At 53.9% G+C, this 59,518-nt stretch overlaps 2 protein-coding genes and 1 pseudogene across 3 annotated transcripts; all 3 read left to right on the forward strand.

Moving 5' to 3' along the window:
- Positions 1-9,166: 9,166 nt before the first annotated feature.
- MRGPRF (MAS related GPR family member F) lies at positions 9,167-17,360 on the forward strand. The gene is made up of 3 exons (XM_082629574.1): positions 9,167-9,391; positions 12,446-12,559; positions 15,565-17,360. Exons 2-3 carry the CDS (start codon positions 12,512-12,514, stop codon positions 16,546-16,548), a joined length of 1,032 nt encoding a protein of 343 aa, XP_082485700.1. The 5' UTR covers positions 9,167-9,391; positions 12,446-12,511; the 3' UTR covers positions 16,549-17,360.
- A 1,672-nt stretch (positions 17,361-19,032) lies between these two features.
- On the forward strand, positions 19,033-33,328 carry MRGPRD (MAS related GPR family member D; the record flags this gene model as incomplete). Its single annotated transcript, XM_082629319.1, is given in 5 exon segments — positions 19,033-19,157; positions 32,309-32,585; positions 32,641-33,068; positions 33,070-33,140; positions 33,143-33,328. Coding segments are annotated over 5 exon segments (1,023 nt in total). The 3' UTR covers positions 33,265-33,328.
- Positions 33,329-58,094: 24,766 nt separating this feature from the next.
- Positions 58,095-59,057, forward strand: LOC309808724 (mas-related G-protein coupled receptor member D-like; annotated as a pseudogene). The gene has a single exon. The product of its transcript is annotated as a mas-related G-protein coupled receptor member D-like (transcript).
- Positions 59,058-59,518: the final 461 nt, after the last annotated feature.

Genomic DNA, 59,518 nt, shown 5'->3' on the forward strand with positions numbered 1-59,518 from the left:
TGATTTCCTCTTTTAGAGCTGTTATCAGTTGCCTTATGTATTAAGGTGCTCTTATGCTGGGTGCATATATATTTATAATTGTTATATCTTTTTCTTGGATTGATCCCTTGATCATTACGTAGTGTCCTTCCTTGTCTCTTGTAACATTCTTTATTTTAAGGTCTATTTTATCTGATATGAGTATGGCTACTCCAGCTTTCTTTTGATTTCCATTTGTACGGAATATCTTTTTCCATCCCCTCACTTTCAGTCTGTATGTGTCTCTAGGTCTGAATTGGGTCTCTTGTAGACAGCATATATATGGGTCTTGTTTTTGTATCCATTCAGTGAGACTGTGTCTTTTGGTTGGAGCGTTTAATCCATTCACGTTTAAGGTAATTATCAATATGTATGTTCCTATTACCATTTTTTTTATTTGTTGTGGGTTTGCTTTTGTAAGTTCTTTTCTTCTCTTGTGTTTCCCACTTAGAGAAGTTCCTTTAGCATTTGTTGTAGAGCTGGTTTGGTGGTGCTGAATTCTCTTAGCTTTTGCTTGTCTGTAAAGCTTTTGATTTCTCCATCGAATCTGAATGAGATCCTTGCTGGGTAGAGTAATCTTGGTTGTATGTTATTCCCTTTCATCACTTTAAATATATCATGCCACTCCCTTCTGGCTTGTAGAATTTCTGCTGAGAAATCAGCTATTAAGCTTGTGGGAGTTCCCTTGTATGTTATTTGTCATTTTTCCCTTGCTGCTTTCAATAATTTTTCTTTGTCTTTAATTTTTGTCAATTTGATTACTATGTGTCTTGGTGTGTTTCTCCTTGGGTTTATCCTGCCTGGGACTCTCTGTGCTTCCTGGACTTGGGTGGCTATTTCCTTTCCCATGTTAGGGAAGTTTTTGTCTATAATCTCTTCAAATATTTTCTTGGGTCATTTCTCTCTCTCTCCTCCTTCTGGGACCCCTATAATGTGAATGTTGTTGCGTTTAATGTTGTCCCAGAGGTATCTTAGGCTGTCTTCATTTCTTTTCATTCTTTTTTCTTCATTCTGTTCCACAGCAGTGAATTCCAGCGTTCTGTCTTCCAGGTCACTTATCCGTTCTTCTGCCTCAGTTATTCTGCTATTGATTCCTTCTAGTGTATTTTTCATTTCAGTTATTGTATTGTTCATCTCTGTTTGTTTGTTCTTTAATTCTTCTAGGTGTTTGTTCTTTAATTCTTCTAGGTGTTTGTTAAACATTTCTTGCATCTTCTCGATCTTTGCCTCCATTCTTTTTCCGAGGTCCTGTATCATCTTCACTATCATTATTCTGAATTCCTTTTCTGGAAGGTTGCCTATCTCCACTTCATTTACTTGTTTTTCTGGGTTTTATCTTGTTCCTTCATCTGGTACATAGACCTGTGCCTTTTCATCTTGTCTATCTTTCTGCGAATGTGGTTTTTGTTCCACAGGCTGCAGGATTGTAGTTCTTCTTGCTTCTGCTGTCTGCCCTCTGGTGGATGAGGCTATCTAAGAGGCTTGTGCAAGTTTCCTGATGGGAGGGACTGGTGGTGGGTAGAGCTGGGTGTTGCTCTGGTGGGCAGAACTCTGTAAAACCTTAATCTGCTTGTCTGGTGATGGGTGGGGCTGGGTTCCCTCCCTGCTGGTTGTTCGGCCTGAGGCGACCCATACTGGAGCCTACCCAGCTCTTTGGTGGGGCTAATGGCGGACTCTGAGAGGGCTCATGCCAAGGAGTACTTCCCAGAACTCCTGCTGCCAGTGTCCTTGTCCTCATGGTGAGACACAGCCACCCCCTGCCTCTGCAGGAGACCCTCCAACACCAGCAGGTAAGTCTGGTTCAGCCTCCTATGGGGTCACTGCTCCTTCCCCTGGGTCCCGATGTGCACACTATTTTGTGTGTGCCCTCCAAGAGTGCAGTCTCTGTTTCCCCCAGTCTTTTTGAAGTCCTGCAGTCACATCTCACTAGCCTTCAAAGTCTGATTCTCTAGGAATTCCTCCTACCATTGCCGGACCCCCAGGTTGGGAAGCCTGACGTGGGGCTCAGGACCTTCACTCCAGTGTGTGGACTTCTGTGGTATAAGTGTTCTCCAGTTTGTGAGTCACCCACCCAGCAGTTATGGGATTTGATTTTATTGTGATTGCGCCCCTCCTACCGTCTCATTGTGGCTTCTCCTCTGTCTTTGGATGTGGGGTATATTTTTTGGTGAGTTCCAGTGTCTTCCTGTCAATGATTGTTCAGCAGTTAGTTGTGATTCTGGTGCTCTCGCAAGAGGGAGTGAGCTCACGTCCTTCTTCTCTGCCATCTTGAACCAATCATCCAAGGCATTTTTTTAATCTTATGTGTCCACATGCGCCAATGGCTGGCCCAGTGGAAACACAGAGCCTACTGCAACATCATCCCTTGCCTACCTCCCTCCTATCCCACCAAATCAGGAGTGGGTTTACACCAGTCTCCCCCCAACTACTGGACTCAGCCTGTCTCCTCCCGCTCAAGCCACCCTCCCTGGTGTACCTGCCTATGTCTTGCAATTGTCACAACAGCACACTGATGGAGGTTGGGACGCTGGTGAGCTGAGGACCAGACCTCTCCAAGTCAGGCAGGAATGAATTCTCAGGGTTTTTTTCCTTCCCTGCCTCACTTCTCCATCTTTGTGTAGTGCTTCCTGGGATCATCTCTCAAATAAATGACTTGCAGCCCCCCAAGAAGTTAAGAATAGTTAAAGGGGTGGGGAGTGGGCTGGGCTGGACTGTCTGCCCCCCCACCATGTCCTCTCTGAGTAATACTGGGTCAGCGCTTCCCCAGCTTCTGTCCCGGCACCAGTGGGTGAGTGGCCAGTGTCCTGGAGGCTAGTGACTGCTTCTCCCATCCTCTGGTTCCAGCCTTCCAGACTTCCATGGCCCAGCCCCACCCACATTCCTGTATGAAACCCCTTATTTCCTTGATAGTGTGGTGTGTCTGTTTCCTGATCCAACTCAGAGAGAGAGACAGAGACAGAGACAGAGAGAGATGCTGCAGGAGAACCTACAGTTTAAAATAGGGGAAAAGAAGCATATCAACCAGTGCATCTAGTTGGATCCTGATTCACACACACAATCCTGTAAATAAACCATAAATAAATGAATATGGGCACTGCATATTTGTTGATTTTAAGGAATTATTGTTCATGACTTTTAGAAATGATCATGGTGGACTTCTAAAATGAAAATGTGGCCTTTGAAAAGTTTCCTTATTTTTCAATCCCATGCTGAAACAAATGATGTGGTAACTGGGATTTGGCCCCAGGATGCAGACGTGGAGGGAAGGAAGCAAGGATGGACCACAGCTGGTGTCAAGGCTGACCGAGGAGTTTAAGGTGGGCAGGGTGGCAGGACAATGATGCTGGGGGTCCCTACGGGCTGAGTGACCCACATTAAGGAGTCTGATGAGTGGGCAGAATGCACGGTGGGACGGTGCAGGGGTCGTGGTGCAGCAAGGAGTCCAGGTGGGAGGTACAACAGGCCCACACCAGCATAGTGGCCGTGGGGAGCGAGAGAAGTGGACACGGCTGGAAAATGTCCGGGCAGCAGGAGAGTGAGGAATTGGAAGCTGGACAGAGAGCCTCAAACTAGGAAGATGGGAAACCAGCCAAGGCCCTGCTGCTGGGACATCCCATCTCAGGCGCCAGGAGATGGCTCTGCCCCTGGGCTTGCAGGGGCTGGAGGCCCCGCCCACCTCCCCAGCCTCATCACACACACCCTCCCATTCCTGCCCTCCTATCTCCCTTTCTGTTCTTCTTTTTTTTTTTTTTTTTTTTTGGCTGCATTGGGTCTTCAGTGCTGTGTGCAGGCTTTCTCTAGTTGCAGCGAGCGGGGGCTACTCTTCATCATGGTGCACAGGCTTCTCATTGCAGTGGCTTCTCTTGTTGTGGAGCACAGGCTTTAGGCATGAAGGACTCAGTAGTTGCAGTACGCGGGCTCAGTAGTTGCGGCATGCAGGCCCTAGAGTGCCCGGGCTTCAGTAGCTGTGGCGTGGGCTCAGTAGTTGTGGCTCACGGGCTGCAGAGCACAGGCTCAGTAGCTGTGGCATATGGGCTTAGTTGCTCTGCGGCATGTGAGATCCTCTCAGATCAGGGATTGAACCGTGTCCCCTGCATTGGCAGGTGGATTCTCAACCACTGCGCCACCAGAGAAGTCCCCCTTTCTGTTCTTCTAACACACCAAATCCTTTCCTACCTCAGGGCCTTTGCACCTGCTCTTCTTTATCCTGGACTATTCCTGTGGACTCAGTGGGTATCTGGAGCCTCTCTTTTCCCTTCTGAGGCCTCAGCTCAAGCAGAAAGAGCTTTCAGCCTGGGCTTGCTGAAAAGGCTTATCTACCATTCTTAGTTTTTCTATTGCTGCTGTAACAAATGACCACAAGCTTGATGGCTTAAGACAACACACATTTACTCTCTCTTTTCTTTTTTTTTTTTTTTTGGCTGCAGTGCAGCATGCATGTGGGAACTTAGTTCCCCGACCAGGGATCAAACACATGCCCCCTGCAGTGGGAGTGCCAGGGAAGTCCCCACACATTTATTCTCTTGTAGTTCTAGAGATCAGAAGCCTAAAATCAAGGTGTAGGCAGGGCTGGAGCCCCTAGGGTACAATCCATTTCCCGGTCTTTTTCAGCTTCTAGAGGATACTGCATCCTCGGCCCATGGCCCCTTTTTCACATCCCTCCAACCTCTTTCTTCACTCATCACATCACCTGACTGATCTCCTGATCATCTTCCATCATCACATCTCACGCTGACCCTCCTGCCTCCCTCTTGTAAGGACCATTGCGATTATACAGGGCCCACCCAGACAACACTGGATAATCTCTCCTTCTCAGGACCCTTAACTTCAGCACATCTGCAAAGTCTCTTTTGCCACGTAAGTTCTTATAGTCTCAGGATCTGGGGATTGGGATTTCAGCATCTTTAGGGAGCCATTATTCCACCTACATCACACCCTCTCTTCTTCTACCACATAATTTTCTATCACCACACCTGTTCATTATCCTCACTGCACTGATTCCGGTTGGAATTCTTGTGTTCATTTGTTGCTATTTATCACCTGTTCTTCTCTTCCTTCATGTCCACAATTCTTTCCCCAGCACCAACATTGTTGGTGTTCAGTAAATACGTGTTGAATGAAAGTAAGAATGGATGGATAGATGGATGGATGGATGGATGGATGGACGGACGGATGGATGGATGGTGGATGGATGGATGGATGATGGATGGATGGGTGATGGATGAATGGATGTTGGATGGATTATGGATGGAAGGATGGATGGATATAAGATGGATGATGGATGGATGGATGGTTGGATGATGGATGGATGAAAGGATGGAGGTAAAATGGATGATGGATGGATGGATGATGGGTGATGGATGAATGGATGGGTGATGGATGGATGGATGATGGATGAATGGCTGTTGGATGGATGATGGATGGATGATGGATGGATTATAGATGGAAGGATGGATGGATGTAAGATGGATGGATGGATGGATGATGGATGAAAGGATGGATGTAAAATGGATGATGGATGGATGGATGGATGGATGGATGGATGGATGGGTGAGGGATGGATGGATGATGGATGATGGATGGATGGATGGGTGATGGATGGATGGGTGATGGATGATGGATGAATGGATGGGTGATGGATTGTTTGGTAATGGATGATAGATGAATGGCTGTTGGATGGGTGATGGATGGAAGGGATGGATGGATGTAAGATGGATGATGGATGGATGGTGGATGGATGGATGACGGATGGATGGATGGATGGATAGATGATGAATGGATGGATGATGGATGAGTGGATGTTGGATGGATGATGATGGATGGATGGATGATGGATGGGTGGATGGATGGATGGATTGTGGATGGATGGGTGGGTGATGGATGGATGGATAATGGATAAATGGATGTTGGATGGATGGATGGATGTTTGATGCACACATCCCACCACAGATGCTCCGTCCTGGCTGGAGGAGGTGTCCTACTCACTCTTCCCCATCAGGAAAACCAGCCAAACCTCGGGGAGAACTTTTTAATCTCAAGGGTTGAAACCAAATGGCCTCAGGAATTAACCTGGGACACACAGACCATGTACACATTTGCTTTGTCTCCTAGAGGACCTTAGCCAAGCAGAAGAGAAAGGGGTTTTGGACCCTAAAGAACCAGCCTATCACCATAAAAAGGAATGCAGCACTCATATGTGAATTCACAACATGTACGAACCTTGAAAACTTTATGCTGAGTGAAAGAATCAAGACACAAAAGACCTGTGTGATTTCATTTCTATGAAATGTCCAGAACAGGTAAATCCATAGAGACAGAAATTAGATGAGTAGTGACCAGGGGCTGGGGAGGCGGCTAATAAGTATGGGGTTCTTTTAGGGGGTGAAAACAACATTCTATAATTAGAGAGTGGTCATGGTTGCACAACTCTCTGAACACACTGAAACCATTGAATCGTACACTTTTTTTTTTTTTTTTTTGGCCGCACCATGCAGCATGCGGGATCTTCGTTCCCCGACCTGGGATCAAACCCATGCCCACTGCATTGGGAACACGGAGTCTTAACCACTGGACCACCAGGGAAGTCCCAGTAAATGTGTGTTGAATGAAGGTGTAAAATGGGCAATGTTGTGAGGATGAAATGATCCCATTTATGCAGCCCTGGCTCAGAGGACACAGCAAGAGGCAGATGTAATTGTCATCATCCTCACTGCACTTGTCCCCCTGAGCAGAGGGGACAACGGTCAACAGAGAGGTGAGAACAGGACACAGAGGGCAAGATCCTGGGTCAGGAAGGGCCAATCAGGGCTGCCCACCTGGGGGCCTCTGCCCTCTCTGCGTCCCCCTGGCCTCATCCACACCCCCATTCACTGGTGAAGCACGCCTCCTGCCTCAGGGCCTTTGCTCATGCAGTTTCCTCTGCTGGGGATGTCTTCTTTACCCTTCTCACCTGAGCTGCTCCGGCCCAACTTTCCCCACAGGCTCCCTCCTCACCTCCTCCAGGAAGCCGTCCTGATCTCCCTGGCATCCTGGTGCCTTCTGTTCAGCTGTGGTTTTACATGTGTCTGGGTCATCTGATTCTGGTCTGCCTCCCAGCTTGATGGCAGCTCCGGGAGGGCAGAGACCTCATCTGCCTGCTCATCAGCCCAGAGCACAGTGCGCGGTACCCGGCAGGCACTCTGCAGTGGGTGCGGTTCTGCCTGGGAGGCTCTGCGCTCTCCCTGCTGGCTCGGAGGGTCCGACTCGGAGCAGCTGGGCAACGAGGGACCACAGGAGGGCCCAGCAGAGGAGGGTCCTGGCCTGCATCCTTGTAGGGGGCCTGGGGTGGGGGTGAGACCAGAGTCCACCTGTGAGGCCCACGGCACTGGACCACTAAAACTAAACTTCCCTTCTCCTGGGAGGGGTGGAGGAGGACCACTGACGGCAGGGTGGTGGCTGTTCAGGGCGTGAGGACAGAACATGAGGGTTGGAAGAGCAGGGACAGTGTGTCACGTGACCAGCACTGGGCCGGCCCCTCCAAGTCACCCTAAGCCTTGTGAGGGGAGAGAGGGAATGAATGACACAGTGTTTCTGGGGTCACAAAGAGCTTTCTTACCTGGGACATGATTCCTTTCTCACTGCTACTCCGAGAGTCATTCTTTTTCCCACCTGACAGATGACGAACCGAGTCCCAGGGTCACCCAAGATCGGAGGCAGCCATGAGAGGCCATGTCCCTGCAGAAGCCTGGCCTCCAGGCCGGAGGACAGTGGGTGGCCATGGGACGCAGCAAACCCAAGCAAAGAATGGCCTTCCCATTCACAAGCACCTCTCATTAGTTTTGAAAGAAACAGATTTCCATACCAAATAAGGCGGTGGACTTCAGAGCCACTGCCCACTTCACACAATTCCTTTTAAGAGTCCAGATGCAATTACACTTGGAACTTGCCTGGACTGGCCTCCCCCGGCCTCCCCACGTAAACAAGCAGCCCAGCTGGGCCCCAGCTGGCCGGCCTGGGAGAGGAGGGGAGGGTCCCCACCTCTGCCTGCTGCCAGCCCAGCCTCGGGCGTGGCGGTGACCTTCAGCATCCTCGAGCCCTCCCCCAACCCCTCCCTAAAAACACAGGCCCTGGGAGGCCAGCTGGACCCAGCAGGGAACAATCTGAGCCCCTTCTGAGGTTCGCCTGTGGCCAGGGACATCGAGCTCCTCCAGGCACAGGAGGGCTGCAGCTCCAGGGCAGGTGCAGGGGAAGCTCCATTTCTGGCTTCTCTTTAAGATGCCCACAGAGGCACCCCCCAGCCCCAATCTGGGCATCATGTGCTCCCACAGGGAAAACATTGCTCAGAATTCCCTCAGGCTCCCTGGGCCATGAGAAAGTTGGTCCAGGGCAGGGAGCTTTCCCTGGTGGCTCCTGGGAAGCCACTCCTCACCACCCCCGTCCTCATGGCCACCCCTCTGGCCCCTGCACCGCCCCCCAGGCTTTGGCTCGGTGCCCCAGGACCCTGTGGGGACTCGCCGGGGTCGGGGGAGGCTGACTCATCCTCCAGCGGCGCACACACCAGGCACCACGGCCCGCCAATTTCTCCGCTCAGCCCAGGCCCCGGGCGAGTGCTGTGATTTTCCACTTGCGCCATCTGACTGCTATTAGGGCTGGAGAAAAGGGAATTCCTGGCTCCAGAAGCCCGCAAGGGACCCTGGGCAGATTCCGGGGTGGAAGGGGGCATGGGGTACCACCTGGGTGGCACTGCGGTCCAGCCACCCGTTCTGCCCTCCAAAGCGCCTGTACCACCCCCTCACTGGAGCCCTCACCCTGCGGCCTCCAAGCTTCTCCATAACAGCCCCTGGGTACAATTAAAACACCAGGTGGGGACCCGCCCCTCCCAGGCCTCCGCGCCCCCGAAATGCCCAGAGGGGTCCGAGGGAAAGCATCAGGCAAGTGGACAGCCTGGCACTCCCCCTCCCGGGCAGTGGGCAGCCCCGCGGAGCTGCAGATTCACAGCTGGACTCGGGTCGCAGTGCTCGGGCCAACATGACGTCATCAGGCGGAGAGCTGAGATCCCAGCGGGGCTCCGGGGGGGGGCGGGCTCCTGAGCGGGGCATTCCTTCCCAAAGCCTCATCCCGGCCCAGCCCCTCCTCCCCCTCCTCCCTTCTCCTTCCCCGTCCCCGCCCCCCTCCTGCCGGGCCTGGAATTGGGTTTGGGGCGGGTTACACTGCCAAAGCGTCTCCTCCAGCAGGCAGGCGAGGGCTCTCCTCCACCCCGAGCTCGCGTTTCCTGAGGCTCCAGGCAGTGCCCTGCGCTGGCCTGCTGCCCTGCTGGTGGGTGACCAGAGGTGGGCACCACGGGAAGAGCCCTCCACGAAGGGGAGGCCTCTGAGGATCAGACCAGCAGCTGCAGGTAGCTCCGCGGCGCCCAGGGCCCAGGGGAGGGCGTCCCGGGAGCCGGGGCTGCAGGGTGAGAGCCGGGCAGGGAAGGAGAAGAAGGCAGGCACCCTCGAGGCTGGCAGCCCCCGGAAATTACATGGCCCCAAGCAGGAGCCTGAGACCGCAGAGCAGCGCTCTCACCGCCAGAGGAGCCCTCCCAAGGCCCCCGAGTCCCAGGGTCACCGGGCCGCTTTGAGAGTCCCCCTCCTGTGTGGCAGGCCCGGGCACCCTGGTGATTGCTGACCGCCCAGCTGTCCTCTGCTTCCAGCTCCTGCTCTGTCCTCCTGTGGGTGGGGGCCCCCCTCTATCCCTCACCACCCTCGCCCGCCACCCAAGCGTGCTTTCTGGAAGGGCAGGAAGGAGAACACCCAGCAGGCAGTACCCCAAGTGCAACGGCTCCCACCGCCGTCACACACGCTGGCAGCAACCCCCTCCTTCCCCGGGCCGAGCTCCGGCAGCTTGGGGCCAGCCCTGGGATGGACACCGAGGGGTCAACCTCGGCAGCCACCAGAGGTTGGGTGGCTGCGTCCCACCTTCTCCCCAGTGGGCGGTGCCTGATGGGGTGCTGGCGTTGGGTGAAGGCTGCTCGTGAGACATTTTGAAAGGTGTCCCCTGTGTCTGGGGGGAATGACAGCCACAAGCCCACCCCGTGGCCAGTGCTCTCAGACCCAGCCCAGGCGGCAGCCCCGGGACAAGGAGAGGGGCTGGGAAGACCGACAGGAGAATTGGAGTCTGACGGTTCCCACGGAGGCCTCTTGGTGTAAAGTCCTGTCTAGCGGGGACCCAGCAGGGTTTGGAGGTGGGTGTGGTGGGTGGTGGTGAAAGAGGAGGAGCTTCCTGAGGCTGGGCCAGACAGGTGGCTGGGGGCCCATCCTTGGTCTTGTGCTTTGAGGGGAGGGTCAGCAGTGAGCTGAGCTGGCAGAATTTTTTGTCTGCTTTAGCCTAAGCGAGTTCTGTCGCACGCCAGATCCTGACGTGAGGGGCACACGCACTCACACGCACTCACGTACCTCCCATACACGTCTTTCTATGGCCCACGTGGGGTCCAACTTGGCTTCCTGATCTCTCTGCACGGAAGTGCAGTAGCTTTTCAGATGGCCCGTGGCGGGACAGCGAGGGCTCAGACACACAGGTACACCCACACCTCGAATCAACCACTACATGCCCAGCCCCAGTGGCACCTCATGCGCAGGCCCCAGCCAGCTGTCCTGGGGGCATGTGTGTCCTTGGAGGTCTAGCCTGGCAGAGGTGAACGGAAGAGGATCTCAGAGTCAGGACATTCCTGGGGGCCAAGCCTGAGGCCCAGACCTAGGGGTGATGTGTGTCTGGAAGGGCGACCAAGAAGAGCGAGAACAGTGTAGGAGGAGGAGGGTGGAAGGGGGTGTACCCCAGGCCAGGAAGGGTGAGGGCCAGGCAGGCAGTTTGGGGGTTGCAGGCACCCGGAGAGCTTGGACAAGCCCCAGAGTGTGGAGAAGCATGAGGTCTGTCCGTGGCAATGGGGACAGTGGCCCAACTAGAGTCAAGACTGTCACGGGGGAGGGGTGGGAGGTACACAGTAATATGCACGTCTCCTAGCCCCCCGCTGTCTGCAAACCCACACTGCACACGCCTCACGAGCTGGCTCACTTGTTCTGATGCATAACGGCCGCCCCCACCCCACCCCCGACGCGCAGCCACCTGGGGCCCCGGCGCAAGCCCCACGCCCTGCGGGGCTGCGACCCCGGCCCCGCCCGCGGCCCCTCCGGCCGGTCCGATGCCGCTGGCTCCGGGAGGCCGAGGGTTAAAAAGGGGCGGGCAGCTCGCGGGGACCGCGTTCCCGCGCAGCCAATGACCGGCGCCTGCCCGTCCCGGGGCTGAGGGGCGCGCGCGTGGCGGCCTAGGATGGAATCCCGGGGGAGTCCGGAGGAGGAGAGGCACGGCTGCCTGTGGCCAGGCTGTGCCCCCGCAAGGCTCCTCCTCCGCTGACAGCCTCAGTTTCCCGCCTGCACAGTGGGAGGGATGGGTGCTTGCGGGCGGGGGCCGAGGTCAGGTTGGGGGGCCGGAGTCAATTCGAGTGCACCCGGGGCAGGCGGACCAATGAGCTCTGCCGGAGGAGGGCGGACAGGTCTCAGGCAGGGACGCCCCCTCCCCGGCCTGTCACTACTTCTCCCAGGCCTCCAACCTGCAGTCCTGGCCGAGTCCAGCTGCCCCTGCTCCAACCTGGAGCCGGGGCCACCATAGTAGCCTCGAGGCTGGTGCCGCCTCCGGCCCTCCTGTCTCTGCAGCCGCTCCGGTCCTGCAGGTACACAAATCTGCAAAGCTGCAGCGTGTGCGGCAGTTATAGGGTGCGCTCTGGGCAGGTGACCTCACCTCCCTGACCTCATCATAGGGGAGTGACTACCCCTGCCTCAGAGCTGGTACCCAGGACCAAACAGGAGGATGGGGTGTAAGCGAGTAGGCGCTCACCGACACGGGGTTGATGGTGGTGACAGCGATGCTGATGCTGATGATCGGGGTGCCCTGCCTTCCAGGCATGTGTAGGGGAAAGACCAGACACCTTAATATGTTACAAACACAAGGCCCAGGCAAAAGCCTCCTCCTCCAGGAAGCCTCCTTGCCGGAAATGAACTTTCCTCCCCCACTCTCCTGTCTGGGACTGAACCCCTGTCCCACCCCTGGCTGGACACAAAGGTGGTGTCCAAGAAATGTGTGCAGGTAAATAAAATATATCTCCAGAAGCCGTCTCTGGTTCCAGCAATCTCAGAACAAGCGGGGAGGGAGAGGGGCTTCTTCCCCAGGAGGTGTCCCTAGGGTGTCAGCAGGGGCGGTGAATGAAGGCCCCGGAGAAGGAGGGAGTGGTGCACACAGACTCCACCTGCTCTGGACTCAGCAGGAAACCCGGTGCCTCCCACAAGGCCCTGTCTCTAAGGCGGCCAGGGGATGGCTCATCAGCCTGCCCTCCAAAGAGAGAGCCCTGGGGGCCTGGGGAGGGGTCTGCGAGGAAGGGGAGAACACTGCCGCCCTGATGTGACTCTTTCTGCCTGGCCAGGTGGGTTGTGCAGGCCGGTGAGCTGTGAGCAGAGCCATAAGGAATCTGGACTCACCAGGCCTGGGGATGGCTGGAAACTGCTCCTGGGAGGCCCATCCCACCAACAGGAACAAGGCAAGTGCCACCATCAGCTCCCGACAGAGGGGGCTCCCCGACCCGGGTCTGCAGGATGGTGTGGTGGGAGGAGGCAGACCCCGCCCAGCATCCCCTTCTCACACACACTGTGCCGCCCAGGCCCCATCCTCTAGCTCGGGACAGACAGGCGGGCAGCAGGGCCCCTCTGGGCTACGTGGCCTGGCCCTGGTTACCGGTCACCTCGGATCCCCAGGGTCTTCATCACCGGACGCCCTCGAATCCCATCCTGTGCAGACCTTGGCATCTGTTACCAACCTCCAGAGGCCTTGTCATCTCTTCCCTGGGGAGATGGGGCGGTCAGCTCTTTCCTATGGCCAGGCCCTGTCAGGAGGCCCTGCGAGGCTGGCTCCAAGGGGCCCCTGGTGTCACGTGCTCCGTGGGGCTCTGGGCCACCCTGCCAGCGTCGCCCAAGGCCAGGGTCCGTTAGTCCCAGTTTACCGCCTGCCTCCAGGCACTAGCCATGGCTGAGACTCTGACGACCCACCAGGCTGACCCACCCCTTCTGCCCTCCCACCCTCCTACCCCCTACTTCTCTGAGGCCTTTGAAAACTCTGGAATTCCCTCCTGAATCCCAGGAGAAACCCTCTCAAGTTGGAAGGACCCCTGAGTTTACCAAGTGCAACCTTTGAGGTAACCTGAGGCTCATGCCAGTGTAGTAGCTTGACTGCAGTGAGTCCGGAGGTCAGGGCAGAGCCAGGACCCCAGCCCCCGGCATTTCCCCACCATGCCTGCAGCCCTGATGGTGACCACTGCAAGATGGCAGCCACAGGAGACAGAGAAGGAACTGGCTTGGGAGTCCCCAGAAATCCCCGGAGAAAAGGCAGAGCCCAGGGAGGGCACCAGGCTCCAGAGCAGGCATTTTACAAGGTGCTCTGTGGCCGGGATGGCAGCCACTCATCCAGTGACTCACCGGCCCTCCCGCTCTGACTCTGAGGGGAGGATTGCAGACTTCTTCCAGCCTGCGAGAGGCACTGAGGAATCTGACCTGTCAGATGCAGCCCCTGCCGCCCAGTTCCCTCCAGCGCTAGAGCTGGTCCTCCGTGGACTTGTTTAGACACTGGGTCTTGTAAATTTCTGGGTCTGCTCCCCAGCTGAGAAGAGGAAAGGCTGAGTAAAGAGCGAGCTAAGGGGTTTGAGAGTTGACAGACAGACAGACAGACAGATGTGGGGTCAATAAATATATTTAGAGGATGCCGGGCAGTGACCGGGATCCCCATGCCCTGACCTCCTGGGGTTTCCCCAAAGTTTGCCGGCACCCTCCAGTCCCTGCTTGCAGGGTCCCCTTGACCGGAGCCAGACCAGAGGTCCTTCCCTTTGTTATGGGGTGTCAGGCCCAGAGAGCACTCTTTCGGGAGACCCAGCTTTCTGCCGGAGCTGGGGCCCATCCGGAAAGTGGCAGAATAGTCCTGCCTCAAGAACCTTCTGGTTTGTTTTTCAGTTTTGTTTTGTGTTTTGGAAGGAGAGTCATGAGCACTGGGTACTGACACCCGGCCTTAGATTAGGAGGAAGCCAGGTTCAGGCTCTGTGAGAAAGAGCGCTGGGATGGATTAGTGATGTCTGCCAGGGTGTGGGCAGGGCAGTGACGGTGCTCTGGGCAGCCTCCGCCACCGGGGATGAGAGGTCAAAATCCACAGCCTGAGCACCGAATCCAGCTTGTAGATGTGTTATGTTTGGCCCACTCCGTGTTTTTTAAATGTGAACATTTAAAGATCAGGATAGTGTTTACATTACCATCTCGAGTTCTGGCTTCTCTGGGGAGAGGGAAAAGGAGGATCAGCCACTCAGCCCGCTGGTCCCACTGACGCCCACCGGCTGGAGCAGGGCACCGCTGACTTGCTCAGGACGGGTGCTCTCCGGTTTGCCACTGCCCCCCCATTTGCCAGCTTCTTGCACAAGACTGACGTTCATGCATTTATATGCCAGCCCAGACCCTGCAGGCAAGACTGGCATTTAGCCAGACGGACTCACACAGCCAGACCAATTGTCAAAATACACAGCTCTATAAATAGCCACTGCCTCAAGTGTCTCGCCCTCTAGGGACCCCCTTGGGCCAGATCCAGAACCCTCATGATCCAGAAACCCAGAGTTTCACCTTGGCCCAGCAGGGAACCACCTCTGATTCCCCAGGTCTCTCTGATTCCACTATAGGTCAGGGTCCACTTTGGTTTTGTTTTGGTAACTTACAAGTGATTTTGTTTTTTAAAATAAATATTTTCATGTTTCAGTGTGAAAAATTGCAAGTTTTGTACATTTGCATACACCTTCACCGATTCATTAATTGTTAGCCTGTTGCTACATGTGCTTTCTCTCTAGTATCTCTTTTTTTAAAATAAATCTTTATTATCTCTTGATAGATACTTTCTTTCCCAGAGCTATTTGAAAGTAAACTGCAGACACCAAACCCCTTTGCACCCAAACAGTTTGTATCTTCTAAGAACAAGGACACTCCCATACACAGCCACGGTACATTTTCCTATTCAGAAAGTGTAACATTGGTACAATGCATAGTCCACGTTCACATTTCCCCGTCACCCCCCTAGTAGCCCCTCTAGTGATGGTTAGATCCACTCTACAATCCAGGCTTACAGCCCTGCATTAATTGGTCAGGTCTCTTTAGTTTCCTTCAACATGGAAAGCTTCCTCAGTTTTTCTTTATCTTGCACAACATGTACATTTTCTGGCCGGTGGACCACCAGGTACCTTTATGAGGGACCGTTTATTTTCACCATTTCTACTATCACTCCTGTAGGCTGCCAGCTCCAGACTCTGGGGCACAGAGTGGCAGCACTATGTCAGATCAAGGGTGTCTTCCGCTCCAGTTGGAGCCCATTCATTGCTCCAGAGCCACGTCTGTAATCAGGACCAACACACCTGGGCTCAGGTGCAGGTTTGGGGGTGGAGCCCAGCACACCTGGATGCAGGTGCGGGTTTGGGGATGGAGCCCAGCCAGCATCACCGCGTGTCTCCCCTCCACGCCTGCGCAGATGTGTCCGGGAGTGAGCGAGGCCCCGGAGCTCTACGGCCGCGGCTTCCTGACCATCGAGCAGATCGCCATGCTGCCACCACCAGCCATCATGAACTACATCTTCCTGCTTCTCTGTCTGTGCGGCCTGGTGGGCAACGGGCTGGTCCTCTGGTTTTTCGGCTTCTCCATCAAGAGGAGCCCCTTCTCCACCTACTTTCTGCACTTGGCCAGCGCGGACGTCGGCTACCTCTTTAGCAAGGCCGTGTTCTCCATCCTGAACACGGGGGGCTTCCTGGGCTCGTTTGCCGACTACGTCCGCGCGGTGTCCCGGATCCTGGGGCTCTGCATGTTCGTCACCAGCGTGAGCCTCCTGCCAGCCATCAGCTCAGAGCGCTGCCTGTCGGTCATCTTTCCCTCTTGGTACTGGCGCCGGCGGCCCAAGCGCCTGTCGGCTGTGGTGTGCTCCCTGCTCTGGGCCCTGTCACTCCTGATCACCAGCATCCACAGCTACTTCTGCATGTTCCTGGGCCGCCAGGCGTCCGGGACGGGCTGCGGGCACGTGGACGCCTTCCTGGGCATCCTGCTGTTCCTGGTCTTCTGTCCGCTTATGGTGCTGCCCTGCCTGGCACTCGTCCTGCACGTGGAATGCCGGGCCCGGCGGCGCCACCGCTCGGCCAAGCTCAACCACGTCATCCTGGCCATGGTCTCGGTTTTCCTCGTGTCCTCCATCTACTTAGGGATCGACTGGTTCCTCTTCTGGGTCTTCCAGATCCCGGCCCCCTTCCCCGAGTATGTCACCGACCTGTGTATCTGCATCAACAGCAGCGCCAAACCTGTCGTCTACTTCCTGGCCGGCAGGGACAAGTCACAGCGGCTGTGGGAGCCCCTCAGGGTGGTCTTCCAGCGGGCCCTGCGAGACGGGGCCGAGCCGGGGGAGGCGGGGGGCGGCACGCCCAACACGGTCACCATGGAGATGCAGTGCTCCTCAGGGAATGCCTCGTGAGAGGCCAGCTCCTGGAGGGGAGGCGGGGGCCAGCTGGAGTGGCCTCCAGAGACCCTTTGCAGGGGGACAGGAGTTGGACAGCAGCCCCGGGGCCCGAGTGCAAGGAGAAAAATCTGCTCCCCGCCCGCGTGCCACCTTCACCTGGGGCCGAGGCTCTGGGGGTGGCCGAGAGACAGAAGAGCCACTTCCAAACAGACCCCGTGGCCTCACCAGGCTCCTCCCAGCTATCCTTCTTCCGTGACCCACTCTGCAGAAGTTGCCTCCGGGCGGTGGGCCAGGTGTGGGGCTCCTCCCCGCCCCAGGATGGCCAGGAAAGGAGAGGAGGGGGTCTCGCAGCCCATCCACCTCCTGCCCCATCAGCCAGCCCATCGCCCGTCGGGCCAGCAGCTTTGTCCTGCTGTTGGGACACCTGCTCTCTCCTTTCTGCTCTGTCAAGGCAAGGGTGCTACCTGGGAGACGCTTCTCCTTAACCCGTCTGGGAGCCCAGTCTCTCTGCACGTGACGTTCCCTTTGGTGGCCGACATGGGGGAGCCTCTGGCACGGCGAGTGCGTGGACGCAGGAAAAGCCGTCGGCTGGCTTGAGTGGCTCGCTCTCGTTTCTGACTCCATGCCAGCCGGCGTGTCTGAGCTGCCGTCCGCCTGGTCTGAGGGGCTCCGGAAGGCCGTCCTGGCAGTCTCTGGGCTATAGCCCCACCCAAAAGTGGGCACTGGCTCTACCTGGCCACCTCAGCCCACCTACAAGCACGGTGGCCCAGTTTGATGAAAAATAATCCATGTATATCAATAAACGTTTTCTATCTTGCAGCGAGGAAGGCTTCCTGCCCTCTGTCCTGTCTGTGATCTTGTTCCCACAGTGAGGACCCCACGGGCATCGGAAGCCCAGATGGGCAGCCTTTCCATGCCGCCCCCCCGTGCAGCCCGCTCTGTACCCCAGCTCCCGTGCCGCCTCTCCCAGCTGGCCAGTCTACACACCGGCGTGCTCCCTCTCCTGCTAGGGTGTCCACTCCTCTGCCAGAGGGAGCTTGGTCCCCACGCTAGCCTCTGTTGGCTAACCCCCGTGCACTTTAACCCACCCAGGGCCCCCCCTGCTCCCTCTGGGAACCTTAGTTTTCATCACACCTACTGGGTTCTAGGCTCTCTGCTGCCCATGAAGAACACAGTGTGTGGGCTTCCCTGGTGGCGCAGTGGTTGAGAATCCGCCTGCCAATGCAGGGGACACGGGTTCGAGCCCCGGTCCGGGAAGATCCCACATGCCACGGAGCAACTAAGCCCGTGCGCCACAACTACTGAGCCTGTGCTCTAGAGCCCGTGAGCCACAACTACTGAAGCCCGCGTGCCTAGAGCCCGTGCTCCGCAACAAGAGAAGCCACCGCAATGGGAAGCCCATGCACTGCAACGAAGAGCAGCCCCCGCTCGCCGCAACTAGAGAAAGCCCGCGCACAGCAACGAAGACCCAACACAGCCAAAAATAAATAAATAAGTTTAAATAATAATAATAAAAAGAACACAGTGTGTCCACACAGAGACCCCCAGGGTGGCTGCTGCATCCTCGGCGATATTGCACCCCCTGCCCCACCCAGAACTCTCTGTCCTAAGCTCTCTGAGTCAGGGCTGGCGTCCCTGAGCCTGGCACCTCCCGACCCCACAACAATAGGCTGAAGCCCCTCCCAGGAGACAGCCTCCACTGGAGCCGGGCCGGACGGCTCCCTGACCAACCCCTCGCCTCCAGCAGCCCCAGGAACAGGCCCATCTTGGGCTCCTGGTGTCCAGCCTGGGCCCCAGCCACTTTGGGGGAAGATCTGGGAAAACTGCTCACTGCATAGGCCTGGGGAGAGACCAGGGCAGGGGCATTCAGGGTCCAGGGCAGGAGCAGGGCGCCCCTCTTCTGTGGAGAGCCAGGAGATGGCAGGGCGGGCAGGGCGGCTGACGGAGGGAACTGCCCGTCCAGGAGGCAGTACCGCCTGGTGGCTGGCATTCTGCCTGCAGAGCCTGGTCGCCCTTTGCCCTGCCCTGGTGATCGCAGAGAAGGGCTGTAGCACCACCCTCGGGCCGGCTGACCCCCAAGTGCATTGCCCTGATGACCAGCCCCCGGCAGCCCAGCTCCCTTTTCTCACAGCCCCAGCTGCTACTCCAGCAAGGCCACCGCTCTCTGTGGTCCAGTGGCGAAGTTTCCAGGAGCTTCGGGTGATGAAGCCGGGGTGCCCACCTGCCCCTTTTCCAGCCCCTGGGGTGCACCCTCCCCAGCCTCTCCTCCACACACCAGTCAGAGAATCCCTGGAAAGCAGAGTTGGAGGCCACCACAGCTGATGCTTCTGGGGACTCAAGAAACCAAGTGGGGTCCTGACGACACGTGTCAGGAGGTGGGGTCAGGAACACCGGCTGGAAAGCTCCCAGTGGCGCAGGCCTCCCTCCACACGGTGGAACGGCCTCTCAGGCCTGCAGGTGCCCCAGGGGGCCGTCCAGGGCCTGGATCCTCGGGGCGCAATGCATCCCAGCCCCTGGGGCTCCCCTCTTCCTCAGGAGCCCCGAGCCCCCCGTGAGGAGCTGCCCCCCACCCAGGAGCTCGACGGCTCCTTCCTCCCCCTGCCATGGCTCAGAACCCAGGCCCGGTAGGTGGGTGGGCAGCCCTCACCAACTAGCAGAGCCTGGAGGTCAGGGCAGGGCTGGGCCTGTGTATGAATGTACACGTGCCCTTGGCAGACGCTAAGCCGAGAAGGGCGGGGGGCGAACTCTAGGAATGGGGCCTCTCCGGCCCCGGGACCTTTCTCCCTGAAGTCTTGCTAGGGAGTCAGGCCTCTTCTCCTTTCTGCCACTCCAGCCCCCGGGCAGCATCCAGGCACAACCTGCCCACGCCCTGACCACCTCGCTTCTGCGCTAGTGTTTCTGTGCTGCTGGTGGGGAAAAGGCCCAGATGCCCACAAGCAGAAGCCTCAGGCCCTCGACCAATGTCCTCCTCCCTCCTTTGGTATTTAATTACTGAAGGGGCCACGGAGCCCACTGCAGGGGTGGGGTGATGTGCCTCTGCTATCCCCACCCCCCTAAAACGGCATATCCGGGCCCCGCCGTGGTGACCAAAAGCCTCCTTCTTTCTGGGTGTCCCATAAAGGCAGGAAGTCAAGGGTCCCCAAACATCACAGATTTCCACCCTGAAACTGCCTGGGGCAAAGGGTCTGGCCATTCTCCTTTGACAACTGCTGGGCAACAGAGTCATAGAATCGTGATTCGGGGAGTGAAGTCCCGTACCTACCAGGCAGTTTCTAGGTGGCTGGACAAAGAAAGAACACTTGTTCCCCCGCCCCCAACAGGATATGAGGGAGGGGAGAGCCACAGGCAGGACAGAGCTCTCCACCTTTTCATACTTCCTGTCACCGCTGTCTCTACAAACGTGAGCAAGTGGGGAAACACACTCTTAGGTACACACGGGATACACACGGTCAAACTTGGAAAGCCAGAGCAAGCCTCAGGGAGGCCGGGGACTGCCACCCATGAGCCGTGGGACCTCGGTCTGCGGTGGCTCAGTGTCCCCACACACTACGGTCAGGGCGCAGGGCGGCCACTGAAGGAGGGACATTCTCGGGAACAGCCAATGCCAGCACTGCTGGTCAGGGCAATGACTGTCATTTCTTGAGGACCTACTATGTTCAGTGGGCCCTGGGCTGAGAGCTCCATGTGCGAATCTCATTTAATCTTCAGGACAGGGCTCTGCAGTACAGACTATCAGCAGCCGTGGTGGACACCAGTGTTTACAAATGGCGTTCCTCGTCCAAGGTCAGTCCCGCCAGGTGGACAGCCTTGGCTGGAGACCCAGTCATCATCAGGCACAGTGGTTTTCTTGTTTCCCTGGAAGCTCAGACCTCTGACCTCTGCAAAGCACTGGGAGTTGGGGTTCTGGGGTGATGCATGAAGTAGACAGGGCAAGCCCATCGCCGTCCAAGGACGCCCTGGATCGGCCTTGTTGGATTACACAGTCAGTAGAGACCAAAGGAGAGGACAGCCCGGTTTTAGGCTGTAGATGTCTGGAATGGATTGGGGGATGGGAATGGATGCGTGTTCAACAGACGGCACAGTGAACAGCCTGGAAGCTGATGCCTCTTCCGTCTCATCTTCCATCCTAATAAGAGGAAATGGAATGCCTCTCTGGCATCCGCCCAGCTTTCCTGAATATCCTGCCAGTATCGTTTTGAGATAACTTGGGGTTTATATTCTATGCCAGAATTTTGAAGCCCAAGATCTTTTCTGCACAGCTTGGTTCAGAACCCTCAGCCAAGAGGATTCCTCTGTCTAGGGAACCAAAGGCTTCCTTTAGAAAATGAGACAGAGGGGTGGGTCCATTTATGGTCCAGACTCTCAATGCTTGGGAAGAAGCTCCAGCCCAAGGAATTGTGCCCTTAAGCAGGTTGGCTACAAGGCTGGGGAGCTCTGCAAATGTATTGCAGAATCTTCCAGAGCCAGGACAACTGAGAACATGAGTACAAAAGTATTACATTCTCAGCCAGTGGGGGCTGGAGAGTAGCCAGTAGGGGTTTGGAGAAAACAACAGGACACAGTTCACAAAATTAAAACTCATGGAAAACTCTGCTTCAGTGAGTCAGAATGCCAGCGCCAAGTTTCCTGGCAACTCAGGAGAAGGCTTCCCTAATCAGACAGATTTTTTTTTTTAATCTTTGTAATTGATTTAATGGCGGTCTAACTGATATACAATAAGATACATCCATTTAATATGTAGCTCAATGATCTTTGACACATGTGTACATGCTCATGTCATCACCGAATCAATGCACAGAATGCTTCCAACCCCCAGAAAAGAACATTTCCATCACCTCCCCCAAAGTGTCCTAGGGCATCCAGCCCGTCATCCCGCCTCCGCCCCCACCCTGAGGCAACCACTCATCTCGGCTTTATGTCACTCTAACTTCTAGATTACAGATTAGTTTCATAAGCAGATTTTTTATCAGCCAGGACTTTTGGTGACAAGTCACAGAAACCCCAGTTTCATCTAGTTTTGGTGGAGGGGTGGGTGGTATAGGTGGAGTGTATGCATGTGTTTGAGGGAATTCACTGACTCACATACCAGGAAAGTTCCAGAGAGCATAGACTACTCTTCATTGCGGTGTGTGGGCTTCTCATTGCAGTGGCTTCTCCTGCTGTGGAGCACAGGCTCTAGGCACATGGGCTTCAGTAGTTGTGGCACGTGGGCTCCGTAGTTGTGGTTTGAGGGCTCTAGAGCGCAGGCTCAGTAGTTGTGGCTCACAGGCTTAGTTGCTCCATAGTATGTGGGATCTTCCTGGACCAGGGATGGAACCCGTGTACCTTGCATTGGCAGGCGGATTCTTAACCACTGCATCACCAGGGAAGTCCCCAGAAGTGATTTTCAATTCAGACATAGCTGGATCTGGGCCCCTAATGATGTTCCCTCGGTTACTTTTCTTTTTTCCGTTTCTCATCTCTGCTTTTATCTGCATTGCCTTTATTCTCAATGAATCAACTCAACAGCAGGTGACTAGCAGTTCCTAGTTTATATTGGACAAATTCAGCAATTCCAGCAGAAAGAGAGCATCCCTTTCCTGATAATTCTGGCAGAGGCCCATCACGCTCACTGGCCAGGCCCCATTCACCAGCCCTCTCCTGGAGCAGGGGGCAGACTGGGGAGGAAGGAGGATGCCCACCTCACCAAAACCCAACAGGCTTCGAGTGGGGAAGAGGTGAGCTCAAACAAAAAGCACGAAAAGGAGATGCTAGCAGGCAGAGTGGCAAATGTGGGCCACATTCCACCACCCACACACCCACTTCTTTCCACGTATTGATATGATTTTATAATGTTCCTACCCCAAATCTGTAGCTATATTATTCACAGCAGAAAATGCACTTCCCTCTCTCCCCGAGAAGAGAGACAATCCAGAGTCAGTTCTGGGGACTGATACCCCAGCACCAAGCCCAGGATCTGTGGGCCATTTGCATCTCTGTCCATCAGATCCAGAGGCACTTCCTCAAGGACTGGTACCCAATCCTAGTGATGGGTACCATCCCTCCAACCCAAATGATGATGGCCACTCTCAAGACACACAATTCACAGTGGACAGGACAAAGGAAATAACTATGATTTTTTCTTTAATCCCATTTGGAAAAGGAGAGAACAGAAACAGCACACAATGGTAGTGGTCCATAGCATATTCTATGCTGAACAGGAAGTAGTAAGGACTGGCAACGAGGGAGGTTCTTGATTGGCCAATAAGCATGGTCGCCAGAATCCAAGATGGCCCCCAACAATCCACCTCCTGTATCCAAAGACTTGTGTAGTCCCAGCTCCATGAGTGTGGGCTGGACCAGATAACTTGCTTCTAATCAACAGAATGGAGCAAAGATGATTAGGCTACGTGAGACTGTGACTCCCATCTTGTGAACAGACGCTCCCCCGAGCTGGCTTTGAGGAAGCAAGCTGCTGTGTTGCAAGCTGCCATACTGGGGAGACCCCGACAGCAAGGAGCTGAGGGCAGCTTCTGACCAACAGCCAGCAACACACTGAGGCCTTCAGTCCAACAGTCCGCAAGGAGCTTCATCCCGCCAACACCTGTGGAAGTTTGGAAGCAGGTAAGACACCTCCAGAGACCACTTCCTGATGGTCCCACAGGACGAGGCGTTGCTGCCAGATTTGGGCAATGCTGCCCTCTGGACGCCTTCATGGTGCTTGGTTTCTTTGCTTTCGGTCAGTTCCATGAGCTGGTAACCAAGACCAGATTCCTTGCTGAGTCACTCTCCTTGAATCTAAATTCAGATCCATGGTATTCTAGCCCTTGGGAGCAGTTCTGGAGGGCTCAGCCATCCCTCTGGCCTCAGCTGAATGGCCTCTGTGAGACCTCAGAGCCATGAAAACAATCGCCCTGGGAGTAGGCAGCAGAGCTGATCTGCCTCCCGGGCAGAAAGTGGGGCTTCCTCATGGTCATCCCACCGGGACACTCAGGTCACCTCAGGAAACTGCCCAAGTCTCCGGCTAACAGGTGGCAGAACTCGGACTTGAAACAAGGTCCTGAAGGCCAGGCCCGGTGCTCCCTCCCCCCCAGCCTTCCCCAAGCAGAGCACTGGGAGAGAACATCAGCCAGAGCACCTCCACGTGGATGTAACCCACAAGGGCCCCCATTCCCTCCAGAGCCCCACCCTACCCCCCACCGATGGGGCCCGCTGATGCTCTGAGGTTGCCTCGGCCATCCCAGTCGGCCTTCAGGAGGGGGGGCATTTCCGGGATGGCGTAGGAGAAGGGTGACCCTCCCATCGCTCCTCATGGGTGCCCAGTCTCATGCTCCATTCCCCTGCAATCCAGCCATCCCCCAGGTGGGGAGCTGGGGAGGCCACGCCTGGCCAGGCCCATTAGCCCCCAGCTGGCTCCTCTGCAGGCCTCCCAGGGGGTGAGGCCCGTGCCATTCGTGCATTTATACCTCAAGCTTCCCTTCCCGCTTCTCAGAGGGAGCAGGCGGAAGGTTCTCTGGGGGCCCCAGGGACTGGGCGCCTCTGAGGCCAGGGTGGGGAGCAGCAGAAGACAGTTCAGAGCATCCCTGCTGAGCCAGGACGGGGGCAGGAGAGACTTGGGGCCTTGGGGCAAAGGGGTGCTGCCGAGACTCCAAACACCAGAGCGAGGAGGGGGCTGCCACCTTCCCTGAAGGACTGAGCGTCACGTCGGGGAACAGGGGAGCAGCCCCTGGTTTCTACTCTCTGGGTGGAAGCAGGAGGCCACGCCAGTGACAGGTGATCCGCTGCTAGCCCCAGGTAAGCATGCAGCCCTGCCAAGTGCAGCTGGATGACGTGGGCAAGTGTTTCAGCTTCTCCAAGACCTCATCTCCTAAATAAAACGAACTAGTGAAGACTACCTTTAAAGTATTTAAAGGGGTGACGAGTTCTTATCACCCTCTGGGGCGCCTGCCACTTGGAGAGCCTCCAGCAATGGTGACAGCAGAGCCAGGACAAAGGTGAGACAAGCAGGTATCACGGGGAAGACAATTTAAGGAGAAGACATACAATTCGTTTTTGAAGAATCAGCTTATGAAACAACCAGGTGATTTATTCTCATGTATGTAAAAAAATGTATATGTAAATGCACAGAAAAAAACCTTCAAGTATATAATCACACAGTAAATGGTGATACCCAGGGTGAAGGCAGGGCAAAACCTTCTTTCTTCTTTACCATTTGAATCTTTAAAAATAAGAATGTTGGGGCTTCCCTGGTGGCGCAGTGGTTGAGAGTCTGCCTGCCGATGCAGAGGACGCGGGTTCGTGCCCCAGTCCGGGAGGATCCCACATGCCGCGGAGCGGCTGGGCCCATGAGCCCAGCCAAAAAGGCTGTTTGGGTATCTAATCTATGTAAATTTTTTTATAGGCTTAAAGTACAAGAAGAAATGGACAGCAGCATAATAGTAGTGGGAAATAACACATTTCCGTACGTCTTTCGTGGAATAGATAAAAATTCACACAAGGCTTTCGAGGACAGGAAGATTAAAGCTAACTCGTAGATTCTGTATTTTAAACCATCATCCATCGACAAGCCGTGAGTGAGCATTTACTCCTGCAGGGATTGTGCTGGGGACCAGAGGCCGTGGACAGGGATCAAGCCAGACTCAGGCCGGCCTGGGGGGCAGACACGCCAGCTGAACTAGTGTGTAAGGGAAGGAGGGTGAGGGTGTCTGGGGAGCACGCAGCATAGCACTGAGTCTAGGGGCCACTCCACGTTTATTGAGTGCCCACTGTGTGCCAGGACCTGACTCAGGGGTAACCAAGACACAAACTCCCCCCGCTGTCCAGGGGACCTCACTGCAGTGAAGCGAGGCGTGAACAACCACCTGGTCCATTTTCATGCCGTGTACATGTTGTTTACTTTTATTTGGAAGTATTCACCATTCATTATTTCCTTTCATTGGTGCATTAATCTGCTCAGCTGCCATAACAAAATACCTCAAACAGAGGGCATAAAAAAAACAGACATTTATTTTCTAACAGTTGTGGAGGCTGGAAGCCTGAGATCAAGATGCCAGACAATTCCATGCCAAGTGATGGCTCTCTTCTTGGCTGGCAGACCACCGCCTTCTCATTGTCTTCACATGGCAGAGGGGTGGGGGACAAGGAGGTGGGGAGAGAGAGAGAGAGAGAGAGAATGCTCTGGCATCTCTTCTTAAAAGGACACCACTCTTACTGGATTAGGGTCCCACCCTTATGACCTCATTTAATCTTAATTATCTCCCTAAAGGCCCAGCTCCAAATACAGTCACGTTGGGGATTAGGGTTTCAACAGATGAATCTGGGGGCGCGACACCATTCAGCCCTCTTTTTTTCCCTCAGTCCCAATATTTGATCTCCCTTCTATTTTCTCTGAAAGAGAAGATACCTAAAAAAGAGCAGCCGCATCTTCCCACCTCGTGTCCTGCACCCATGACTGGACTCTCCGCTTCCCTCTGGGCTAACACCCCAGCTCCTAGCCGGGCCAATCCCTGGGCCGTACCCGGTCCTATGGGTTCTCACCTCCCCCAGGACCCCTTCCTGAAGCTTTCGTGATCATCAGCTTTCCCCCTCTCTGCTGAATCACACCCATCTGCATGCAAACAGGCAATAATATCCTTCTTTTAAAATAGGTAAAACCAGGGACTTCCCTGGCAGTCCAGTGGTTAAGACTCTGCGCTTCCACCGCAGGGGCACATGTTCAATCCCTGGTCGGGGAACTAAGATCCCGCATGCTGTGCGGCACAGCCAAAATAATAATAATAAAATAAAGTGAATAAAACATCTGCCTGCAAATCTCATTTCTCTGCCCTCCACACCCACCTACCCATTATGACAAATCCCTTCAGAAAGCCACCCGCACTCCCTGACTCCACGGCTGGCTTTGGGGGGTCTCTGCTGCTGATTGCCGCCCCCTTGGAGGGGTCTTCTGGAACCACCAGCCCCTCCCAGCCCTGCCCAGTCTACCTCTTCCTCCTGCTCTGTTATCTGTGAGAGTCCGGTGAACACTCCTGCATAACTGCTTCTGTGACAGTTACCACATCAGAAGCTGTGTTCTTTTTTTTTTTTTTTTTTTTGCGGTACGCGGGCCTCTCACTGTTGTGGCCTCTCCCGTTGTGGAGCTCAGGCACCAGACGCGCAGGCTCAGCAGCCATGGCTCACGGGCCCAGCCGCTCCACGGCACATGGGATCTTCCCGGACCAGGGCACGAACCCGCGTCCCCTGATCGGCAGGCGGACTCTCAACCACTGCGCCACCAGGGAAGCCCGGAAGCTGTGTTCTTCTTGCTGACCGACCACTTCCCCTCAGAACCTCAACCCCAGGAGAGAAGCAAGTGTCTGTCTTCTTGTCACTAGCACCCCCAGGACCTGGAGTAGCTTTGGCCCCGTCTGCCCTCAGTCAGCGTTTGCAGGGTGGATACCTAACGAATGCTAGGAAGAAGCAGGCAGGGGCAGGGTGGGTGGGAGGTGCCGGCCCGTGTGCATCTCCCCCCTCCCCACTCAGCAGGGGCGGGACCCTGTCCTCCCCTCCTGGGAGAGCGGCCCAACCCAGGTCACTTTGTGCGGCTTGAGTGGATGTGTGTTCACGGAGCCCTGTGGGCAGCAACCCGGCAGCAGTGGCCTAGGATTGTGGAGGAGGGGTCCCGCTGGCTGGAGAGGGGCCGGGGGAGTGCCCGTCTGAGCCCCGGGAGGAGCCTCATTTGATCCTTCAGGGCACCCCCTTCAACTGGCCTCTCCCAGCTGCCCTCGGACCTCAGTACCTTCCAGCCCCACCCAGCCTCCGAATCCCCACCTCGTTAGTTACCCCCCCTCCCCGGTCCATCTCCGCACCCGGCGGTCGGTGTAACTGTCTAACTGTGTATTCCCCACCTCCTGCCAGCTGTGAGTTCTGTGAGGATGGGCTCTGTCCATCAGAGTCATTGTTGTACCTGTGTTCTGTGTGTTCGCGTGTACACGTATATACATGTATGGGCGTGTGTGTGTGTACGCACACGTACTATATGTGTATGTGTGTGTTGTCTGCATGTATATGTGGTATTATGTGTGTCTGCTATATGTATGTATATATGTATATGTGCCTAAATATATGTGCTATTGTATATGTAGTATGTTTATATTGATATATAGATGACACGTGCTGTGTGAACTATATGTAGGTATATGTTGTGTGTGCACGTGTATGTATATATGTGTTCTCTCTCTATAGAACTATGTAACTAGCACGTAGTATAAATTTGTTAAATATTATTTAAACTTGTGTTGAACCTAAAGGAAAGACTTCTGACTGTAGCCACAAGGTACCTTTGGAGGTTGGTATCTGTGTGACATGGTACCATGCTTCCACTGTGGCTACAAAGAAACGTGGGAGAAAACAATCTCCTCCCACCCACCCAAATAGAATACAGAGCTGAAAGATGAAAGATGGGAAGGGAAATCTCCAGGTGCCCCAGGAAACTTGCAACTAGAGCTGGTGCCAATGGCCCAAGGTACATCAGACAGGTAGAGGCTCCAGGGGGCAGGGGCTAGGTGGGGCTGGGGCGAGGAAGGGGAGAGGGGCTGAGAGGTAGCCTTGGGGCAAAATAAGGAGAGAGAGCTTGATCAGGGGGAACTCCATGAGGCCAGAACCTGGGAGGACCCCGCTGCTTAAAGAAAGCAATGTTCATCCCAATGTCTTTAGGACCTTCTCCCTGCCTTAGGGAGAAGGAGAAGGGAAGGGGGCTGGGGGGGAGGGTGAGTGGAGTTGGACACCAATTCGAGTAACCAAAGCCCCAAATTTGTACCATTCACAGGTGTAGAATCTGAATTTACACCAAATCTCCAAGCCAAGAAATTCAGGGACTTCCCAGGTGGCGCAGTGGTTAAGAACCTGCCTGCCAATGCAGGGGACACGGGTTCGAGTCCTGGTCCAGGAAGATCCCACATGCCGCGGAGCAGCTAAGCCCGTGCACCACAACTACTGAAGCCCGCATGCCTAGAGCCTGTGTTCTGCAACAAGAGAAGCCACCGCAATGAGAAGCCCACGCACCTCAACCAAGAGTACCCCCACTCGCCACAACTAGAGAAAACCCACATGCAGCAATGAAGACCCAATGCAGCCAAAAATTTTAAAAATTAAAAATTAAAAAGAAATTCAACAAAATCCAAGTCTTGGACCAGTGAAATCCTTTGAAATCCCAAAAGAAGTCAATGCCAAATGTATGAGTAGCAAAACTTTGGCAACCTAGTGGGTCTCGCATAAGAAGAAGTAATGTTATTCCTGTAGAAGACAGTCTCTGTATTTGCAAAGCACATGGGGAATGAACAGGGAGATTAGGAAACATTAATTAAAAATTGATATCAGATCAAATAAACTTTAAGGCTAAAAAAGTATTAAAGATGAGGAAGGTCACTACATAAAAGGTGCAATTCACCAGGATCATATAATATTCTTGGATTTGTACACACTTAACAAAGTTTCAAAATAGGTGAAGGAAAGAGAAAAATGACAAAACTACAATCATAATGGGTTAATATCTGTAGAAGACAAAAAATTAATCGGGATACAGATCATTTAAACAATGCAATTTTAAAAGCTTCATCAAATAAGGTAATAAAGTAAACAGAGGGACTTCCCTGGTGGTCCAGTGGTTGGGACTTGGCCTTCCAATGCAGGGGATGTGGATTCGATCCCTGGTCAGGGAGCTAAGATCCCACGTGCCTCGTGGCCAAAAAACCAAATTCAATAAAGACTTTAAAAAAATAAATAAATAAATGTACAGAAATTGGCCATCTCTTATGCTACCAAGTGAGTCTCATAAATACCAAAAAATTGACCACATTATCTGGCCACAACAGAATATTAGAAACCAATAACGAGAAGACAGCCAAAGCATGTATTGTAAAATGTATTTCTAAATAATTTATGGACATTTAAATTTTAAATTTTAAATGTTTTAAATGGTTTTAATTTGTAAAAGATTTAGATATCAACAACAATGAAGACACTACATATCAAAACTCATGAAACATCTAAGGAAATACTTAGTAGCATATTGATAGCCCTAAATACCTATTAGAAAAAGAACATTTGAAAATTAATTACCAGAGAATTCAACACAAGAAGCTGCAAAAAGAATCACAAGGTAAATCCAAAGAAAGCAGAAGAAACAAAAGCATAAACTGAGAAAATGGGAAGCAAAGAAACAACAGAGTTGATTTTTTAAAATAATAGTTCTTGAAAACAAACCTCTGGCAAACTGATAAAGAAAAAAAAAGAGCAAAGGCACAAATTTAAAATGGCAAATAGAATTGAGGTTTTAAAAATTGTAAAAGAATACCATGTAAAGTATTATACCAATAAATGTGGAACCAGAAAGCATGAGCAATTTTCTAGAAAAATAACTTTACTTACTTTAACTCAAGAAGAGAATGAAAATCTAAACAAACCTAAAATATTAAATAAATTGGAGTTTGGGGTTTTTTTTTCCAAAGCCATGCGTATCCACTAACACTCACATAAAAATTACCAGACCAGATGGCTTTACCTTCTGCCAAATGTTCAAAGAAAGATAATCCTTACATGATACAAATTGTTTTAAAGGGTAGAGAAAAAGGACTCTCTCTCCAAGTCATTTTATGAAGCAGTATAACCTTACAGCTTTGAAATAAAAAACAGACAAAGATAGCACCAGAAGGGAAAATTATGGGCCAATTTCACTTATGAACGCAGATGAAAATTTTCTAAATAAAATCAGAACAACAGGAGGTAAAAAAAAAACACAAAAAAAACAGAGCAAAGTAGAAATGGTTTATCTTAGAAATATAAGGATGAATGAACACCAGAAAATGTATCAATATATATTCACCACATAAATAGACTAAGGGAGAAAAAAGAGAAAATTATTAAGTAGACACCACAGGAAAAAATCATGATAAATTTCATCATTCATTTATAACAAAAAACTCTTAAAAAATTAAGAGGGAAACTTTCTCACCTTGATAAAAGATACTACCAAAAACTTAGAGCAAATACCATATCTAATGGAGAAACATTAGACACATTTTTTTTAAGATTAGCAGGGAGATAAATGTGCCTGATTCCAGTCATTGTTCAGCATAATGCTAGGTGTTCTGGGCTATGCTATAAGACATGAAAAAGAAATTAGAGGTATGAGGACAGTTACATAGAAAATCAAAATACTCAATATACAAAGTGATAGAAATGATAACCTAAATGAGGTCATTTGCCTGATTAATAAAAACTACAAAAATCATCAGTGTGTCTCTACACCATCAATAATCAACAGGAAGATATCCTGTAGCCATGATGGAGTAACTGGTACTAGACTAGCCCTCCCACTGTGAACAACCAAAAAACTAAAGAAAACATAAGAAACAACTGTTTTCAGATATTGGACAAGAGGCATCCCAGAACTACAATCTCTGAGGCAAGAGAAATATGAGGTGAGCTCTAGTATCACCCCAGCTTTCTGCTTGGAGCTACTCTCTGGACAGTGGTAGAGGAAGTGGGGAAAGCCAGGCACAGCATGGTGGTCTCCCTGAGTTAAAGATAGAGAAGTCAGACTTTGGGGAGATTGAAGTGGCTGGAATTTTTGAGATGGAGTACCAGAGAGAAGGGAGCCAGCTACTCAGAGAAAGAACTGCAAAAATCTGCAGAGGGTCCCCTTGAGTCTTTGGTGGAAAAGTAGGCTGGGCATAAAAGGATGAAACTCCATGAAACTGGCAAAGAAAAACTACCTAGTATCTGTCAGTTAAAAACTCCTGGGGGGCTCACACAAAGCCACATATACTTTATTTTTTCTTTAACATTTATTTGTTTGGCTGCACGTAGTTTTAGTTGTGACACACCGGATCTTTGTTGCAGCATGCGGGATCCTTTTTTTTTAGTTGCGGCATGCAAACTCTTAGTTGCGGCATGTGATATCTAATTCCCTGACCAGGGATTGAACTTGGGTCCCCTGCATTTGGAGCACAGAGTCTTAGCCACTGGACCACCAGGGAAGTGCCCTGCCACATATACTTTAAAAACAACAACAGTGTGTTAATGTTGTAGGGACAGACAAACCAATGACACAGAATGGAGACTTCAAAAACAGTCCCGTGTATAAATGAGAATATCCTAAAAACATACTGTGGAGTGAAAACAACAACAACAAAAAAATAGCACAAATTCTAAATCACAACATTTATGTAAATTAAAAATACGTTATGGGCAACCACCTGTTTTGAAAGATAATTAGATGTTTAAGGACGTATGTTAAACAGGTTAGAACAAATGTGGGGAGGGAGGGGAGAAAGGATGGAATGAAGAGGGAAACTGAAATGAATAAATGATTTTATTTGAGTTTCAATGGCCTGATGATCCTGGTGCACCATAAAGTCAGGGTATAACTAAACTCTTCTTTGCACCTGAGGTCCAGTTTAAAAAAATTAATTCACAGAATTTGAAGATTTGGGGAGAAAAAAGTGATACTATCATTAGATATAGAAAAGCCTTTGATAAAAGTCAATATGTCTTCATGATGAAAAAAAATAATTAAACTCAAAATAGAAGAGAACCTCTTAGCTTGACAAAGGGCATCTGTAACAACTTTGCATCTGCAACGGTGGACCTGCTGGCAGATCCAGGTAGGGTGGGAGCCATGGGGAACGGGTCATGGTCTGTTGCAAAAAGAACCCAGTGTGAGAGCCCTGAAAGAGGAAAATTGGGGTGGGGGGCTCCCAGGAGTCGCCTGGGGTCCAAGCGACACAGAATCTCATGCTGGTCTATCTCCCTTCTGTAGGATGAACAAGACCCTGAACAGCAGCCAGATCCCGGCAGTAAACTGGAGCAGCCCTGGGGTGCACGTGCTGGGCACAGCCCACTGGATGCTGGGTGCCCTGGTCATGTTCACCTGCGTGGGCAGCATCATGGGCAATGGCCTGGTGGTCTGGCTGCTGGGCTTCCATGGGCAGAGGGGTCCCTACAAAGTCTGCATCCTCCACCTGGCCCTGGCCGACCTCCTCATGCTCCTCTGCATGGTCTCCACGCCCAGCCTAGAAAGCATCCCACTGGGCCGCGTGGGCCACATGGCCGACCCACGAGGTGGTGAGGAGGGGGAAGCACTTCGCCTAGGTGGCAGGCCTGAGCCTGCTGACGGCCATCAGCGTGCAGCGCTGCCTCTCTGTCCTCCTCCCCGTCTGGTACGAGTGTCACTGGCCCCGGCACCTGCCGGACACGGTGTGCGTCCTGCTCTGGGTGCCGTCCCTCCTGCTGAGCACACTGGCCTCGCTCTGCAGCAGGCTCTGGCACCGGGACGAACGGCGGTGCTTCACGGTGGACTTGACTGTCAGCATCCTCATCACAGGGGTCTTCACGCCTGCGATGGCCACGTCCAGCCTCACCCTCCGCACGCAGGCGCAGAGAAGCTCCCAGTGGCGCCGGCCCACGCGGCTGTACGTGGCCATCCTGGCCTCCGTCCTGGTGTTCGTCTGCATCCTGCCCCTCGGCATCTCCGGGTTCCTCCTCTACTGGCTGGACCTGCCCCAGCAGATGAAGACTGTCCAGCCGCTTCGCCCACCTCTCCTCGGCCGTGAGCAGTAGCGCCAAACCCGTGATCTACTTCCTGGTGGGCAGTCGGGGCGGCCGAGCCTGCGGGAGCCCCTGGGGGCCGTGCTGTGCAGGGCGCTGTGGAAGGAGCCTGAGCTGGAGGAGGGGCAGACGCTCTCCACTGGCACCAAAGATAAGGAAGGGGTCTGAGAGCACCGCGCCCTGGACGCCGCCTGCCTGGCTGGCCGGCTGTTGGGAGCCACGCAGGCTTTGCGTCTCACCCTCTCGGGGTCCCCTTTCTATCTGCCAAGGCTCCCCCACTGAATGTCATGTCTCAGATCTCACAATGCAACTCATCTGGAAAGATGAACCGTAATTTTTTTGCTTGGGGAGGAAGTTCTGGCTAGAGGGCAGATGTCAGCGTTCAGCCCTGGCCTGTTTGATGCTAATTATCTAAATCGTCTCTATAGGTGGGTAGCATGCATCCCATTTGGGTGGGAAGGGTCATCCTCCCAGCCTCCTCCCCCAAGACGGTATCTTAGTACAGGAAGTGGGATGTGGTTCATGTGACCCTGTGGCCCCAGGCTGGTCCTTGGGCATGTGCTGGTAGCAGCTGGCCGCCGGGCGATGCCCCTGGTCCACCTTCCACCAGGTGTCCGGCTGACCCCCTCCATCCCTGCAGGCTGCAGCCAGTCAACTGTGTTGCCACTGCTGACCCAGCTCCCGCTGGCCGTGGGTCATGAGATGGCCTTGTCCTCCAGGTGGCCCCTGGGTGGCACCTGACCCCTGGCATTTGCCTTCGGGACACCTTGCACCCACAGCAGGTCTGATTGCTTTCCCCCAGGAGGCCACACTGCAGCCGGAGAGCCCCTGGCCGACCCCTCTGGAGAGGGACAATTGTTGAGGGGATGGTGCCCCAGGAGGCGGGGGCAGCTTCATCCCAGAGACCCACGTGACTAGCAGAACGAGAGTCTGTGCTCCAAATGATTGCCACCCCCCCACCAGGGTCTCCCTCAGCTTGCCCCAGCACTTCTCCCTTTCTGGTGCCAAAGTGCAAAGAGGGAAAATTGGGGGCGATGCCTTTCTCCCCGCCCTCCCTCTTTTCTTCCCACCAGCTCCTGAGTCCAGGACAAGAGTGGATGCATCACACCCTTTGCTACCGTCCAGTATCCAGCCTCGTGGCTGGGGGCTTGGGTGGAAAGGGGGCGTCATGGGACATCCATGAAGGGAGAGCATAAAGAGGAGGGGGAGGAAAGACAGGAAGTGGAAAGGGCAGCTCCCGGGACCCCAGCCCCCCTCCACACGGCGGCATCTTGCCGTGTGATCCTATTCTGTGTATCAGTAGCGGAAGAATACTTCATCCCTTCTCTTGGCATCCTTCCGAAGCAGTTCCCAAGCTCCTCCTGAAACATGGAGGCTTCGAGCCAGATGGGGCGAAGGTCAGAGCTTCAGAAAGGAAGAGAAAAGCTCGTTGATAATCTATAAAAATACAGCATCGCAGCAAATCTCCGAGTCTAGAACTGGGAGTCCTGGGAACTAGTGTGTGTGGAGCTGGGGCCAGTCGTCCTTGCCTCCGCTGCCTCCTCCCCCCGCCAACCCCTGTCCTGGCCTCCCCGTGGCATTCACTGAGCTGAGCTGAGGACCGTGCGGCCCCTGGAAGCAGGTGTGCTCTGAGTGCCCTCTGTTCCCTGGGTCACCTGCTTTCCCATCTCAGCTCAGACCCCCAGGTCTGCGTGTCCCAGGGAGGCATGAGAGGTGGAGGCTCTTTATCAGTCAGTCCAGGCATCTTACGGAGCACCCAGCACCAGTTTGGGCCTTGCATGCCATAAGCACTAATAAGTGCTCATTTGGCTAATAAGAATAACTGACACCTGTGTAGTGCTGTATAGCAGAGGGGCTCAGAGAGGCCAAGGTTTTATCCAGCGTCACACAGCCAGCAAATAGAAAGGCTATGATTTAACCCTTATCTTTTGACCACAAGCCCCATCCATGCTCCACAGCCTCCTCTAACCTGGGCAGGAACCATCTGAAGCAGATGGTCGGTGATGAGGGAAACCTCACCTCTTGGGGGTAAGTGAGGTGAGGCCCGTCACGGGGCCCCTCAGCTGCATGTGGAAGGAGAGGAGCCCTAGTAATTGTTCACACAGTTTTGTTTGTTTGTTTGTTTTTTAATTTTTGGCTGCACCATGCGGCATGTGGGATCTTAGCTCTCCGACCAGGGATCGAACCTGTGCGCCCTGCATTGGAAGGTGGAGTCTTAACCACTGGACGGCCAGGGAAGTCCCCACACGGTTATGTTTTGATAAAACTTACTATCTTCTACATCAGGCCATGTGATGCTGGCGCGGCCTCAGGTATCCAGGGGATCTGGCTAAGGGAAAGTGGAGTTGGTGGTACCTGCAGTGTGGGCTTCGTGGGGAATATTTATGTGATTCACAGCCCCCATTTCTGTGTGTAGCTGTGGTCAAGGCAAACCATCTCGGCAAAGGAATGCCAAGTGAGGGTGTTCCCACTACCCACTGTGCCAACTCGCCTGGCATCGTGGAGAAAAATGCAGGCCCAGAGTTGTAAGGAAATCGGAACATCTCCAGAATTGAGTGGGGAGTGGGCAGTGGAGAAGAAATAGGTTTGAAATGTACATAACCGGAAGCTAGTCTATGGGGAGATTCCGTTCTCATGGATGCCTAGTCGGAAGAGTTCTCATCTGTAAGAAATATGCTTGAAATTGCAGCATGTATAGCTGTAAAACATGCTAGACCTTTTTTTGGCTACAGGAGATGTGCAAAAATGCAATTTATCAGACATCCTGTCTTTGTAGGCATAATCCTGACTGGCAAAATGTCTGGGTGAAGTTGCACGTGTTATGCATCTCAGCTATTGTTATTGTTAAATAAATCTGATCATTGAAGAGAAACCAAGTTCTCTTTCTACTTTCTCTATAGAAAACACTACAAAATGTGCAAGAATAAGAACTTGGGGTCACACGGTTGGCGTGGGAGGTGCATCTGGCCTCTGTCACACACTGGCGGTGCAGGCTCGTCAAGTCACTAAGTCTCTCTGATTCTCCCTGTTCGCATCTTGGAAGTGGGGACAATACTAGTCCCTGTCTCCTGGGTTCACAGAGCATTCAATGAGATGATCGTGCTGTGTTTAGCTGTACGTGGCCCACAGCAAGGACTCAGTAAGAGCTTACTATTTGTATGCGTCGGATCTTTTGGAGGACTGGGGAGGGGTGCACCCAGCCTCTGGTCCCCTTTCTTAGGACCCTGCAATTTACTACTTTCCCTCTTTGCAGGACAACTTGGTTAATCAAGGAGACCTCTACTCCAGAGGCCATAGGGGTCCCCTGAGTCTCTTCTATCAGGTCCTCACCATCCCAGAACATCTAAGGGCTGATCTAGGACCTACACTGGCCATGTCCCTCTCTCCCAGGATGCTGAATCATGAAGAGGGCAGGAGAAGCATTTGGAAGTCATCCATTCCCACAGTGGCAACCTGACACTTAACTCAGACCTTGTCCCGATGCTTGTTCTGTTTTCAGGCTGGTTCTCCAGTCTGGGTGTTGATTGCCCAAGCTCTCCGTTCTCTTTCCAGATGATGTCCTTTATTACTTGACCACAAGAGGTTTTTGTTGGCTGCACCAAGGAACACTAACTTACATAAGAACTCCTATAAGAAAGGCAACAGATCTTCCAGTTAATAACGCAGGGCTCTGAGAACTGAGACCTGGCTGAGGGTGCAAGGCTGGTAAAGCATGAGCCCCAAAACTCCCTGCCACGTGGGCTCCCCATAAGTCCCTGGAGGCAGCCCCGCGCTGTGTCCATGAGGTCTTATGTTCATGGAATTTGCAAGGTGATGTATTTTAACCAGGACTGGTTACCCCTGATGCCCTATTCCTCACCAACTCCCCTTGTCACTATCCCCTTCATGGCAGTGACGTTGGAGTGGCCACGGAGGGACATTTGGGGGAGGCTGAGTCGGAGATAGCTTCAGTTTGGGTTTAGTGACAGATATTTACGTAGTTCACACTCACTTCTATGTAACGATGGTTCCCAAGTCTGATTAATGGGTTTACCAGTGTCAGGACACAAAGGGTCTGGGTGGTGGAGGAGAGATGTACAAGCCAGGAGCCAGGCTATGGGAGAGCCTTCCAATCACCAGATTCATAGCATTTTAAATGGAGGAATCCGTTCTCTGGGGTGCTAAGATGTAGCAAACCACTATGATGCACCCTAGATCCCATCAGAGAAAAAGCTGGCCCACACTGCTGTTGACTTCTGCAATGTTTCCAGTGGTTATAGGTGTTCTTTCCGAGTTCATCTTGTAAATGGAATATTTTAACACACAGCCCAGCCTGGCTTCTCCTCTTAAAGAGCTATCATAACGAGAGAGTAGCCCATCACAAAGCTGTTCAAGCCTTCTGTCACGGGGACGGTGACATTTTCAAGACTCCAAAATATATTTTTGAAAACTGGATGACGTGGAAGAAAAACAGAAACTGTAAATAACAAAAAAAAGATTGTTCAAATGTGGAAAGATATTTTGGAACATTTCCAAAAATAGTGAAAAATTATAAACTCTTGGCTTACATAGATATGAAAATGACCTTCTTTTGTTATCCTTTTGTTTGTCTGTGAAAGAAGTAAAAGTTCAAATTAAAATTAATGAACTATGGTAAAAAAGGGATAAAGATAAATAATGAAGTCGATAAAAGTTAGTTTGAAACTGAGAGCTGAATTGTAGCCAAAAGTAATTTCCCAAGAGGAAGAAATCATTTCAGAATAGAAGAAATGAATAAGTTCTTGGATTCTGATAATCTAATTGATGAAGAGAAACGTATCTTAAGAACACACTGGGTGGCTTCCCTGGTGGCGGAGTGGTTAAGAATCTGCCTGCCAATGCAGGGGACATGGGTTCGAGCCCTGGTCCGGGAAGATCCTACATGCCACGGAGCAACTAAGTCCGATCCTACATGCCACAGAGCAACTAAGTCCGTACGCCACAGCTACGGAGCCTGCGCTCTACAGCCCGCAGTCACAGCTACTGAGCCCACATGCCAAACTACTGAGCCTGCGCTCTAGAGCCCGCGAGCCACAACTACTGAAGCCCGTGGGCCTAGAGCCCGTGCTCCGCAACAAGAGAAGCCACCGCAATGAGAAGCCCGCGCACCACAACGAAGAGTAGCCCCCGCTCACGGCAACTAGAGAAAGCCCGCGCGCAGCAACAAAGACCCAACGCAGCCAAAAATAAATAAATAAATAAACTAATTAGTTAAATTAAAATTTTAAAATGTATAGGACATTACCAATAATGAATTGTGGAGCTAAGAAACATTTTTAAACTATTAATATTACAAAATAAATGTTGATCAGCCATGCTAAAAAAAAAAGGATTGAATTACCTTTCAGCTCTCTCTATGGAAAATATTCAACACTATTGACGTATAAAAAGGCTATCAAAGAATGTGCAGCCAAAAAAGGTAGGAAAAACACTGCAGATATTTTTCTCTATTTTGTATTATTTGTGGTATTTGTCAGCTTTTAAAAATCTGTGATTTGCTGTGATTTCTTTTCTCATTCTAAACAAATACTCGTTGTATCTGTCATTATAATTTTGTATTCTTTTTCTTAAAGAGCACCCCCTTCTTTTTTTAATTAATTAATTTATTTATTTTGAATTTTTGAATTTTACTTTATTTTTTTATACAGCAGGTTCTTATTATTTATCTATTTTATACACATCAGTGTATACATGTCAATCCCAATCTCCCAATTCATCACACCACCACACTCGCCACTTTCCTCCCTTGGTGTCCATATGTTTGTTCTCTACATCTGCTTCTCCACTTCTGCCCTGCAAACCGGTTCATCTGTACCATTTTTCTAGATTCCACACATATGTGTTGATATACGATATTTGTTTTTCTCTTTCTGACTTACTTCACTCTGTGTGACAGTCTCTAGATCCATCCACATCTCCACATATTACCCAATTTCGTTCCTTTTTTATGGCTGAGTAATATTCCATTGTATATATGTACCACATCTTTTCCATCCATTCGTCTGTTGATGGGCACTGAGGTTGCTTCCGTGACCTGGCAAGAGCACCACCTTCTTGATAAGCTTTGGGCCCCACAAAATTTTTCCCTGGATGGAAGGCAGAGGAATTCCCGTTCAGACCCTGGGATGGTTAGCAGAACCCCTGGGTCAACGGAGGACAGCCTGAGGAGTGACCATGGAGCTATTTTCATGGAGCCCCGTGAAAAGCAGGAGGAACCCCAGGACTCCTACTGGGGCTCAGGGAGCTGGGGGGCTGGAGGGCTGCTTCGGACAGATCAGGTTACCTTAAGTCAACAGAATGACGGCTCAAATCCCTAATTGCTTGTTTTGAAACCTGGACTAAAACTCGGGGAATTTCTATGCCCATGCTGAAAAAAAACACCTTTTTTTTTTTTTTTTTTTTTAGTAGTCTGGAGGCTGAGACTGATTTGGAAAACGAGCAAACAAACAAACAAACCAAATGAACTCACAATGTGCTTTTGCAATTTGCTGAATTAGAACCTCTGTTGAATTCACCAAGTCATGGGTCTGTTATTCATTCAACAAATATTTATGATCATTTACTGTGAGCCAGGCATTGCTCATGAGAGGCTGCACTTCTGTCCATGGAGATGTTGAGAAGGTTCCAGAAGACACGGGGCACATCCCAACCCTGAAGAGCCAAACTCCCTGGAACCACCCATAGGCATCTCTTGCTGGAAGGTTTCCCCTCCTCCTTGTCTGCGGCCACCCCTCCCTTCCCTGAGGAGCTGCTGCCTTCCTGGGGGAGCTCTGCTAAGGAACTAGTTCGTAATCCCCTCCATGTCGACCCCGTAGTCATCCTTACCTTGCAGATCCCACCAGAGCCAGGGTGGGTGGAGAGAAGGGTGGGAATTCCATACCCCAAATGAGTAAACATCTGGGTGACTGTCATGGGGATGGGTTGGGGGGAGTGCTTCACAGTAAAGGGTGCAAAGTTACTTAAGACCAAGTGAAACGGGTCGGTATGCGTGTGTTTATAGAAATCGCACAAGGTTGGATGTGGTCCTGGGAGTCTGAGGGCCCTTAACACGAATCTGAAACTCACCAGGGCGGGGTCTGGAGGGACATCGAATGACAGAGCCCTCGGCTTAAGGTAGATGGAGAGATCCGAAGACCGCAGAAAATGGGGGGACTCTGTCATGGGAGTCCCACCCTGCCCCCACCACGGCCCCAGAGAGGACCCAGAGGGAAGCGAGACACCCACGGAAAAGGCAGTGCCAGGACATTCCAAGATGCTGGGCGTGAGGGGAATGTGTGAATCAGGAGGGGGCGTGTGCCGATGGCCTTGCTCTCTGGGGTGGTCTCACATCCAATCCCTTTTCTACATGAACCAGGATTCCCTTGTAGGAATGGCCTCCCAGTCTTTTTTTTTTTTTTCCGGTTGTACCATGGGATTTTTTTAAAGGTGTACAATGTGGTGATTTAATACACGCATACACCGTGAAATGATTACTGCCCTGAGCTTAACACATCCCTCACCTCCTCACTGCATGCCGTGTGTTCTGGCAACACATAAGATCCACTCTCTTAGCAGCTTTCCAGTGTGCAGGACAATACTGTTAACCGCAGTCACCGTGCTGGGCAGTCGATCCCCAGAACTTATCCATCTATAACAGGAAGTTTGCTCCCTTCGTCCAGTGTTGACCCCCTTTCCCCACCCCCCGCCCCTGGCAACCACAGTTCTACTCTCTGCTTCTATGAGTTTGGTTTTTGTAGATTCCACATTCAGGTCAGATGGTCCAGGATTTGTCCTTCTGTGTCTGGCTTAATCTCAGTTAGCACAATGTCCTCCAGGTTCATCCAAGTTGTGGTAAAAGGCAGGATTTCCCTCTTTTGATGGCTGAATAATATTCCACTTTATGCCGACACCACATATTTATCCATTCATCCATCCAGACACTTAGCTTGTTTCCATATCTCGGCTATTGTGAGTGATGTGTGATGAACATGGGGGTGCAGATCTCTTCAAGAGGCTGGTTTCATTTCCTTGGGATAAATGTGCAAAAGTGGTCATTCTGCATTCTGTTTCTAATTTTTTTTTTTTTTTGAGGTACGCGGGCCTCTCACTGCTGTGGCCTCTCCTGTTGCGGAGCACAGGCTCCGGACGCGCAGGCTCAGCGGCCATGGCTCACGGGCCCAGCCGCTCCGTTGCATGTGGGATCTTCCCGGACCGGTAACGAACCTGTGTCCCCTGCATCGGCAGGCGGACTCTGAACCACTGTGCCACCAGGGAAGCCCTGTTTCTAATTTTCTGAGGCACCTCATCACTGTTTTCCATAACTCCTGTACCAGCCTCCCAGTCTTGATGGGTGGGTAAATCTGGTAACTTCTGCCACAGAAACCAAAGGGGCCTCTTTCTATAAACATCTCTTCCCATCACTTCATATAGCTAAGTGGGGGTGGGGGGATGGCCTGTGCCGGGTTGAATAACGTTCCCCCCGCAAAGTTCATGTTCACCCAGAACCTCCAGATGTGACCTTATTTGGAAATAGGGTCTTCGCAGATGTGTCTAGCTGAGATGAGGACATACAGGATTGGGGTGGACCCTAAATCCAATGACTGGTGCCCTGACATGAAGGTCATGTGAAGAGGCAGACACAGAGGGGTGAAGGCCACGTGGCAATGGAGGCAGCGCTTGGGGTGATGCAAGCAAGGACCACCCAGGGCTGCCAGGAGTCTCCAGAAGCCAGGATTCTCCCTCAGAGCCTCCAGAGGGAACGAACCCTGCCAGCACCTTGGTTTCAGACTTCTGGCCTCCAGACTGCGAGAGACTGTGTGGCTGTGGTTGCAGCCCGCAGCTGGTGGGCTTTGTTATAGCAGCCACAGGAACCTCATACCCGGCCTCAGGTTGCCCATCATATGCGCTTCCAGAGAACTGAATCTTGAGACACGTAACCCACAGAGATGTGCCCCCAGCTCGGCCACTTCTGACCCTTGAGTGGCTCCTGTGTCTGTCCAGCCCCACCTCCAGGCACCAAGCAATTCGTCAGCTTCCTAACCTCCTTCCGATCAGCGTCTCTCTTTCTTCTCTTTTTCTCTTAAGTCAGACAGGGTTGAGGACGACCACCTCAACCAAAGAACCTGAACAGACCTGAATCATTGTCATTCAGGTAATTGTGAATTACCTGGGAAAAAAAGTGAAGATGCTTTAGGCAGCAAGTGAATGAAACTGAGTTCAAACTGGATAAAAGGGAAAAGGAATTCGCTGGCTCTTGTAACTAAAAACTCCAAAAACTATTGTGGCTTCAGGTGTGGGTGGAGGCAGGTGTCACCGGGAACCTGTTTCTCTCGTCGGCTCTGATACCCACTGTGAACGTCACTCTGGGGCAGGGTCTCCCTGATGCTGGTACAATGGGTCCCACCTCTCAGACTTCCATCGCCCCTGCTCACCACCCCAGGGGGAGAGTGCCTTTTCGTCCGTGTTTCCCATAAAACTCTGGAATGGACTCTTGTTGGATAAATTGGATTCTAGTCTTTTAAGTACCTTCTCCCAAACGAATCCTGTAACCAAGGGGATGGAATCTGCTGACTCTCCGAGTCTGAAGGAAGTTACACTCCTGTGGAGCCAGATGTGAGTCAGGACTCCCCCCCGACCTCCTAGGGAGTGAGAGCTTGCAGATGCTGACTGGCCTGGTTTGGGATTCGGCCGGCTGCCAACTCCCTTAAAAGCACGGTTGCCCTGCGGACCATGGGCATTCCAGCACCTCCGTGGTTGCAATCCAAGCTGAGGCGTGGTCCTTCGGATGACACCACAGGCCGTGATCCCCTCCAACCCCCCCAGCCCTAGGCTTCCCGGCCACGTCTGGCTCTGTGCCCCCAACCCCCATGTGACATTCTAGGGTGGAGCAGAACGGAGGACAGAGCTGAGCCTAACCTTCCTGGGAATTCCAAGGAATGCGATAAACCATACAAACTATCACAAGTGCGCTGCCCAGGCAACCGCGGAGGGACGGAGAAAGAATCATGAAAATCGAGGACATCGCCTAAGTTCACTGGCACTACGGACACAGGTGCGTCTGTCCACTCACGATAAGACGACACAGAAGCTGGAGCGTTAGCTCTGTGTACACGCAGCTGGAAATCCACGACAGCGTGGCTGCCACGTGGGACCACCTCCCCACAGTCTGGGTTATGTGGTGGTTGCTGAGTAATAAGAAGCACTAATTCTGTATTTGTGAATTGGTGAGTTCCTTTGGGACTTGACTTCTGTTTCCCCAAGAGGGCTCACCTGGTCACTGTCCCCAGGTCACAGCTGAGGGAACCGATGGCGTCCAGCTTCTCAGGTGGGAAGCGTGCACTGGGGGGCTTCCCCTGGCCAGCTGGCAGGACCCCTGCCTTTGCTGGAAGCTGGGCCTGAAGCAGGGGACTCAGTGCTTCCTACGGGCTCTGGTCGCGTGACTCTCAGCCCCCTGGATGCTAACCCCTGGTGGAAAGGACCTCTCTCTGCACAGCTGTATGATTCTTGTTTTCAGATAATTCAGCTTCCAGGATGCTGGTTTTGCTCTTGTGACACCTTACTCAAGACCCCAGAAGCCTCTGAAATCCCGACCTTTTCTACCCGTTCTTCCAAGGCTCCATGACGGGCTGAACTGTGTCCCCCGCAAAACTCCTATGTTGAAGTCCTAACCTACGGCAACTCAGGATGTGACTGTATTTGGAGTCAGGGTCTCCTAAGAGGAAATTAGGGGGAAATGAGGTCACTGGGGTGGGGCCCTAGTCCAACATGACTGGTGTCCTTATAAGAAGAGGAACCAGGACACAGACACACACAAAGGGACGACCCTGTGAGGACACAGGGAGAAGACGGCCGTCTGCACGTCGAGGAGAGAGGCCTCAGGAGGAACCAACCGTGCTGGCACCCTGATCTTGGGCTTCTGGTCTCCAGGACTGGGAGACAATAAATTCCTATTGTTTAAGCCACTCAGGCTGTGGTATTTGTCATGGCCTCCCAAGCAAACTCACACAGGCTCCTTCCCCAGGCAGCATACAGTGTGAGCAAAACACATAAATGGAGTTTCGCAAGAAAGTTTTCACAACAGCTTGCCATCTTGCATCAGGGATTGCTGATGTCCAGCTGGCCATGGGGGGAAACTCCCTGCCCACAGCCCACACAGACCACACCAACCCCGTACATTAGGCTGGCCATATGCAGCATCCCGCTCCCGGGTAGTAGTTTCTGCATCAGCGAGGAATCTCTCAGTTCCCACTGGCAGGACCTACGTAAACAAGATCAAGCCCACTCCATCCAGAGGGCCACTGACACCCACAGTCAAAATGTGCTGGGCAAGCTTGCTTCCGGCACAGCTGGATCTTGGCACGATCAGGAGTCTGTTTCTCCTGGTCTCTCCTCTTTGCCTTCCTTGGTGGACTACCTTTGAGGCCAACTCCAGACGTGAGGGTAAGCATGCCGCCAGCACCTCTGGCCTCGGTTTCCTGCTGAGAACCAAGCACTCCCCAAGGCCCCGGAAGAAGGTGGGTCACCATTGACTTGAGCCGCACTCCTGAGACCTTGACCTTGGGCAGGAGATGCAATGGGCTGTGGCTGGCCTGGGACACGTGTCAACCCATGAACCCACCTGAAACCCAGAGAAAAGGGGAAACCCAGGTGGCCCTCTCAGAGGAAGGGGGCCTCAGTCCTGAGAAGGAAAAATAAATCCATTTCCCCACAGGGACAGGGGTTAACGGGAGCACCTCGGTCTCCAAGGGTCCACATTACTGGTGCCACATCATCACAGCTCTTTCTCCTCCACACCTTCTCGTCAGTGCTTACCACCCAGCCTTACCACCACTTGGTGTCGGCATGCTTCCCAACCCTCCCACGCTTGCCCCTTCTCCAGCCGTGGACCAGGATCCAGAGAACTCACACCCACAGACTTCAAGATTCTCAATCATCCGCCAGCCAGTGATACCAGGATATTGAACGCTGTTAGTTTCCTACGGCTGCTGTAACAAGTAACCACAAACTCAGTGGCTTAAAACAACCCAAATTTATTATCTTATGGTTCTGGAGGTCAGATGTCTGAAAGGGGTCTTCAGGGCTAAAGTCAAAGGCTGTGTTCCTTTCTGGAGGCTCTAGGGGGAAGTCCATTTCCTTGCCTTTTCCAGCTTCTAGACGTCGCTCACATTCCTTGGCTTGTGGCCCTGCATCACCCCAACCTCTGTTTCTGGCATCACATCTCCTCCGACTCTGACCCTCCTGCTTCCCTCTTATAAGAACCCTTGTGGTTACATTTGGGGCCCACCTTGATAATATCCATCTCATAACCCTTAATTCAATTGCACCTGCAGAGTCCCTTTTGCCATGTAAGATAACATTCACATGTTCTGGGAATCAGGACATTGTATTTGTTTCCGAGGGCTGCCATAACAAAGTGCCACAAACTGGGGGTGCTTAAAAAACAGAAATACACCGTCCCATAGCTCTGGAGGCAGGACGTCTGAGATCAGGTGTCGGCCTGACTGAGCTCCCTCTGGAAGTGCTAGGAAAGCGTCTGCTCCAGGCCTCTCTCCCTGCTTCTGGTGGTTACCTGAGATCTTTGGCGTTCCGTGGCTTGCAGGTGTATCACTTCAGTCCTCTGCCTTCACATCATCTTCCTTCCATGTACGTGTGTCCAAATTTCCCCTTTTTATAAGGACACCAGTCATGTTGGATTAAGGCCCACCCTAATGACCTCATCTTCACTTCGTTAAAGTTGCAAAGACTCTATTCCAGATAAGGTCACATTCTGAGGTCCTGGGGTGAAGATTCCAATGTACCTTCTATTGGAGGACGTGATTCAACCCATAACAGACATGGACATCTTGGGGGCCATGATTCTGCCTCTGCCATCTCCACCCCCAAGGACTGGCCAGTATTTAAGGCGGGAGAAGGGCCAGGCACTTTGAGCAGATGCTGTACACCGTCCCAGTGCCCTTCATGGCATGACCGCAACCACCGACTCCCACGGGAGGTGATGGTACAAAGGGAGTGATGGTCAGACCCAGTGGAAGGCGAGCACAGGTCACTAAGCCAAGGTTAGACCACCGGCAGAACTGGCATGTGGTCTCTGCACTCTGGACCCCAGCTTAAAAGAGATTTCAGAGAACCATAAATATCCACAATCAGGAGCCCTTCGGCTCCACCAGCCCACCACACACCCCGAGCTGCAGCCTGTGATGTTCTTGGGGGCTCGGTATTCAACTTCCTGGGCAAGGGGACCCCTGTTCTGTTCCTCCAAGTCCCTGCAAATCTCGCCCTCCCCTGGACAGGAGCTGGTGAGTCTGTGGCCCGGGTCAGCCCGCCTCCAGACTCTGCACATTTGACCTTTGCAGCCCTCTTCCCGCTTCTCGGAGGGCACAGATTCTGATCCCAGTGATAGGGCTTCCTGGAGCATCAGGGAAGACCACGCCCAAGTCGGCCCTGCCTGGCGCGGGGTGGGGTGGGGGGTGAGGGTGGGGATCCAGGCCAAGGGCAGCAGCTGAGGCTCCAGGTTCCAGCTGGTGGGTGGGCTGGGTCCCCTCCCCCAAAAGACAGGACACGGCAGCCAGCAGCAAGTGAGGGGACTTGGAGTGGGAGCCACAGTCCCAGGTCTGAGGCTGGACTTGGCCACCTACTCTCCCCACCGGTGACCCCAGGCCGCTCCCCTGACCTCTGTCAGCATCCCCCTTCTGTTCTGTCCATGGGGACAAACAGCCACTCACTTCACCCCCGAGGCCCAGTTGCCCCATCCAGGTCACCCACGTGTGGGACGTGCAGGCCTGAATGTCTCCCCTGCCCATTTGCCTCCATCCCGAGGGCACAATAAGCTCCCATTCATTCAAAGGAAAGATGCAAAGTGGAAAGAGAAGAACATTTTTCCTTCATTTACTTTAATGGAAAAAAAGCACGTGGAAAAAAAACTGATTTGTGAAAAATGGGGGGGGGAAAGCTGATTTTGACAATTTTTGTTCTCCTTTTAGACATCGCTACTTCACTAGTACCTGCAATGGACATAAAATCCCTTCCACCTCATGGGCTTTCCTGAGGTGGTTGTGAAATTAAGCAGGTGACCCAGCGGGGCTCCAGGGCACGGAAGCCTTTCCGAGTCCCCCCACCGCCTCCTTGTTTCCTGTTTGTAGGGAACAGACTGCATCCTCCATGACCTTCCCTGAGTCCCAAAGGGCTGATTCTCGAACAGGGAAGGGAGGGGATGCAGAGACAAGGGAGGAGCAGCCAAGAAACAATAGTGCAGCCTTGGGGCAGGGTCCTGGTTCCCCCTCAAGGGATGCACAGCACAATGTCTTTTGAGCTCTTTATAGAACTAAAACCCCCAATGAATAGAAGATGTCAGCATTCTTCATTCAGAGAAGACCACCTGAGGCCAGATCAAAGGAACCAGAGATTATCCGAGACAAGATTAAAGGAGTTCAGGCCCCGCCCACACCCTAATCTTATCAGCAACCCCGCCCTTGAACCATTGCTATAAAACGCCTTACCAAATCCTTCCGGGTTGGGACACACAGTTTTTGAGGGCAGGATCCCGCTGGGTCCCCCTTTGACTGGCAAAGCAATGAAGATATTCTTTTCTACTTCACCCAGAACGTTGTCTCCGAGTTTTGATTCAGCACCGGTACACAGAGGCCGAGCTTTCAGCATCAGTTGCTTATGTTGGAAGCAAGGGAAAGGTGTGAAGCCAGCTTCCTGGGCCCGGGGTGGGGTGGGGAGCCAGGAACATCCCTTCAAAGCCAGCCCCAGGGATGGGAGGGGCTCTCCTGGAAAGTGACCCACAATCTGGTCCAGGCCTGGATCATGGTCAGCCAACGGGGGCAGCAGGATCTGCTACTAGCAGGCGTCTCTACGCCATCCTCCCTCATACATCATGGATCAGAGGTGCATGTGTCCCCTGCTTCATCAGGGGTGATGCTTATTGCAATGGGTTGAGTGGTGGTCCCCCAAAATATGTCCACATCCTGACCCCCAGTTCATGTAAAGGTGACCTTATTTGGAAAAAGGATCTTTGCAGACATAACCAAGAGAAGGAGATCATCTTGGATTATCCAGGGGGACCCTAAATCCAATGATAGGTGTCCTTATAAGAGACACACAAGGGAGAGACCAAGGGAGGGGAGGTGGAGGCCATGTGACCACAGAGACAGAGATTGTGGTGATGTGGCCACAAGCCAAGGAATGCCTGGAGCCCACAGAAGCTGGAAGAGGTGAGAGGGATCCTCCCTAGAGCCTTGGGAGGGAGCGCAACCCTGCCAACCCGTTGATTTTGGACGTGTCGACTCCAGAACCGTGAGAATCAATTTCTGTTGTTTCATCGCCCCACTGGCAGTGATCTGTCATGGCAGCCAAAGGAAATTCCTACACTTACATCTCTGTTTTTCATTCCACTTGTTTGTCAGTGGTTTCCAAAGGAGGCAGCAGTGGGAAGAGGACGGAGATGGGGGTGCGGGGGGCGGGTGGAGATGGAGATGGGGGGATGGGAGCACAGAGAAGGCTTTCAGGGAGCTTGCTGGAAGATCTGGAAAGAAACTGAAGTGGCGGCTGCAGTTCAGCAACCAAGTGAGGATTTTTGTACCCTCACTACATACATGCTGCGTCCTGGTGGCCATGGTGCGTTGCGGGGGGGTGGGATGCTCAGGGAGAGGGACGCTGATGGCAGGACCGACATCTCTGAGTTGGGGGTGATGGGCCAGTGCTGGGGCGTGGGTGGGGTCAGCAGGGCTCGGCCCAGCCCTGCAGCAGACGGAGGGCAGCTCCCAGCTCCTGGTGCAGGGCAGTGAGCAGACTTCAGGCGGGAAGAGGTTCTGATGGGCTTCTGTCACTGTCACATCTCGAGTGACTTTTCTCAGTGGTACCTGGGTTGACAGAGCGGGCGGGGCGATGGAGGTTTGAAACAAGAGCAGAGGGTGAGAGAAGGTGTGAAACAGCCGTCTGAGCAGCACTCGGGAGAGACCCGAAGGGGCATGTGGGCTTCTGGGAGGCCACCCCCATGTGTGGGGGTTGGGATTAGGCAGAAAGCAAGAGGGGCCCAGGCACTAGGACACCCATGAACATGGAGAACACTGTGCTGAGAAATAAGCCATCGCAGAAGGACAGTTATGGTGTGATCCCACGGGTCTCTAGAATCATCGAATTCAGAGACAGACGGTAGGCCAGTGGGGGCCAGGGGCTGGGGGAGGGGAGGGGGAATGAGTGTTTATAGGGACAGAGTTTCAGTTTGGGAAGATGGGAAGTTCTAGAAATGGATAGGGGTGAGAGTTGCACAGCAATGACAATGTGCTTAATGCCACTGAGCTGTACACTTAAAAATGGTTACAATGGGGCTTCCCCAGTGGCGCAGTGGTTGAGAATCCGCCTGCCGATGCAGGGGACACGGGTTTGTGCCCCGGTCCGGGAAGATCCCACATGCCGCGGAGCGGCTGGGCCCGTGAGCCATGGCCACTGAGCCAGCGCGTCCGGAGCCTGTGCTCCACAACGGGAGAGGCCACAACAGTGAGAGGCCCGCATGCCAGAAAAGAAAAAAAAAAAAAAATGTTCAGCATGAAAAATGGTTACAGTGGTAAATTTCATGTTATGTGTATTTTACCATGGTGAATGAATGAATGAATGAAAGCAGGAGGGGTCAACCCCAAGAGGAAGAAGGGGGAAAGGACGCCATCCCCTCCACTCCTCGAACTCCCATTAGGAGCAACCTTGGAGGTTCTGGATCTGAGTGACCACAGAGGGTCCCCTGCGCCATCTCCAGCTCAAGCCCACCAGCCCCAGGCGTCACCACGACCTCTCCCCTGCCGGCTAACCCTCTGCTCCTGCTGCTACGGCTGTGAATGGTGGTTGAGGGAGCACATGTGCAAACGTGGTGCCTGCACCCACCTCACCGAGGCTGGCAAAGTCTCTGGGCTCCTGTGTGGTCGGCTGGCTAACGACCCTCGCGATGACCACTGAGGGGTTTCAGTGCCCAGCCACCCTCCTGAAAGCTCCCACCAGGCAGGCGTGTTACTCCAGGCTTGGGGAGAGGCTCAGTCCAGGGCCGGGCAACAGCCCCGGGGTCCCCAAGGACCAGGCACGCCCAGCACATCTGTCTGCTTCCCAAGCTGCTTCTGGGCCAGGGCCAGCGCTTGGACGGGAGGTCAGTCCCCCGTGCTGTTCCTGTGGGAATGCTGGAAGTTCGGCATCCTCTCAGCCTCAGCTGCTCACCTGTGAAATGGGCATAACAGTTCCTGCCCAGACTGCACGGCTCCAACACCCAGTTCACAGAACATCCCCTGTTCCCTTTCCACAGCCAGGCCCTGGGGAAGCAGGATGGACTAAATCAACAGAAGCCCCAGCTCCCGGGGGCTGCCACGTGCCTGGAAGCCACAACGTAAACTCAGTGACAAATACCTCTGTAACCAAGTGTGGAGCTAAGCCTCCGCAGGTGGGGATGGAAACACAGTCTTATTTTTTTTCTGCACCACCCTGTGAACTTGACCCAGTAGCTAGGCCTTGGCATTTTCTGCTCATTTTTCACTGACAGTCTTGGGGTCATTTGAGGTTGTAAACCCAGTTTTGATTCCAACATTAACATGTGCAGTCCCAGGCAACAATCAAAAGGGCAGCTTGACATGGCATCTGGCCCCAGCCCTCCCATCACAGCCCTGTGGGGTCAGGGGAGGGGAGGTAGGGCACTGGGGGTTGGGGGGCCTGGCTGGCGGCCTGAAGCTCCCTGGCCCTGGCGATCATTAAAGCAGCAGCACTTCATGGATGGCACGGCCCAGGCCTCAGCCTGCAAACCCTGACACTGGCCCTGTTCCCCCTCCCAGCAGGCCTGGGGACAATGAACACGGACTCTCTATCCCCAAGACCTTCCTGAGTGGGCAGCCCTCTATCCAGGACTCCCCCCAGCCTCCAGCCTCCTGCTGAGCGGCCCAGCTGGATGGAACCAAGGTGACCCCACTGCCCACCTCCCCTCCTACGGCCACATCTGGGCCACGGGAGACAGTTGCCCCAACGCAGCAGCCTCCCCTGGCTGATGGCCAGAGCCTCAGGGAGCCTTTTTCTGGCCCTCTGAGCTCCCCAGCATGAGTCACGGCCAGGCCACAGTCACTCTGGCTCCCCGGGCATGAGTGACAATGGGTCAATAGGTGATCCCAGTATCTGACGGCCGATGCCGTGGGCACTGCCACTGGGCTCCGTCCTTGAGCTTGGTTAGCAGTCGAATCCTCGGCCCCCAGAGGAAGAAGTTGTATGGCCCATGTTACAGATGAGGAAACTGAGGTGGGAGGGGCTTCGTGGCTTCCCACGGGGACACACCAAGTAAGGATCAGAGCTGGGGTGGGGGGGGTTCTTGTTTACTGGGAAGCCGAGTTAAGAGCTGCAGAAGGATGACCAAATTAGGACGCCATCCATGTGCAGCTCCTAATGGAATGATGGATCCGGCGAGGCTGTGGAAACCACTCGGTGAAGAGCAGAGTGAGGGAGGCGGCTGGCAAAGGGGAGCGTGGGCCTTGTTGGGGTCCCAGCTCCATCCCTCAGGGCAGTGGGACCAGGCGGGGAAGCAGGAGGTGGGATGCTGAGAAGGAGTTAGCGTTCCTTCTGTTGGATGTGATACTGCGTTGAGTGGTGCATAAAAACATCTTCATATTTAGGAGTGAAATGATACAATATTTGGGACGTGCTTTAGAATATTCCAGAAGAGAAGACCAAAAAGAGGGTGCTGGGACTGAACAAACAAAAACAGCAGAGTGGTGACCACTGCTCAACCTGGGAGATGGAAACTTGAAGGTTTGTTACACTCGTCTCTCTATTGTTGTGTGTGGTTTTAAATTTCTATAGTAAAAATGTAGCATGAGAAAAAAAAGAGAATAGATGGAGGTCCAGAGGTTGGCTTGGATGGACGAGAGAGAGAGCGTCCAGGGCCTGGACGGTGGGAAGACACACAGAGATGAGAGCCTGTGGCAGAGGGGCAACACTGTCCCCAGGCCCAGGAGCCACCTAAGAGCCAGGCAGCACCCACAGCCCATCCGGGTGCCCTATGCGTGGGGCAGAGCCATGTCTGCCCGGATGCCCCCGGGGAGGATGGCTGCTACGCATTGAGAACTCAGCTCTCCAGGGTCAGCTTCAGGGTAAAGCCAGGCACTGTCCCCCAGCCCATTCACCTTGGCCTCCAAGCCCACCCCCTGTCATGCTGTCGAGGAGGGACACGGTGGGCAGACCTGACAGCCCTTTGCAAGGGAGCCCATGCACTAGGAGGTCTCCCAGTGGGTGGGGCGGGTGCCCTTCCCTCATTTAAAACTCACGCCCCCTTCCCACTCCTCAGAGGTAGGTAAGCTTTCTCTGGCGGGTTCCAAGGACAGGGAGAGGGGAAATAAAACAGGGGACGAAGGGCCAGTCAAATTCAGCTCAAGCCTCACCTCCCACCCGAGAGAACTGAAACACGGGTCCACACAAAAACTTGTCCATGGATGTTCACAGCGGCAAGCTTCATACGAGCCACACTCCATATACGTAATTCATAAATCCATGATGCATATTCATTGTAGCCAAAGAGCAGAAACAGCTCAATGTCCATCAACAGATGAATGGATAAATTGTGGTTCCTCCACGCTGTGGAATATTACTCAGCCATAAAAAAGGAATGACGCTCTGACACAGGCCATGGCATGGATGACCCTTGAAGACAGTGTGTTCAGTAAATGAGACCAGACACAAAAGACCACACACTGTACGATGCCATGTATATAAAATGTCCAGAACAGGCAACTCCATCGAGACAGAAAGCAGAGGGAGGGGGGATTGTTACTGGGTAGGGGTTTCTTTTGGGGGTGATGAAAATGTTTTGAAATAGGATGGTGGTAGTTGCAGAGCTCTGTGAATTAACTAAAAACTACTGAACTGTATACTTTTAGGGATGAATTTTATGGTATGTGAATTATAGCTCAATGTTTTACAAAAACAAGCCCTGCGTGAACAGGTGCCCAGGAAGCCCACCCTGGTGCTGGGGTCTGGAGGTCACAGGAATGAGACCCTGCCCCCTTACCCGGAATACAACCCAGCTCCAGCCACGCTGAGGGCCTGCCTGACCCGTCCCGGTGACTTTAGCATCTTAGCCTCCTCTCTCCTCCCCTCCCACCATCCATCAACCCGCTGGTCAAACACACCCAGTACATTTCTGACCCAGAGCTTTTCACTCGTTGTTTTCTCAGCCTGGAACTCACTTCTCCCGGATCTCGGTATAACTGGCTCCATTGCAGCATTAAGATCTCAGTGCAGATCCTGTGCCAGGGAGGCCTGCCCCGCCGTGCACTCAAGAGCTGCACCGCCCCGAGCTCTCCTGTACCACCTGGCAGCACCCAGCATCTTCTTGTTTCTTTGCTCATTTATTGCCTGGAGCTTGTCCACAGCTGGGTTCCCAGCACCCAGCATGTTCCCTGGAGCCCAGCGGGTGCTTCATAAATGTATATTGATGAATGAATGAACATTGAAAGTATTGATATTCAGTATATGATATGGTCATTATTGAATATTGATTCATATTGAAGGGGTGCTTTTTTTTCTTTTTTTTTTTTTGGCTTGTGGGATCTTCGTTCCTTGACCAGGGATCGAACCCAGGCCCTCGGCAATGAAAGCACAGAGTCCTAACCACTGGACCGCCATGGAATTCCCAAAGGGATGCCTCTTTATCCTGGAGAAGACTTGGTTACATTCAGGACTCCCATTTCCTGAAGCAGAAGACAGCCCTGAGAGGAAGATTTTTCAACAACCTTATTACAAGTCAAATGGGATCAAATCCCTTCTCTCTTTCCATGCAGTCCTCAAGGTTAAGGGCGCCCCCATGTGATTTGTGACAAGTGGGATCCACAGGGCACGATCAGAAAAACCATCTTCTGTTCTCCTCTGACTCTTCAGAATTTACTTAAAGGGCTCAGTTCTTCCCTAGCTTTGGATGAAAACTTGGCCAGGCCCCACGACTCGCCTGGTCAAACGACAAAGTCCCGATTCAGAAAGGAGATGGCAGGTCCCACGTCACAGACCTGGTGGGCAGTCAGGGACTCGGGCGTGGGCCCCTCTTGGGCTGTGGGCTTCCGCCCTCAGGCGTCCCCGCCTCCTGCCTCCTTCTTCGTGGTAATTCTCCCTTCAGAGCAGTGGGAGGGAGGGGCTTCTGGAACGTTCTGGCTGGATGGGCACCACCACTGATGGATTCGCCCTCTCTGGGCCTGACCCCTCCTCTGGGGGATGCTCACCTGATTTCTTCAGAGGCTGCCTTTGGGACCGTGGCAGGTGGTCCATCTGCTTGGCAGACACTGCAATTCCGGCAACACGCAGGTGCTGACTGTCCTAGGAGGCAGGCCAGTGCCACCACGAGGAAATGGCGGCACAGAGAGTTAGTAACTCGCCAAGGTCCCCCTGGGGTGCGTGTCAGCTGGGGCGGTTGGCTCCTGACAGCCTCCCTCACCCCCAGGGGCCCGCATCTGGGGTTCCCATGTGCCATGCTGAGAGGCACCCCCATCCCAACACACAGGACCCCCTTCTGGAGCAGAGCCGGCCTCCGGGCTTCCCAGGCGAGAGGCAGGGGCCCTGGCTGGGGTCCCCAAAGAAATCTTCTTCACCACCTCCCCCCACCCCAGCCTCCCCAGCAGATCTGCCACCTTCCCTGGACCCTCATCTCTGCGGCACCATCTCTTGAAGCATTTGTCGAAACTCCCTGTTACACATAAAGGAACAAACCGAGGTGACAAAAGCCACTCACAGTGACACAACAGCCGTGGCTGACCCGGGCCTTAAACCGCCTTGGGGCTCCCACTCCAGAGGCCCCTACTGGGAGGAACCTAAGAGATCCAGAAGCTTCCGTGCATACGCTCTGCTCGTGCTGGCGCTGCAGGGGAGCCTCGTGGTGCTCCCAGCTTCTGGAGGCACCAGCATCTCTGGACCCCAGAGCTGCCGCCTGGAGACCCTCCCAAAGCCTGGTGGCCCCTGTGCCCTGGGCGACCTTCCTCTGGGGAGGCCAGGTGGGATGCGCTGTTGGCCGCCGGTACTTCCCCTGTCCCCCCGCCCTCCCATGGGACCGGGGAGCCAGGGGAGCTTCCTGGGGAGGCCCATTAGCCCGCAGGCTCTGGCTCCCGCAGGGACAGGCCGAATGCAGCTGGTCTCGCTTGGGGCCACCACCGTCTCCCAAGGGCCGTGCTTCCCGCAGATGGATTGGGCGTCTCTCCTCCGAGGAGGCGGCAGCATCCGGGGCAGATCCGGGACACGGGCCCCTCTGAGCTCAGCAAGCCTCAGCAGCCGGAGCAGCGCAGAGGCTGGGCCCGGGAAGCTGCCCAGGCCTCCAGGACCCGGGTCCTTCTCCAGGAGCGGACGGCGCAGGCAGGCCAGGTGAGAGGCCGCTGCTTCAAGCCCAAGGTCAGACACGGCTCCCACACAGCAAGTGCGCCCTTAACAAGGCCACTCCTGCTCGGCATCCCCGCCTTCCGGGCCCAGGGGTCAGCCCAGACCCAATGCCTGAGCGGTTCTAAGTCTCCTCTTTTGTGGGGGAGACAGGTGGGAAAGCGGCCAGCAGGTCCGGTGAGTTTGCAGCGAGCCCCTGACGGGAACAGCCCCGCCCTGGGTGCCTGCACTGAGCTGCCTGTCGTCTGTCGGGCCCCCAGAAGGTCCCCCCAGGTCAAGGCGAGCACAGACGATCCTCTCAGTGCCCTGAGCGTGCTGGGGACAGGAGGGATTCTAGTGGCCTGGGTTCCTCCCCTGGTTGGACAGACAGCAGTTGGAGACCCCGGACCACCAGGTGCCCGGCTCTGCCATCCAGGGGCGGGTATCCAGGCTGAGAAGTGCTCTCGGGGAGCTGAGGCTCGCTGGCCCCCCATCCCCCGATGTCCCTGCCCCACCCGATGACTGTGGTGCAAAGGACCTGCGAGGCCCTGTCGGCAAATGTGGAGGGGCCTCCAGGGGGTTAGAGGCAGGGTTGCGACTTCAGGGTGGGCACTGGGCTGGGCGGGGGCACACATACTGGTGTCCAAGCCAAAGCGGAGGCTCGGCAGTGGAGGAGGGGCCTGGACACAGAAAAGGGGCAGGAGGAGAGCAGACGACAGCTCCCCAGAGGGACTCTCAGTGGATGCGGTGTGTCCTGCTCTCAGAGCCACCCTCCGGGTCCTTATCCCTCCTAAGTCTTTAGAGGACACATCCCCTCACACTGTCCTCCAGGCACGTGTACAGGAGGAAACCAATCCGGGGAGCATTCAGGGTCTCTCCTTAGAAAGAGAAGAGCACACGGCCTGAGGCCACTGCCTCAGCCCCCCAGCAGCCCCCTCAGCCTAGAGCAGAATCTCTCCACTGACTCTGCGGGCGGGGAGGTGGGAAGAGGTGGGAGCCCTTGGGACAGGGAAGGGGCCTCAGTCAGGTCCCATCCCCCAACCCCACCCAGGCCTGGCACAGAGGAGGCCTCGGTGACCAGTGCAAGAATAAACAGTCTGGGCGGGGAAGGGGAAGCTGGGATGAAGGGAGAGAGAGGCATGGACATATATACACTACCAAATGTAGAATAGATAGCTAGTGGGAAGCAGCCACATAGCACAGGGAGATCAGCTCGGTGCTTTGTGACCACCTAGAGGGGTGGGATAGGGAGGGTGGGAGGGAGGGAGACACAAGAGGGAGGGGATATGGGGATATATGTATATGTATAACTGATTCACTTTGTTATAAAGAAGAAACTAATACACCATTGTGAAGCAATTATACTCCAACAAAGATGTTAAAAAAAAAAAGAATAAACAGTATGATCAGTATTATGAACAGCAGTAGTAAGCAATACAACCCATTACATCATTAGTACAGAAAGAAGTGATATTTGTGAAATAAAGTAGTGGCCGCCATCAGCGGGGGCTCCGCGTGCTGGGGCCGCACCCATAGCCATCACATGTGAGCCGGGTCCTCAGGGGACTCTGCCGCAGAGTCTGGGCTCTGAGGATGGAGCTGAGACCTGTAAATGGGTGTGATGACACTGACCTTGGCTGGCGCTGCAGGTCAGGAGAACAAGTGTACGTGGTGCTCCCGGCCCCAGGCTGCCGGGCCCATCCCAAGTCCCAGCCAGGCCCCATGGACCCTGAGCTTTGCCGCCCTGGGTCTCTGAGCCTCCCACGCAGGGCACCTCAGGGGCGAGAGGGTCAGACCAGGAGGACAGTTGACAAAAGGAGTAAAGGAAGTCCTGGGTGGAGGAATGCTCTGGCCCATCAGAGTGCGGGCAAATGTCAGGGACGGGGACGTCACCGGCCATCAATTACACAGCAGATGTTTGCGGAGACCCCTCCCCAGGCCCAGAGCTGTGCTCAGGGTGAGCCCTGGGGTCTGGCAGGTAGCAAGCCCCGCTGTAACTGCAGAGGGGCCATGCTGACCCGAGGGCGCACTCGGGCACCTGGGAGAGGTCAGGAAGCTCACTGGGTCATCACTGAGTGTGCTGTGTATCCATGATGGGGTGCAAGGTGCCAGGCCCAGGAATCCCAGCTGGGGAGGGGCAGTGCCCATCACGTCCCCCGGGGGCACATTGTAGTGACCAGTCACGTGCAGCCACTCTGCCCATCCATGCTGGCTGCTGCAGGGCCCGGAGCTGGGCACTCAGGGGCTCCAAAGGAGCAGCACCCTGCAGGGTGGAGGCCAGGCCTGCCCTGGGCACTGACGGCCAAGCCCGGGGGCTGGGGACCTTGCCCCGAGCTTGGCCACCCTCACATCCAGCAACAGAAACGAACCCTGGCCTGCCCCAAAGCCGGGAGCACGTAATCTGAAATAGGCGTGAGGGAAAGTGACCTAGCGTGGCCAGCGACAGCTCCAAAGAAGGGCAGGTGGTATAACGAGAGGACATCCCGTCACCGCATGGCCAAGCTGGAGGTCCCCCACCCTGGCATCTTCCCTGCATGGGAGCCCTGAGCGGTGGGGCTCGGACACAGGCGGCAGGGGAGTAGGCGGGACCCTGTGGCCCGGGGGCCCCAGCTCCGGGGGCAGAGGGCGCACCTCTGTCCTCCTCGTTTGCAGGGATGGCGGACGCCCTACTCAATGGCAGCAGCTCCAGGAACAGCAGCCCGGACGCTGCCAGCCCCAGGGAGGCGCCCACCCATACGGCGTGGGAGGTGTTGGATGCGCTGATCCTGTTCACCTGCGTGGGCCGCATTGCGGGCAACGACCTGGTGGTCCGGCTGCTGGGCTCCCTCTGGCGGAGGGGTGCCGTGGGCATCTACACCTGGCCGCGGCCGACCTCCCCTTCCTCCTCTGCTCGGCGTCCCTGATCGTCCTGAGCACCAGCTCCTGGGCGGCCCGCGTGCACCACTGGGCTGCCTGGCTGCGACGAGCACCAAGCACCTCGCCCACACGGCGGGCCTGAGCCTGCTGACGGCCACCAGAGCCCAGAGCTGCCTCTGCGGCCTCGTCCCTGCCTGGTGCCGGGCCTGCTGGCGGCCGCGCCTTTGGGGCCCGGTGTGCACCGCGCTCTGGCTGCTGGCCCTCCTGCTGACCACGCTGGCCCTGTACTTCCACGAAGAGGCCAGCCGTCCCCACCTGCAGCCGGGCTCCGCGGTGGACACCGTCTTCCACTTCTTCACACCGGCCAGCTTCACGCGCGGCATGGCCCTGTCCGGCATGGCCCTCTGCCTCCAGGCACAGAGAATCTCCCGGCCACGGCAGTGACAGTGCACGCGGCTGTACGTGGCCATCCTGGCCTCCGTCCTGGTGTTCGTCTGCATCCCGCCCCTCGGCATCTCTGGTTCCTCCTCTACTGGCTGGACCTGCCCCAGCGGATGAAGACTGTCCAGCCACTTCGCCCGCCTCTCCTCGGCCGTGAGCAGTAGCGCCAACCCCGTCATCTACCTCCTGGTGGGCAGTCGGGGCGGCCGAGCCCGCAGGAGCCCCTGGGGGCCGTGCTGTGCAGGGCGCTGCGGAAGGAGCCCGAGCTGGAGGAGGGGCAGACGCTCTCCACTGGCACCAACGATGAGGCGGGGGTCTGAGAGGCTCCCGGCCCCTCCCCGGGGCTGCCCACTCTTGCACAGCCCTGCGTCACGTCTCCCTGCCCGGCTCCCTCCCTTTCCTGATCCCAGCATCCAGGCATCACTTCATAGGCAAACAGCGGATGTGAGCCAGGTCCTGGGGGTGAGAGTGGGATGCAGCGAGGAGGCCAGGGATGCTCCCAGGCCTGGGAACGTAAAAACTCTTGACAGCAGTCAGGCATGGGCACGGAGCTATCAGACACCCCGCAGCCTTGGCCGGTACGGACCTCCCACTGTCAGGTGCCGACCCTTCAGTTGCTGGATCATCAGAGAGAGGTCCAGGGGGTCCCAGGCTGGGCAATTAGGGCAATGAGGGGTCAGGGGGCTCGGGGTAAGAGCAAGTTATCAACTGTACCAAGATGGTTCTGTATGTCAACAGCCTCGAGGCCTGACTGTACACGCAGTGGCTGAATGCCAGCGTG

The sequence above is a fragment of the Mesoplodon mirus genome, assembly GCF_964341445.2.
Source record: "Mesoplodon mirus genome assembly, chromosome: 7".
Classification (NCBI taxonomy): Eukaryota; Metazoa; Chordata; class Mammalia; order Artiodactyla; family Ziphiidae; genus Mesoplodon; species Mesoplodon mirus.

Bases quoted from the DNA above. Each gene is read 5' to 3' on its own strand.
- MRGPRF (XM_082629574.1), top strand. From the start codon at position 12,512: ATGGCTGGAAACTGCTCCTGGGAGGCCCATCCCACCAACAGGAACAAG. The intron at 12,560-15,564 runs GCAAGTGCCACC...ACGCCTGCGCAG, and splicing joins ATCCCACCAACAGGAACAAG to ATGTGTCCGGGAGTGAGCGA.